Source organism: Bactrocera tryoni, chromosome 4 (assembly GCF_016617805.1).
Source record: "Bactrocera tryoni isolate S06 chromosome 4, CSIRO_BtryS06_freeze2, whole genome shotgun sequence".
NCBI classification, from domain to species: domain Eukaryota; kingdom Metazoa; phylum Arthropoda; class Insecta; order Diptera; family Tephritidae; genus Bactrocera; species Bactrocera tryoni.
In genome coordinates, this window is record NC_052502.1 from 53,292,589 (window position 1) to 53,364,677 (window position 72,089).

At 37.3% G+C, this 72,089-nt stretch overlaps 7 protein-coding genes across 7 annotated transcripts; all 7 read right to left on the reverse strand.

Moving 5' to 3' along the window:
- Positions 1–26,014: 26,014 nt before the first annotated feature.
- On the reverse strand, positions 26,015–38,194 carry LOC120774739 (protein artichoke; the record flags this gene model as incomplete). The annotated part of the gene is given in 3 exon segments (XM_040104493.1): positions 26,015–29,039; positions 32,071–32,384; positions 35,272–38,194. Coding segments are annotated over 3 exon segments (4,542 nt in total), but the record flags the coding sequence as incomplete, so codon positions are not given.
- An 8,635-nt stretch (positions 38,195–46,829) lies between these two features.
- LOC120774602 lies at positions 46,830–47,557 on the reverse strand. The gene is made up of 4 exons (XM_040104332.1): positions 47,533–47,557; positions 47,283–47,456; positions 47,020–47,220; positions 46,830–46,960 (listed from the first exon to the last, which is right to left on the reverse strand). Exons 1-4 carry the CDS (start codon positions 47,555–47,557, stop codon positions 46,830–46,832), a joined length of 531 nt encoding a protein of 176 aa, XP_039960266.1.
- A 6,433-nt stretch (positions 47,558–53,990) lies between these two features.
- LOC120774741 (salivary glue protein Sgs-4-like) lies at positions 53,991–54,710 on the reverse strand. Its single transcript, XM_040104496.1, has 3 exons — positions 54,686–54,710; positions 54,140–54,628; positions 53,991–54,067 (listed from the first exon to the last, which is right to left on the reverse strand). Exons 1-3 carry the CDS (start codon positions 54,708–54,710, stop codon positions 53,991–53,993), a joined length of 591 nt encoding a protein of 196 aa, XP_039960430.1.
- Positions 54,711–58,232: 3,522 nt separating this feature from the next.
- Positions 58,233–58,998, reverse strand: LOC120773532 (non-classical arabinogalactan protein 31-like). Its single transcript, XM_040102488.1, has 3 exons — positions 58,974–58,998; positions 58,376–58,915; positions 58,233–58,306 (listed from the first exon to the last, which is right to left on the reverse strand). Exons 1-3 carry the CDS (start codon positions 58,996–58,998, stop codon positions 58,233–58,235), a joined length of 639 nt encoding a protein of 212 aa, XP_039958422.1.
- Positions 58,999–62,065: 3,067 nt separating this feature from the next.
- On the reverse strand, positions 62,066–62,645 carry LOC120774489. Its single transcript, XM_040104159.1, has 2 exons — positions 62,577–62,645; positions 62,066–62,516 (listed from the first exon to the last, which is right to left on the reverse strand). The coding sequence occupies exons 1-2, from the start codon at positions 62,613–62,615 to the stop codon at positions 62,115–62,117; spliced, it is 441 nt and encodes a 146-aa protein (XP_039960093.1). The 5' UTR covers positions 62,616–62,645; the 3' UTR covers positions 62,066–62,114.
- Positions 62,646–66,182: 3,537 nt separating this feature from the next.
- Positions 66,183–67,126, reverse strand: LOC120774490 (general odorant-binding protein 99a-like). The gene is made up of 2 exons (XM_040104160.1): positions 67,046–67,126; positions 66,183–66,668 (listed from the first exon to the last, which is right to left on the reverse strand). Exons 1-2 carry the CDS (start codon positions 67,082–67,084, stop codon positions 66,285–66,287), a joined length of 423 nt encoding a protein of 140 aa, XP_039960094.1. The 5' UTR covers positions 67,085–67,126; the 3' UTR covers positions 66,183–66,284.
- Positions 67,127–70,394: 3,268 nt separating this feature from the next.
- On the reverse strand, positions 70,395–70,976 carry LOC120774488 (general odorant-binding protein 99a-like). Its single transcript, XM_040104158.1, has 2 exons — positions 70,921–70,976; positions 70,395–70,856 (listed from the first exon to the last, which is right to left on the reverse strand). Exons 1-2 carry the CDS (start codon positions 70,957–70,959, stop codon positions 70,446–70,448), a joined length of 450 nt encoding a protein of 149 aa, XP_039960092.1. The 5' UTR covers positions 70,960–70,976; the 3' UTR covers positions 70,395–70,445.
- Between the last annotated feature and the right edge of the window lie 1,113 nt (positions 70,977–72,089).

A 72,089-nucleotide genomic window follows, 5' to 3' on the forward strand; every position in this document is an offset into this window, starting at 1 on the left:
ACTAACTGAACGAGATCCCATTTTTATGCGAACGCCACCGTCCCAGGCATTTATAAAATATTTATCATTACCATTTAAAGCCACTATGGAGTTTCTTTTAAAAAAATGAATTAGAGGACGGTCTTTACAGCTTATAAGATGTGAGTAGGGCTTTCATTAAAATAAAGACGACGATTTCATTTAAACGAAAACGAAATTGAAAAATGCAGTTCGTCAACAGAAGATACATACTTTCTATCAACCAGACACCTACATTCGATCTTTTGCCTCTTATTATTGCCAAAATATTTTAAATACCAAGTGATCTAGGTATGAAATTAATAGAGAGTTAATATTTGTATATCCTGAATTCATTCTCGGCGATCACTGGGCCAACTCAGATAAGTTGTCAAAAACTGATTGCAGACTTATTAACATTTTTTACAATTCCATCTTTGCTTTGGTTTATATTTTTTTGAGTCTAAACGCTATTAAAGCGTCTTTCTGTAAAGTTGGTGCGACCATTTCATTAAATTCTTGATAAAAATTTAAATTTTTATATATACGATATTCATTTCATTTTGGTTTAGATATAGTCGAGTAGTGTTTTAGTATGTCATATTTTGTTCTAAGACTACCGTTTTCTGCGTCTGCTGCCTGCTTATATTTTCGAAACTGACCTTTCGCATTTCGAATCAAAAACTTCTTACCCTGTGCCCTTAAAGAGGCTATTTTAATCAAAAGGCCTGAATTTCGGGGAAAAAAATTAAATTTTACGTTGTTAAACGATCATGCGTGTACATTCCGAAACATTCCACTCTCTTGGAATGAGTTAAAAATGTTGCCTACTTAAAATAGTGTATCGATTGTCCTAAAATTGAGGGATTAATGGGCAGACCGACGCCGCTAAATCAACTCAGCTCGCCACGCTAATCTTTTATTTATACATATATTTGAGCGGGTCGATTTTTCCATAAAATCGCGTATGCGGCTTCGCTTTAAAAATCGCTGGCTGTAAACCGGTTTCAAACTTACGGTCTCTTAGAGAAAGTTCAGTATGATCCGTAGAATATTTCGAGCATATGCGTTAGCAGTTATTTTTGGCTCCCTAGGGGTCTCCCACCTTAGAGGTTCATCTTAAACGTTAAGTTTCCAACCGGGTTAGTTACTGAATCTTGGATAACGTTTGGTGTGTTTAACTTTGGTAGAGTTCGAGGACCATCCAAACCCTCTACCTTTGGGTCCGGCACCCGGTATGAAATTAGACGTTCAACTGACGAAGTGTCAGGTTTTGGGTTTTAGCCACAATCACATCAATACTCCCCAGGGCCAGTCCGCATGAGCAGGTTAGAGCGAACTTCAAGTGCTACTGCTAATCGTGGTACCAGAATTAAGTCTCTGGTGAGACGTCGTAGCTGAAGCTAATACCAGCCTCTATACTGCTCTGGACTAGTGACCAAGAGTTGGACCCCAAATGCATACTTCTCACGCAAAAACTAACCACGACCTATCCTATATGTGCCTTTGCTGCACAAATGCATTCAGAGACCCATGCTTCGTCCACATAAAACCCAGATTAAGGCAGAACCTGAAGTCTGGGTTACCCTCAACAAACCTAACGTCCCGGATGTCCTCGTAAACCCCTCGATCATTTGGACTATCATCTAGAAGCCTCCTGCTCCTTATATATTCCTCTATACATCATCATTGGAAATCCAATCATCCGCTGCAATGACACACACAAGCCCCTTCTTAACCTGAATGTCACAGCACGCTGTATGACAATCAGGTCAAAAGAGGGTGTGCCTAACAAAACCTGTTTGCAACCGTTGAGACTTTGCGACATACAGGTAAACAAGACTGTTGTGGGTGCTTCACACCATACAGCGGCATCATAAGTGATCGCAGACCACAAACAAAACATGATATATGATGCGAACAGTATGATGTCCGAAACCCCAATCACTCCGCAAAACTCGTCGTACTTTGCCTACGGTTGCCTGCAGTCGCTATTTCAACCGCCAAGTATTTTACTTGCGGCTGACCCCGTTCACTCGGACAAACGGTGGATGAACTGAACTTGAACATTAAGGTAACTGTATATCCAGTCGATCAAGAATGGAGATCCACTGAAAGACAGTTTAAGGTTCACAATTCCAAAAAAATTAATTCATATATCATTCAAATCAAAATCATAAAGTTCTTTTGTTTTCCATGAAAACGTTAAAATGAGAAAGCATTCATTCACAAATCTATTGCCAAATGCTTGCGAAAATTTCCAAAGTTCGTGTGTAAGTTGCGTAAAGTAATGGGCATTGACCGAGAGCGCCGGCGGCAATTCCACAAAATTGTTTGCTAAAACAATGACAAAAGTGGCAACTTTTTCAATTAAATCAATGGACTGCATTCTGCAAATTATGCATGTGCACTTGTGTGTTCGGGTGTGTTTGCGAAAATGTTTGAGTGTATGTGTGTGCGTGTTCATAAATTTACATATGCACAAAATGCATGCAAGTGTGTGAGTGCGCAAAAAGTTATGCCTGAGTTGCCACATGCATATGTAAATATATTATACGCTCATGCATTTGTGTGGGTGTGTTTGAGTGTATTTTTGCACATAAATTTCTATGTGAATTCAAAATTTGCCATTTCCAAGCAATCACTGTTTTCTCTTTCTAAATTCGTTGAAATGTTACGCCTGTAAACTAGAAAACATTCGAAAAATACGCGCCTTTTTGTGTGCGCAACGCAAGCAAATAACAATTATTCACAAAACTCTTCAAAAATATGTTTTCAAAATATTTCTATAAATTTGGTTGGCTCAACATTGGTCAAGCGGCATGTAACGGCTAAAAGAAAATACTGAAAATAATTTGTGAATTTGAAAAATACGAAATTTTATATGGTCACGCTTTTGACAACTGTTTACGGCTGTTGTTCTGCGTGAATGTGGCTACGGTTGCCCAGTAGGAAAGAGAGAAAATATAAGTAGATTACAATTTCATAAAAAATTCTGAATTTTTAGATCTGGGTAGATTCTTTTTCCCGACCTCAGCTCGCCCTTAAATAATTTTTCCTTTAACCTGTATGTGCTCGGGATTGTAAACTTACGTTGGCGGTCGGAAGTCTATATTTGTAGCAATTATGTATTTGTATGGAAAACTTGTGTCAGCATATGAGCAAAAACACTGGCACGAAGAGTTTTATACTTGAATGCCTATTTATTATGTAATATATGATTTTCAGATACATAGTTAAGTTGAAAATGTTTAAACATCATTCATGGTACAACATTTACCCAAAGTATATGTTGTGGCATGCGTGTCAGATACAAGTTTTTTACACCAACTGCAAATCTTGCGTGTGGTTTTAGGCTTTCCAGCTTCCCAATGTTGACAACGAACAGTGTGCATAGGTTGAAAGTCGTTAGAAATATAAGGCAAGTGGTTCGCAATAGTGTCGGAAACAAGAGAACTACCGAGTGCCATTTCAATAGCCAGGCGTGTTGGAGCATGGCCTAATATCCTTGGATTTTCAGAGCGCTGTTCAATTGCTGGCATGAAAAGCTGTTTTGCAAGGCATCGCAGGAACTTTCGTCGTTTGTCTGTTTGTTGGATATAGTCGTTGTTTTCCGAATATATAATGAATCCGGCTAGAGCGCTATATCAAATTAAAAAACATAGCTAAAGGCCAAAGCATAGTTTTCCGTTTAGCGGAATATGCAGAAAGCATTTTGTCCACTGCATCGACGCCTCCTTTGGTAGCGTTGTAGTCAAGGATATACTATGGCTTGTTTTTCTTCTCAGGTACAATAGCATTTGCACATAAAGGTTAATGTTTGATATTTCAACTTTTGTTTCCGATAAAATTTTTCTTTTTTAGTAGATTTCAAAGGCCTCTGCACTAGTCCATTATTACTTTAGACATTACTAAAGTATAGTCGAGAAGGTGTTTCCAGACAATTTTACGAATATGACTTACATATTGGCCGACATATTTCACAAAAAGTCTGTTGAAATAAACAAAATCTTTGTATACATATACTGGGTATATGAGGGCTAGGTGTAGTACTGACCCGATTTTTATATATTAGAGGCCCAAGCTTACTGTGCTATTTTCTTAAGAAATCTCATATGTTGACCGATTCCGCCCATCTAAAATACCAACTCCTCTTGGTTGCCAAGATATATGTGTACCAAGCTTCATGAAGATATTTTACTTTTTTCGTCGCGTCACCCTGATCATTTATATATAACCCTATATCTATCTCGATTAGTTTTAGGTGATATATACAACCGTAGTAGAACAAAAACTAAAGTTACAATAACCAAATTTGCATAACGAAAATATTAAAATAAATATCGAGAGTGCGAAAATGGATGAACTGGGTAGATAATCCCGGTCCCTCCCCATATAACGGTACTCTTCAAAGCTATTAAAACCGCAATAGATCTATAACTAAATTCGTCAGAGACAATAAATATAATCTCCCAAATGGGAGAGGGCTTTACGGGAACCGGTGTGAAAATCGGACGAAAGGCGTGGTATTGCCTACTTATTGTTGAAATCCCATATCTCGTTACTCGACCTACCGATTTCGACAGAATTTAGTACGTGACATTCTTTTCACATTCCTATGGACAGTTCAAAGATGAACGAAATCGGAAAACAACCACGCCTACTTCTCTTACAGCACAATTTTAAATTCCACTTGATTCTTTCACTTTCCGGTACACAAATTAAGAAGTAATTAATATAACAGGATACAATTTCGCACTAATAATTCCTTATGGTGTGCCACCTTACGAACAAAAATTATTCGAATCCAACCAAAACTGTTCAAGCCCCTAGGTACCGAATATGTGGACCCCGGTATCTATAGTTGACTTTTGAGTGAAAATTTTAGTTAATGTGTGATATGCATATATAATTGAAATTCAGGGATAATCCTTCTTTGATAATGCTATATCTGTGCGTCAAAAATTCGTTGTATTGGGCCAATACTTTCTTACCCCCATATACCTGTATCTAATAAAAATATTTTCGAATTTCCGAGTGAATTTGTTGACGTTTTACACCTTAAAGTATTTCCCTGACTTTAGATTCTTGCAAGTTGCAAGAGTATAAAATATTCCGTTGTACCCGAACTTAACCCTACCTGACTTGTTGTAGTAAGAGTTGTCCTTTGTTTCAAAATTAGCCTCAGTTTCGGCGATTACCTCGTCATTCGAAGCCAAATTCATGGATTTCTGCCATTATTTTCGAAAGATCCAATAGCGCTATGCAATAGTCGATGTCAGTGGTATTTCCTTTTTCAAGGTTGTTAATAAAAATTATTCCATGCGCATCCCAAAATACAGTCGCCATAACCTTGCTTGCCGACACTTGCGTTTTTGCGCTTTAGAACGGGTTCACCGTGTGCAGTGCACGGCTTCGAATTATCAACTCATCGTTTGTTTTGGTCAAAAGTGTGTTCGCACAGCATCCATATTTCACAGAGCTTTCTCATACTCAAAGGTTCATGAATGATATGATGAATTATACCTATAGAGTAACTGCTATGTCGAACAACTTCACTTTACGGTCCACCAAAATTATTTTCTGGACCTTTTTTATGTTGTCCTTGCTATTTTTTTAGGACGTTCCACTACGGTGCTCATTTCACCACGTCTAAACTTAGCTTATCAATCTTTAATGGTTGATTTTCCTGGGACAGCGTCCGATGACTTGTGTTCGAGCCAAGTTTATGCTTCAAATGCAGTTTTTCCAATATTTCATCAACCCAGAAGATTCCTTTTTATCCATTTTTTTTTCAAAAATACAAAAGCTGCTTCACTCAAAATGATAGAATATTCAAACAAGTGATCCGACGGCTGCAAAATTTATATACTCGCAGGCTAACCAGAAAACATATGGACTTAATTCTAGTAGTGTTCGTGCTGGGACTTTTCAGTGGACCTTTAATTTAACGTATTTAAAATTTTCAAATCCAATGAAATCTCTTTTCGAACAATTTTTTCGTTACTAAACAATACTGTGATGCTTAATATGGTTCGGATACATTCTTTGTTCTTTTAATGTTTTTTGTTATTGTTGAATATTGGAACTTAACTTAATTTTGGTATTTGTTCACTTCTACAAACAGTCAAAGGTTGGTGGACTAAGGCGAATATTTTATAAATACCGTTCTCTTTGTCAGCTGTTGCTTGTTGGGTATTTATTTACAGTTCTGAGAAATACACTTGAATAAATATCATGTATTCACATATATACTTGCATACATACATACATCGCCGTGTTTATTATTTGCATGGAATAGGCATCGCTTATGCAATAGCGTTATGAAAAGCGGATTGTTGTTGCCATATTCATTATGTTGATACTATTTCCAGCGTTGCTTTGTTGTTGTGTTGTTATTATTTTTACCGTCGCGGTTATTGCCCCATACTGCATGTACACCCTCCCGCGTTATGACAATACGCGCTGTTTTAGCGGTTTATTGTTGATGTTTGTTTTTATAGACACAATTCCTTTTTGTTTTTGTTTCGATTATGGCATATATCGGCTCGTTGTTCCCTCCTATAATACCTATTGATGCATTTATTTTGAATTATGTTATTATTATTATTATTATTGTTAGCAAAGGCTTATTTATCACCTGCAGTTATATGGCATAAAAATACCGTTATTTTCCCGGTTAGATGAACTTATGAATTTTTAATATTTCTATGCTTGTGATTTGTATTATTATTAAAAATATAATATTGTTTAGCTGTAGCAGTCGATAAGTATTGAAATCATGTGGAGTAAAGTGACTCATTTTAGAATATTTTATTTTTTCTTCTGAAATCTTTTATGCATGTATGTATATGAGATTACTTTGACCAGCATGACTACCTGAGCCGTTATAGCCATGTACGACTGTCTGACTAATAACTTTGAAAATTCGTATGTATGTAAGTATATACGCGTACTAGTTCCTCAGTTTTCGAGATATCGATTTGAAGTTCTCTTTTCAAGAAGCTTTGCATTGGCGCAATAACTGATATCGGACTTCTATAGCATTAACTGCCATGAAAACTGAACAATCAAAATCAAGTTCTTATATGAAAACTCGAACTGGTATTTGTGAAGGCTACTCTAACTTTTTTACAGTGCGACCCCGGAGCGGTCGTTTGAGTTTGCTGAATAGCCAGAACTCGCACGGCGCTAAATCAGGCGAAATAACTCGCGAATAATCAATGCAGTATGCGACGTTGCATTATCGTGGTGCAAAAACCAAGAGTTGTCGGCCCATAATTCCGACTTTTTACAAATAGCTTCGCGCGAATGACGCATAGTATTCCTTGTAGACAGTTTGGCCGGTCGGAAGGAAGTCAGAGTGCACTTCATCTCGATATTCGAAGACAGCTGTCAACATTACCTTGATCTTTGGTCTGCTTTGACGTGGATTTTTCGGCTTCGGCTCACCTTCGCCACGATATTCGGCCGATTGATCGTTTGTTTCCGGGTCGTAAGTATAGATCCAATACTCTTCGCCAGTAATACGACATTTTATAGCATTCTAGTAGTCGGAAAGCCTTCTTTCGTAGACTTTAATCCATTTACAACCAAGGAGTCAAAAAGTAAGTTTATTTAAAATTTTCAGTTTTTTATTGCAAAAAATTTTTTTTCTTTCTTACATATACGAAAATTTTGCTGTCCCACACGAGTACAATGGTCAAAAGTGTATAAAATATTTATGAGTGGGTTATTTTAAAATAGTCGCGTTCCACGCACAAAGCAGTACCACATAGCTCGCAAATCTACCTGATTCGTTTATGACAGACTCTGCATCTAAGAGGCTTGAGGATTCTCTTTGGAAAATGTGCTCCTCCAGCTGTAGAAACACTTGGAGCTAACGCGCGCTTAGAATATCTTTTCAATGTGTAGTGTCGTTGGTAGTATCGCGTAATGTCACGTTAAAACTCAAGCAAATCTTTGGTACTATTATTCAGGACTTTGTACAGCTTCCAAGCGTTTAACATTGTGGAGCACATCATCGAAGTAAACAGCGGCCACCACCATTTTTTGCCTCGAATCCTAATTTTGTATACATTTACGGCATGATCATGTGGATCAACACCGCCCATACCGTGGTTGTAATTTGAAAGTAAATTTGGCTGAGTTATACTTATCTTTTTTTGTTTCAGTTTTGACCAACGCTTTACGCATTTCAACGGTTCAACCGTATCAAAATTAGTTCCCATAGTTACGACATTATTGTCATTCCACTTGACAAACAATATTTTATTATTGTGGTCGTAATTGATCCCGAAATATCTTCTTGCTTGTTTTTGGAAATATTTTTTTGGATTCAAAGGATATTTTCTCTCGTTGTTCCTACGGCTTTGAAGTTTTTCTCACGCAACATACGTAGAAGTTCATGACTTGTGAAAAAATTGTCAAAATAAATAATATGATCGCTTGGGTTATTTATGGTTATTATTAGATCGAACACAACTCGAGATCCAAGGGGAAGATGTCTTGTATCACTATCAACATTTTTAGCACCACAGTAAGTATCAAATTGGTACAAGTATCCACAGTTACCAATCCAATTTTTAAATCCGAATATTACGGGCTTTTTTGATGAATTGTTTCGCTGAATGATGGCCAAAATATTTTACCATTGCCTCGTTAATTGAAAGCTTTTCGTGCATAAAACCCCACCTTTGAAACTTTTCGCATAATAAATTCAACAGTGGGCGAGTTTTTGCCATTTTATCAGACTTGTCAATTTCATTATTGTTTGTAAAGTGAATGTGGCGTTTTATTTCCAAAAATCTTTTTTTAGAAATGTTATTGCTTACAAAAGGTGATAACGTGTCTTCATCCAATTGCCAGTACATAGATTCTCTTGGCATTGAATGGTAACCAGAGTAAAATAAAATGCCTAAAAAGACTTTTAGATCATCTTCGTCGAATATAAATTTATGAGAATTTTTTTGAGAAGCATACAAATGAGTTTGCTCTATGATCAGTTGTACAACATCTTTATCAAACAGTGTCTCAAATACCTCAACGGGACTTCTACCATCCAAATCCATTTTCATTTTCATCTTATTTTCTATATATATAGTAGTCGAATTCATTGTCAAGTTGCATGCTTCGTTGTTCCAAATAGGGCTTACAGAACGTATTTCAGCACCCATTCTTTGTAGCTGGGCAAGCGGTATTTCATCGTCGCTGTCAAAGTTTATGCTGTTATTGAATACTTCAACGCATCCAGCAATGTCGCCAGGCAAGTTTATTTCATTTATGTTATCTTCATCACCTTCCTCTTCGTCAGTATTGACAATCGACAGCAGGAGGAATCATAACGATATCGATGTCATCTGCCTCATCATCATCCGCGATGTCAGCTAAAGCCTGTGAAAGTTGTTTATATCTCTTTCCATAAAAACACGAAGTGGAAATAGCCGTCCTAACCAAAAGATACAATTTTTTATTTCACCTACACATTTTGCCATTGTACCTAAGCGGGTACACAACTTTTAAAAGGCACATACCTCAAATAAGAATAGGTTTTTCAAATGGGTTTTTTTGGTAAAATTGATCTCTTTAGTCTTATCTCACACAACACAAAATTTTAAAACTAACAACTGAGAGATAATAGCTCATCAACAGCAAAATAATGCCTAAAGACACAAAATCACACAATATAAAAAACCGCACAGAAGTTGACGCCACAAAAAGTGCCGTTATGAATTTGCGTGAAGCGAATGTATTTCGTTGTTGTTTCTAGGAATAAAACTACGCATGTGATCAAAAATTTGTGTGCAAATACTTAGCATTGAGTTACGCCACATGCCTAAACTTGACTGATTTTCTGTACACAAGCGAGTACAATGGTTGTAAATGGGTTAAAGCGACGTTCTTTAAAAAAAATTTAAAAATTGTTTGATTTTGGATATTCCAACGATTCCAGTAAGATCTCTGACATTTAAACGTCGATTGTCAAGCACCAATTCTTTTATTTTATTAACGTGTTGATCAACAGTTGATGTTGATGGCCGTCCAAGGCGCCGTTCGTCGTCAACGCCTTCTCGATCCCCTTCGAATGATTTGTAACAATCAAAAACACTTGCTCGCGACAAATAGCTATCACCGAAGACCTTTTCCAACATGCAGAACGTTTCGGCGACAGAAATTTGATTCCACACCCACAATTTTATGGAACTTCTTTGTTGAATAATTTCACTCATTGAAAAATCGCCGAAAGCACTTTATGTACTTTAGAAAAACAAGCGTATAGTAAACATTAACAACTATTTTGATATGACATTTGGCACAGATATCACTGACAGTCATACTAACCTAGAAAAAAAAAATACTTCGACGAATGGGATTTCGCGCAAAATTTAAATAAAAGGGAACTACTAGTTTTTGCCCACAGTAAGATGCCTAACTTCCATACCTCAATGATATTATTATTATCATATATTGCGATGTTTTCGAATCATATTGTAGACGAATATACATTGCCTATTCTCTCCTTTACGGTCATGCTCATATTGGTCTTTGTTTATTTGCATGTCTGTCTGATTTACTTTTTCTGAAACTCGCTAATGATCGTGTTTAAAAATTTGGGAAAATCACTCCAGGTTACGTATACTGCAAATGGGAAGGAAGTAGAAGCTTCTTTGCTTATTTGAATTTTACGCAACCATCTTCGAATCTCTAATTAAGTACAAAAGTAGAAAGTGAAAATTAAGGGTCATCGTAAAGTATTTTTATTTTTTACTTTGTAAAAGTACTTTTTAAACCAAATGCTCATTTAATCAGTATTGTCTAAGATAGTTCTTTTTCAAAGCACATTATTGTAACTATTACATTTTATATTCCAATAAGCATTTTAAGATAATTTCAGAGTATATAAAAAAAATCGCATGCGAGTTTTGTTCATTTGACGAATCTATCGCCAAATTGCTTCTAATTCACTAACAAAATTTCAAGGAGAAGCAAAAACTGCCATAATGCAGTAGCAGCATTACGCCGTTGCCTTGCTTCGATTTACAAGTGCAAAGGAAGGTGAACAGAAACAACGGACTCCTTCTCCCCATTCAAACTACGCCACATACAACAAACACAACAGCATCACTTCGTGTCGTGAGATACTCTACACACTCACTACATATTTTTACTCACAGTCAGTCAAGCGCTGAACACAATGAGCGCGACAGACTGTCAAATATATTATTAAAATACACAAGTTCTTAGGGACACAGTTATTGAGGCAGCTGCACAACTACATAACTGTATCCATACGAACGTGCGTGTTTTAATATTTGACATACTTATGTCGGTTGCAGTCTGTCGTGCTCATTTTGTTCAGCACATCAATTGGAATTTTTCAAACGCGATCGGTCAAAGTTCGTGTTGCGTGAAAAATAATAATAAACACGTTAGAAATTTTGAGAAATTTCAATTAAAAGTGCTTTTTTAATTATTTTGCTTAATTTAAAAGCTTGATTCAGAGTTTCACTTAAATTAAGTGAAAAGTGTTGTAAGTGTTCTAGAATATGAAAGCGAAAATGTGTGTAAAGTGATATCAAATAGTGTGCTTAGGTAATTTTGTTTTCTATGAAATGTTTATATTTGTTAATGGTGTTAATAGCGAAGGAGTGAGTGCAAATCGCATATCATTCATAAATAGTGCTCTAGTGAGTTAGTGAATTAATTTCTTTTTAAATATATTTTATCAAATGTGAAGTCAAGCGATCGTTCTTTCGCAGTTCGTCTATCGTCGTTCGCTAATTAACCAACAACGTCGTTCGATTAAAAAAAAAAATAATATCAGTTCAGGAGAGTAATAAATTGTTTGCTCTAAAATGTAAAGGTAAGTATAGGGTGTTCGTATACTATACAAATTACCTTGTATTTTTTAAGTAAACTAAGTATATTTTAAGAATTCAAAAATTTCTAAAAAATTAGAATAAAATTTAAAAGTTTACATAAAGTAAATTTGAAATTTTTTTAAAGATAAATCATTTGGAAAGTGTCACAAAATAATTTACTCACTGACTTTAAAAATTTACGAAAAGTTGTATTTATTTATACTTTAAGCGGTTATATCCACTTAAAAATAAAATAAGTATACTTTAAATAAACTAAAACAAGAAAAAACGTTAACTTCGGTTGCACCGAAGCTAATATACCCTTTACAGGTGCATTTCTTTTAGTAACTATGTGTTCAGTTTGTATGGAAGCTATATGTTATAGTGAGCCGATCTGAATAATTTCTTCCCTCTGAACCGATCTGAACAATTTCTTTGGAGATTACGTTATTGCTTTAGAAAATAGTCTGTACCAAATTTCGTGAATATATCTTGTGAAATGTGAAAGTTTTCTATGTATACAAGAACTTGATTCCGATCGTTCAGTTTGTATGGCAACTATATGTTGTAGTGGTCCGATATCGACAGTTCCGACAAATGAGCAGCTTCTTGACGCTTAGCAAAATTTCGAAACGTTATCTTAAAAACTGAGTGACAGTTCGTATATATACAGACAGACGGACATGGCTAAATCGACTCAACTCAACATACTGATCATTTAGATATATACTTTATAGGGTCTCCGACGCTTCCTTCTGGGTGTTACAAACTTCGTGACAAACTTAGTATACCCTGTTCAGAGTAGAAAAATACGTTTTTGAAGCTAATCAAGCGGAAAAGTTAAAATTAAATCTATATACTACAAGTAAGGAAGGGCTAAGTTCCGTGCAACTGAACATTTCATACTCTTGCAAATCGAAAGAATCTTAGCCAGGGAAATACTTTAATTGTGTTTGCGGGGTTGTCTTCCCCTGTCATCCAATTTCACATTGTTGCCAGGAGTTCATATAATATTTAAGCAGGGTAAATTTGGTTATTGTAGCTTTAGTGGCTTAGGAGATATGTACATCAAACTTACTAGAAAGCGGGGCCACGTCCACTTTTTCAAAAATGTTTGCGCACTGACGCCCCTTGCTTCTACGATCTCCTGGCTCCGACCTCTATTAAGTTTAATCCATATATGTATCTTCTAAGCCACTAAAGCTATAGTAACCAATTTCGTGAGGGCAAATTTTTCTGGGATCCCTACCCACCCAGTGAAAATAGGTGAATTCGGGTTATAATCATCCATACTCCCCATATAATGATTTAGCTGTAAACTACTAAAAGTACGATGAATATATAAATAAATGCTCCACAGATATAGCTTCCTACATACCAGATGGTACGAAAATGATTTATAAGAGGCGGTGTTAAATTTAAGTGATCGGCGTGGCACTGCCCACTTTAAGGAAAAAACCCATATCTCGTAACCTACTCGACCGATTACAATCAGGTTCGGTAATATACGCGATTCCTTCAACGTTTGCCATCTTTCGACAAAACTTTTCCAACTCCGACTAAAACTATTCGAGCCCCCAGAACCAGATATGAGTATGCTAGTTCCAATTGCGAACTTTTTATCGAAAATATCGGTCAAACTGTCAGATATATTATTGAAATTTCTAAAGAATTTTCACCACCTTTGATTCTTGCAAGTTTTTTCTTCTTTATTTGCGTTGCCGCTGTCTCCTAATTCGCTGAACTATGTATGTCTCTGCACCATATGGCAGGACGGGGATGATGAGGGACTTGTTGAATTTCGTCTATGGTTCGTCAAGAGAAGACATTACTTCTCAATTGCTTACTCAGCCGGAAGTAGCATCTGTTAGCAAGAGTTACTCTGCGTTGGATTTCGAGGCTGATGTTGTGGTTGGTGTTAATACAGGTTCCAAGGTAGATGAAATTATCTACGACATCGAAGTTATGACTGTCAGCAGTGACTTGGGAGCCAAGTTGCGAATGCGACGACTGTTTGTTTGAAAAAAAGAAAAATTTCGTTTTGCACCCATTCACAACCAGACCCATTTGCTTCGCTTCTTTGTCCAACCGGGAGAAGCAGAGGGGCGCGGTTGTTAAGGCCAATGATATTAATATCATTAGCGTACGCCAGCAGTTGTACACTTTTACAGAAGATTGTACCTTTTCTATTTAGTTGTGTAGTTTGAGATATTTTCTTCCCCAGTCTCGCCTTGGCGGAAACCTTGTTTGTTATCGAACGGCTCGGAGACGTCCTTCCCGATGCTGACGGAGCTTTTGGTGCTGCTCCACGATATTCAGATGGCATAAAGACATCTGCTGTTCGTGCTGTCAAAAGCAGCTTTAAATTCGACGAAGAGGTGGTGTGTGTCGATCCTATTTTCAGGGGTCTTTTCTAAGATTTGTCGCATGGTGAATATCTGGTTAGTTGCAAATTGTGGGTTTTATTCCTTCACACAATACGCTCGATAGAACCTTATATGCGATGCTGAAGAGGCTTATCCCACGGTAGTTGGCACATATTGTGGGGTCTCCCTTTTTGTGGATTGGGCAGAGCACACTTAAATTTCAATCGTTGGACATGCTTTCGTCCGACCATATTATACAAAGAAGTTTATCAGTTCTCCGCCGCTCATCCACCGGCTCGCCGTTTTGTTGTTCTCCAGACGGGTAATTGCTATCCAAACTTTTTCATGGTCGGGCAATGGAACGGCTGCTCCATCCTTATCGATTGGGGAATCAGGTTCGACATCACCCAGTGTTATGCCTTCACTGCCATTTAGCAGGCTGGAGAAGTGTTCCCTCCATAATTTTAGTAGGCTCTGGTCATCTGTTACTAGATCACCTTTGGGGGTTTCAGCTATTCATGAAAGCAATGAATGAAATTATAATACATTGAAGGAAAAATGGCAAAAATTTTCATTTAATGCCAAAATGCCACTCATTGAAATAGCGATACTACTAAAGTGTAATTGTAACCTGCAACACAGCTTAATTTGCTCGAAGCTAACGTTGCCGTGAACTGTGTAACCTGGAACAATGTTTACCTGCTTGTTAGTCAGATGTTGTTGTAGTTCACTGCTGAGATGAGTCGATAGCATATAAAAACTATATAACCACATGCACACACATCATAATATCGCACGCATTATATGCTCATATTTGTTCTGCCGGTATTTGTGTAAGTACATTGGTATATTATATGAGCGCCGGCGATGCTTCTTGCATACAAATGACATCACAAATGCAAAACAAAAATTTTCCCAATTAAACTTCCTTTAATTACTTGCAGTTGGCATTGTGAAACGCGTAGGCGCCGCACTTACCAACACACATACACATAAAAATGCGCGCAGCATGAGGCACGCAGCGCGGCAAAGGTGAAACAGCGAGTGGCGACGCTGCACTGGAGCTATCGCTGAGTCTCTGTTTCTAATTAGCGTTGACTTGACGGTGAGACAGCGGTGTGTGTGTGTGTGTGCATGAAAATACACGAATGAGCTTGTTGTACACAGGTACTTACATATATTGCTGAGCTTAAATATTTGCGCCGCTCACATTTATTGCCAACATTAAACAAGCAATCTGCATTCGTCAGGGCGTATGAGCAACGTGCTGTGTGCTGAATACCATATTAGCCGCAGCAGATGTTGCCATAAAAATTACTGAAATCAGTATATTACAACTAAATAAAGGTTAAATCATTACGTAAGACAAAAGTAAATTGTGTAGCGATTAAGTATACAAATAAAAATATATTAATTTTATATAAATATTTGTGAAGGGAAATCACATTAAGGGGGTCATCGCACGTAACGAGCTGTTTTTTAAGCATTTTTTAGGATCTGTTTTCTACGACCAGTAAAGAGATGGAACTTTAAGTTTATTACCATTTATTAACATGTGTTTTGGCAGTATAGATATAAATTTTAAGCTAAAAATATTGCACTGAGCATTAGTTACAGCGTTCTGAACACCCTCGCCTCAAAAAAATATTCACTCACTTCTTTCACGATTTCGGCTGTTTAGCTTATCTGAAACAATAACTAGAAAAACGATATTTTAGAAACTGTAGAATTATTTCGACAGACATGACTAAATGGAAACCTCCTCACGCTGATCATTTAGATATATATTTTATAGGGTCTCCGGCGTTTCATATATGAGCTGAGTGTACTCTAAAAATTTCAAGTTATTCGGTCGCCGTAGAGCTCATAAAGTTCGTGGTTCCATCATCTTCCATTTTAACCGCTTATGCGGATTCCTCGAATGTTCCAAGAGTATTCTTATCTCACCTCGTCAGCGACCTTGTTTCTGCGCCGTATAATAGGGGTTTTGATATGTTTCGACACAAATCGGCACGAGAATTGCAATTCTACCTATAGTTCTACCAAAGTTAGTTTCCAATTGTTTCAACATGATTGAAACATATTTAGAGGGGATGCGTCAAGAAAAAATATTTAATTTATTTAGATCTCGATGTACATTAAAACTATTATAACATTTTGACCCATACGACGAATTTTATGAAAGTACTTTAATCGGTAAACTATATGAGGTTTGTTAAAAAATTATCGCAAATTTTGTATTTCTGAAGAAAGTGTTTCTTTATTCATGAATATCTAATTGGTCCCTTTGAAGAGGTCACTCTCAGATATATTGCACCTCTGCCTGTTTCTTCTAATCCTCAAAGCACGTAAAAAAGTTGTTGTCTCCTCAATCGTAGCGTAGTGCCAAAGAGACGGTCTCGAACAACCATTGGAATGATTGAGCCTTGGCTCATGACTTGTCGCCAGTTATGACTCGCTGGAACAGATCTGGGTCGCGGACTAAGTCCAAGATCTATTGAGCAATGTCAACGTGACGCTGTTTTTAGTCGAAAGTGAGCAAAAATAAACAAAAATCGAAAACGAACCAAAACGCGTCCAAGCAAAACAGCTGGCAAAAATTAACTAAGTATTCAAAACAGCCTATCTTGTCAGCATAACTATGGAATATGAGTACCAATATAACACAATCAAAAAAATCGAACATCAAATACACGTAGCCAGCGAAGTGCCAAATAATTAGCGCGCCATCAACAAAAATATTTATATATTTATTTTGTCATTTTCAAAGTAATCCTCAATACGTTTATGTCAACTATTTTTCCAGCTCTCAAAGAACTTTTTATAAGTTCTTTCTGGGATGGCCTTCAGCTCCTTCAGCTTCCAAGAAGCGGCAATGCCATTTTGGGGAACAAGAAAAAATCACACGAAGCCAAATCTGATTAAATTCGGACACAACCGTAGCTCGATGCGATGGTGCATTATCATCGTGTAAAACGCTTGAATTGTTCTTACACAATTGCGGCCATTTTCGACGGATGTTTTTACCCAAATGTCTTAAGACGACCAAATATGACTTCTTATTGACGGCCTGTCCATCCGGAAGAGATTCATGATGCGCCAAACCATTATTTTTTTTCAAAATTGTTTTATTTATTGTATCTGCTTTTTCTTAAAGCCTAACAATAAGTAATAAAATCTTAAATCTATTTAAAAACTAGACAGACTCAAGCAAGTGATTGAGCTGTTTTGATGATACGTCGCTCTTTAATAATCAGGCATATCTCTTTTAGCATTAGCGAAAGGTGATCTCGGAGTTTAGATATACATTTAATTCTGCTGTCTTCTACTTCTTTTTTTACCATAGGAATACCAAGGTCTTTATGGATATTTTCGTTACGCATGTACCATGGTGAACACGTGATTGTTCTAAGCATTTTTGATCGGAACCTTTGTATTAGATCAATATTAGTTGCACAGGTCGTACCCCACAGTTGAATGCCATACATCCAAATCGGCTTTATGACCGCATTATACAAAAGCACTTTGTTGTCTAGGCTAAGTTTTGAGTTTTTATTTAAAAGCCAATTTAAATTTGCAGCTCTAATCTTCATACATGTTATTTTACTAGAGATATGTTTTCTCCACGTTCTAGGTGAATACCAAGATATGTTACTTCGTTCGCTTGGGGTACTAAAACATTGTTTATTTTTACTGCCGGGCACATCTTTGGTCTTAGCGAAAATGTAATGTGCTTACACTTCTGTTCGTTCACGTTTATACGCCAGTTCGCTAACCACTCTTCGACAGAACTTAAATGCTTCGCTAATATTCGTGATGCTAAAATGTGGCATTTGTTACGGCTCACTAAAGCTGTGTCATCCGCAAAAGTTGAAGTTGTTGGAAGATCTGCTGTAAATATGATGTATAGTGTTGGGCCTAAAACACTGCCCTGTAGTACACCAGCCCTTATCTGTCGTTCATCAGATATGAAATCTCCCACTTTTACCATACATTTTCTATTTTTTAAGTAAGATTCCAAGGTTTTATACATTTCTAAAGGTAGAATTTTTTTAATCTTATATAAAAGACCTTCGTGCCACACCTTATCAAACGCTTGAGCTACATCTAGAAATATTGCTGAACAGTACTCCCTGTGCTCAAATGCTTTCCTTATCTCGTTAGTAATTCTATTTACTTGCTCTATTGTGCCATGTTTCGCACGAAATCCGAATTGTTGCATTGGTAATGTGTTATTTACGTGGAGGAAAGGAGACATCTTTGATAGTAATACTTTTTCAAATACTTTTGAAATACAGGGTAGAAGACTGATTGGTCTGTATGAAGACGGCTGTGTTAAGCCTTTCCCAGGTTTATCTATCAAGATAATCTGCGACTTTTTCCATGAAATTGGATAGTATCCGAAACTAAGAATTGCATTAAAGAGCAAAGAGAGCACCTCTACAGCAATAATTGGTAACTCAATTAGCATTACTGGGGAAATTTTATCATGTCCCGGCGACTTTTTTGGATTAAGTTCTTTGATGATACCAATGATTTCAGAAGGTGAAGTCATAAGAGACTCGACTCGAGTGACTCTTTAGCTGTGTTGGGTAAGATTGGCAGCTTAAAGTTGTTCTTTGGCAAATTGGGTTGAAATACCTTTTCTAGGTGATTTGCAAAGCAATTAGCCTTTTCCTCGTCACTTCGAGCCCAATTTCCACCCAAGTCTCGTATAGGCATGTTGGAGTTAGTTGGTGGCTTCATGGACTTTTGGGCGCCAAACCATGAACATCGAAAAAAACAATGATCATCACCTTGATTTTTGAGCGTCCTTGGGGTGGGTTTTTGGTGATTTCGATGATTGTTGACTTGTTTACAGATCAAACACATAAACTCATGTCTCACCGGCAGTTATAATGAATTCAATGAATGTGGGATCAAAATAGGCCCGATCAAACACGCCTAAAGGGACCTGTTTCCGGTACTATTTTTGAAACAAACTCAGCTTTATCGGGACGAGTAGAGCAAGAATGCGTTTCATACTAAAGTATCTTCTAAAATCATACGAACAGACTCGGGAGAGATGTCAAACTCTCTTGCCATCTCCCTGAGGCTTCTTTGACGATTTTCAAGCACCATATCCTTCACTTTTGTAATATTTTCTCAGTTGAACCTGTCTTCAATGATCTCTCGACCTTCTTTTAAAATTTTGTATAATTTGTAGGCTTGTGCTCTTGATAAAACTGAATCACCGTAAGTCTTTTCGAACACTTACAATGATTCCGAACACGAAATTTGTTTAGAAATACAAAGTTTTAGACAAACTCTTTTTCGATATTTTTATCCATTGTAAAAATCGCAACGCACTATTGAGGTGTACCGACTTAAGGGGGGAGCCTACTTTAGAAGCTTAAAAAGATGACTTTTTTTTGGCTTAAATCTCTTTAAAAATTATAGAATATGTCCCCAAAGCTATAGATAGGTATTCGAAATATTCTCGAAGCCAGAATGGAAATAGTGACCGAATGTCTAGCAGATATATGAGCGCTTGAACAGAAAGCGAAAACTTTGACGCGCGATTTCTCAGTTGTCGATTTTTCTTAATTGGCGGGCGAGATAAAAAAAAACCCAAACGTCGTATGGAATTGGGGCAAAGTTTTTTATTTTTGGCATTAAATTATCTTCTATTTAAACTAAAAAAAAAAACTAAGTAAAGTCAAGTTTGAACATATTTTTAAACAGCATATAGTAACATTTTTTTGGTCCAAAACCACTTTTTTCAATTTTAAAATTTTTTTAGAATTTCACACCTTTTTTGGAAATTGTCGTAGTCTAACTAAAATATAAGTTATTACCAAACAGGAATCTCTTTGAATTTTTTGTTTCAGATAGAAATTGAGAGCTGTATCCTGCCCGCCGTCCGACAAATGCACATGCGAGATGCATCGGGCAATCGCTTTCCAAAGGCAGAATATCAAAGATTTCGTATCCAAAAACTTTCCAAAAGATGCTTAAATATATAACTATAAACTCAAGAAATTTCGCTTTAATCAATTATTTCTTTTTTTCCCAAAAAAAGCCTAAAAAACTCTTTTGAAGCCTATAAAGCAGACTCCCCCCTTAAGTACCGGCTGTAAGCAAACCGGTTGACAAATCGTGCTCATGCTTCGCATAGCAATTAAAGACAGTTCTATCAACTTATCAGGATACAGTTTTTTGATACCCGAGGAAACTACAATTTCCGGGTTCTATTTATCTCAATGTTTACTGAAGTTATCTCCTCTGCGACCTAATATTTGATTGAGCAGAATCGCATACTGATTATTTATTATACAAAATTCTATATCTATTTCAATTAATTTTAGGCATTACGAACAACCGTTAGTTGAAATATTTTACAATACTCTGTTGCGTGAGCACATAATACCTTGCGGTAGCAGCCTCTTCGTCCGCTTTGCTGAGTTATTCTCGGCCGTGGCAAACCAAATATCTGTATTGTTGTTAATCTCCTTCCAATACATACTTACGAATTATGCCATTTATTTCTGCGAACGAAAACCGCATTTTATTTTATATTTTTGTATAATAATTTCTTTATTTATAATTTCCTCTTTAATGCAGCATTTCTCACTTATACTTAAGCTATAAATTTTCTTTATTATTACTTTTGATTTTCATTTTGTATGTTGGTTTACTTGTTTTTTTTTCCTGGTTGTTGTTGCGTGTACGGCAACACATCTAACCGCATACACATACATAATGCTGTATGCATGTGTGTGTGTGTTGGTTTGTAGCTTAGAACATACACTATTTGGCATTGCATTGATTTGATTTCACTTCGTACTTACGGCTTAGACTATCAGTTATTTTATTACTATGTTGCTGTTGCTGTTGCTTTTTGTTTTGCGTATTTTTTACTGGCTGCCAGGCAGTCAAACATTTTTCATATTCACCGCATTCGTCTGCTGCTCTATAAATTCATTTTGCGGTTTTATTATTATTTTATTTTGGTAAGACTTGTTTTGTATTTTAAGGAGACTTTACATGTGCATTGTTAGTCTTCGAAAATACAATAAAAACAAAAGTCGAGTATTTTCGCATATCAAAAAAGAATAAATGGTCGATTGCAAGTGCTTATGCTATGCTATGCTATGTTATGTGTGTAAGATTGTTGAACTATTGTGCAAATTTCTGAAATTCATATTTGCTCGTGCAACTTTGATTTGCTTTATATCTTATAGACTGACTACACAAATAGTTGTTGCTGTTGTTTTTCATTTTGCATTTTTGATTTTTGTTTTATTTGTTTATTTTATGTTTAGCTTTGCCGGTACATAAGCGCATAGGATCGCCTTAATTCGCACACGCACTTACTTATATACTTATTTGTATGTGTGTTTATGCACCTAAGTCTGCTTGTATTTCTGTGTGTGTGTGTGTGTGGTTTTAAGCAGTGATTTACTTTTTATTTTCTTATTTTATTTCGATTTTGATTTAATGCGCATTATTCTCGTTTCGTTATTGGTTGTGTTAGAGTTCCAGCATTCATTAAGCTGTCGAGTGTTTTCCCTTTACTAAGGCTAGTTTTCAGTAAATTTCTTATTATTATTTTTTGAGTAAATTAAATTAACAAGAATTTCCATTCAAATGTTCGTTTTACAAGTGAAACGCTTTGAGTGTTTTTACTTCGTTTTCTGTGTAATTATAATTATTATTTAATTTTTTAGCTTGTATTTGCAACTACTTAATTATTTAGTTAATTAATTTTACCCTACTTTCTTATTTCTTATTATTTTTATATAATTTTTAGGCTTTTTGTGGCCTGCTTAGCATTAAAATTTCGACTTTAAATTATTTTATTAATGTATGTATGTGTGTTGAGCGCGAAAAAAGATCGCTAAATATTTTGAAAATGATTAGGAAAATAAAAGTTTTAATTTTGAGGAGGACTAGTTTGGAACTAGTTTGCGAACCAGTAATAGAACATACTGGAGCTTATTGTTGACTTTCCTGGAACTAGTTGTAAGTCACTGAGTTGGACACTGCAGCTGGTTGTGGACTATCTTATAACCAGTTGTATTACCCATTAACTACTTGTAGAACCCTGTTGAGCTGATTGTGGGCTATCCTGGAACTATGTGGAGATCACTCATGATATAGTGGTAGAACATCTTGGAGCTAGTTGATCTTGGAACTAGTTGTAGATTAGTCATGAAACTAGTGCGGAATCCGCTGGAGTTTGTTGTGGACTATACTGGAATTAGTTGTAGACCATTTAAGAACCAGTATTTGTAGAACCCCAGTCTTGAGACTAGTGCAGAACCCGCTGGTGCTGTTTATAGACTATCATATAACCAGTTCTGGACCACCCACGAACTATTTTCAGAACCCTTTGGAGATGATTGTGAACTTTCCTGAAATTAGTTGTACATAAGTCATGATATAGTCGTGGAACAATTTTGAAGCTGGTTGATGATAGGCATCAATTTCCGGGTGCAAAATGTAAGCTGCCAACATTTGATCGGAAATGAACTAGTGTCCACTAATTAAAGCTGTTTTAAAACATATACGGGCTTTAGCAATTTTGTTCATGATTTAAAAAAAATAAGAAACAGAAGTGCATGAAACTAGGAATACAAAAAACCTTAATTTTCACGTTGGTTCATTATGAGGAAGTTTAACTGTGGACTGCTCTTTCTGAGATCTTTATCCAACTAATTTCATTTCAGTCAGAAATATTTCAATTGAGAAACTAGTTATGATTTAACTATATGAACGCTTCGTTGACCAGACCTTTATTACAGTTTTTTTTATTTTTAGTAAGAAATAAAGCAAAAAAAGAAACTGTTAACAAAGATGTCTAAGAAATTTAGTGAGTTAGTTTCTTATATAAGTTTTAAATCTGGTCATTTTAGGACCACTTTGAGTTTACTCCAAAATAAAAGAGTTTCGAACTAGTCTCTTTTAAAAGAGTTCTAAATAAAAGAGTTACGACCTAGGCATTTTTCATAGCGAGCTCCTTCCCGTGCGACTGCGCCTCCCTCCGGTATCATTCAATCATTGAAATTCTTACTGAACATTCTCCAATTGGCGTACATCCCCTAAAGGCTGAAAATCTTGTCGGCCACTAATTGTTCATACATCCCAACAATTTTTCTTTAATTGTCCAGCTTTTGCAAGACTGATGTTGAAACATCTAGGCAGTCGGCATTTTCGACGAACCTGAATATCAGTCCCCTCAACAAATTTATGGACAGCTCGAGGTATTCTGTCGAGTTTTGAGAGCCTTTTCGTTCAATACTTATTAGTATTATTTATTTATTATAATATACCGGCGTTCTCAACTGTCCAAATGGGATCCGCTTTTAGATAGGCATTTGAACGTAACGTAACCAACCGAGTCTTTTTTTCCATATTGCTGTGACTGCAATGACTGTTCCGTTTTGTTTGGAATTTTCTATTGAAAAACTAGTATTTTCGGATTGCCTGAACGCTTCACTGCAGGATTGTTTTAAATTCCTATGGATCCACAAAAACACGCCCTTAAATACCATAGCGTTTTGACTGAAATGATGAAATTTCATTAAATCAAACATAGTTTTCAAATTCTCAAGCGGTTTATGTGTTTTGCTGAAAAGTGAAATTTCTTATTGAAAATTAGATTTTTATCGCAAGTTTTTTTGCTTAATTTAAATAAATTAAAATAGCTTTCAATAATATGCTCACATACTCTAAAAACCTAAATTATTTTTTTATATCATACATGTTTTTATCTCTTGTTTTCGATTATAATTAGTTGTTAGGTATAAAGTATTTGTGAAACTGGTATTTACAATGACTTTCAAAAATGTTTTTCATTTTTTTTATTTTATAACAAGATGATTTCACTAACCTAGTTTTTACCCATTTTAAATCATTTTCACTATTTTTTACAATAATTTCTGCAATTTTAGCCTTAAAAAATCTTCTTGAACGCAATGTAAAATGTTTATTCAAAATTAGTATCAAAGCTTAGCGACTTAGGAATAAAAATATTTTTCACATTCACTTTTTGTAAAAAACATTTTTTATTAAGCAAGAACAACAGGGTGCGCTTGGCAATGACCATGTTTATGAACTTGTGGAACGCCTAGACAGAACTTAACCTCCAACGAGATTTTCGAGTTGTTCTCAAGTGTATGCCATTCTTTAATATTTATGTTGTTTGAAAATAGAAATTAAAGAAGTTACACAGGAATCATCTGGGAACAGATCAATTAAATTTCTTTCTGGAATTAAGATTTCATAAATTTTTTCGTTATAATGGTCAAAAATTTTCTCTTTCGTAGATATCAGAATTATACTTGATATACAAGTATGTATATACTTTCAAAGTATTTTATTTTAAAGTGTCTGGAACCATAAACTTCACACTATTTCTTCAAAGCTAGGAAATTTTTTTGGAATTTGTTTGAATATCTAAACCTTTCAAATAAAATATTGATAGAACATTTCTGATATATAAGCGCTATCAAACTATGATGCATAATTTGAGTTTTTAAGTGCCATGGAAGAACATAAAATTTCAATGAGGATGAAGTTTTATTGGTGAGCTTATGAAAGAAATCGGCTTAAGGCTTTTAAAAAATGTTAGGAACATTTTCGAAATGGTTTTGTTCTTCAGAACTATAAGCTTTGTTGTGTACCGAAAAGATACAATTTTATATTAGATTTAATAAATGTAGAATAATGATGAACATTAACTTAGATAAGGTTAGGTAAACAGGCTGATTTCTCGTTAGGCCACGAATAATCCTACTTAGATAGCTATAGAACGGATAGGCGTTAAGATGCCCAGGACTTCTAGGTATGGATCAAAACGTCCGTCGCATATCGACAAATCGTCTAGAGCCTGTCAAAAATTTATTAAGGCCGCTAATATCAATTCCAAACAATTCGCAGGGTTCGTTAAAAGTATGGCAACAAAATGTTTCAACCTTAGTCAACCGTAAGCTGGAAAGTGGAGGAGAAAGTGTTTGATGTTTCCACCTTATCTTCTTCATTGCAACTATGACAAGTTGTGTCTTCCAAAACCCCCACAAGTGCCGGTTGCTGATCAACATTTGCTAGGGAACCCCTGCTATTTTTTGTTTTAATGGAATTTGGGAAAAGGTGTGTATTCTTGCAAGTTCATGGCCGTTACAATCTCACACGATTCCGCTGTGGTATATCAACTTGAAAGTTATAGTACATAGTGGAAAAATATGAATCCGCAGGCACAGTATAAAATTTTCCCGTGCCAGTGAGACAAAGAAGTGCCCGTAGTGTTGAGAATATTGCTGCCGCTAGCGCATCATTTGAGGAAGACCCAAATCAGTCTCGCACACATTGTTCTCAAGCATTGTGCATCTCTGTGATGACGTTGTGACGAATTTTGCGAAAAGATCTTGGCCTTCGTCCTTGAAAATGTTCAGAATCATCTTCAGCGATTAGGTTCACTTCTGGCTGAAGGGTTTCGTCAATAAGCAAAATATGCGTTATTGGTCAGACAGCAATCCACACGTACTCCATGACTCACCATTGCATTCCACAAGAATTGCGGTGTGGTGCGGTTTGAGGGCCGGCGGCGTCCGTGATGATCAAAACCGACTCGTTCCCGAATTGGATGATATGGACTTGAATAATATTTGGTTTCAACAGGACGGATCCACAAGCCACACAGCGAATGTCACAATCGATTTATTGAAAACCAAGTTTGGTGAACGTGTTATCTCACGAAATGGCCCAGTCAATTGGCCGCCTCGAATGTTCCTTCACAGGAATAAAGAATTTTATTGATATCCCAAACCGTTTTTGTTTTATTAAAAAAAACTTTTGTAGCGCTCTTATTGAAAAATCAGTTAGAAGCCACTCATACTGAGACAAAATTTAAGTTTTGGTTATAAAATGGTTATGTATTGGCTATATAGTGGTTATATCTGACAGCCGAAGCAAAAAATGTATGCTACATACATATATGTAACAAGATGTTGTAGTGAATAAAAAACTCAATTGGGATTGTTTAGAGGATACGTTGTTTTACATTTTAGTTGAAGCTATGAAATATCTATGTTAATAATAAAAGGAGGAAATATTTGATTGTTTGAATCGAATTGGCTCCAAAACTACTTGACGGATTTGGAAAATGCCACAACTCGCTTTGGTGAATATACTATGTGGGCGTAATATTAAAAATTTCAAGTGAGGAACCCTTCCTGAAACTCCAACAACACGCGGATTTGAATACAAATAATATTAAAATTGATGAAATTCATCGTCAATTTGAGATGCTCTTTTTCCAAATAGGTTGACAAACGTAGTGGAAAATATCAGAACTTCTTATTAACTAAATATGTTAAATTAAAAAGTATAGAGCTAGCATCAAATAACTTTTATTATAAAAACTACTCTTTGAAGAATTCTCCACAAATTTTCAAAAACTCGAAAATAGCTGCTATGTCGAGTGAAGTTAGCAGGTTCTACACACTTTATAAAAAAATTTGCCGAATCTTACTTCATTACAAATAAATCGATTTTTTAGATTAAAAGTTATTATTTGAAAAACTGTTCTAAAATTTTCAAAAACTCGATATTTGTTGTTATATCTATTGAAGTTAGCATGCTATACATATTTTATACAAAAATTTTCAAATTATTCGGGTTTTCATAAGGTTGTGCTCGTTGTCTGAGTTATTGACATAACCTTCAACTTATTTTTTTAGAATAACCTAACTTTTTTGAATGCGCAAAGCACAGTGCAATATAAAGGCAAGATATGTTATGTTTACACTAAATATACATATAACCACAAGATAACCAAAATATTACTTATTTTACACTAAGTTGTCATATAAGCCACATAATTACTTCAGAAGTGATTATAACGTAATTCTTTCGAAATTCAGTTTTAATATTATATTCATATTTAGCATCGATCTAATGCTAGTTATGTGTGTTCAATTATTGTGTGCGCATTATTGATGAGTGTGTTCGATTAAAAGTCTGTAGCCGGAGTACAGCAAATAATAAGAGTTTCAATCTGAGCCTATCTATCATAAATCTAAACTTAAATTAGGTTGCCTAACACATTATAGCTAAGCTAAATACAACTAACAAAGTCATTAGAAACATATTTATACACTCTTGGAGGCAAAGAGACGCAGCGCATGGCATGGCATGACATACCACGGCATCCATAACCGTTCCACTTACTACGATGGATGCCCTGCTTTGCCAGCTCTTAGCTGCTTTATCGCCAGCGTTGCCCCGATTTGCATACTTTTCATTAACAAGTCACTTCTTTCTACATTATCATATTTACAGTTATGCTTAGCCTAAGGTGTCTTCGCCTACAAGCTAAATATGTATGTCTGTATGTATGCATGTATGTATGCACGAGTATACGCGATTGTGTCTGTTTTAAGAGGACCTTAAAAATACTCGTAACTTTATGGCCGAAAGGGAGTTTCGCGACAACGTTTGCGGCGTTGTGGCAAGCGCTATGCCGCAACTAACAGGCATTCAAGTGATTCGCGCCCAAAACAACGCCCGACGACATGTAGCCCACACCGCTATTGCCGCCAACAACATGATGATGGTGATTGCCCGCCTGCTGTTGCTGGCGCTGTAGCTGGTGCTGATGCTGTTGTTGATGCTGGAGCCGCAATTGCTGGTGGTGGTGCTGCTGCTGCTGCTGCTGATGCGCATGGTGATTGTGGTTGTTCGCTGTCGCTGTTGCGTCCACTGATGTCGTTGTGCCGCTGACATCATTGCTCGTTGCTTTTGTGGCGGTTGAGGTCAAATTCACCAAGCCATTGCTTTCGGCAATAACCATCCCCACACCGACACTCACACCGACGCTCACACCACTCACGCCCGTTAAGTTGGCGTTGACTTCGCTCTTCTTTAGCGTGTTGGTAGCGGATGTCACTGTGCCGCCGCCACCACCACCGACGCCCTTACTGTCAGTGCCATTGCCGGTACTGGTCCCCAGTGGCGTGGTAGCCGTGGTGGCTGTGGCGCTGGTGCTCAGGCTGGTGCCGCTGATGTGTGCGCTAATGCCGCTCGGTACACTCGAAATTGTCGTGGTAGCGCCGCCAGCTACCGAGGCGCGCACCAGCTCCTCATTGGGTATGGAGAAGTGTCGATACGAAATGTATTCGGGTGGCATGGCAGCTTGTCTTTTGGCATTCTCGATGCGTTGCTTCTTCAGTTTCACATAACTCAACACCGAAATCATGACAATGAACACAATGATGCCCAGGCAACAGCCGACAATCAGACCGAGGCGCCGCGTTAATATCGAGTGTATGAAGCCGTTGCTGGAGAGCCCGTTCTCGTCGGTCACCAGACTCGGTGTCGAGTCCAGTGTTTGCACGTCCGTACAAGTGGTGATGTGTGTATTTTTCAATACGTCCCGCAGCGCATTGTCCGTGACGACGGTATTCTCGATTAGCGCCTGTTGTTGTTGCGGCTCGGCTTGCGTAAATAATTGCTGCTGGTCGTGCGGCTGTTGATACGTGTGAAAATATTGCTGATAATATTCGGATTGCTGCTGCTGTTGTTGTTGCTGTTGCTGTTGGTCGTAATAGTAGTGTTGCTGTTGTTGGCCTGCGTTGTAGTTGCCGCCACTTGCGGCCGCATCGTCGCGTAACATTAGCACGGTGTCGTTAAAGTGTATCCTTTGCAAGGCATTCGCCGCCGGCTCGGACAGCCAATTACCGGTGCCAATGACGCAGATGTGGTAGCGCGTATTCGCGTTCAGCTTTGTTAATTTGGCCGAGTTCGCGGTGCCGTTGAGACGTTTGCCACGCATCTATGGGGAATAAAAACAAAAATAATGATTGAATTAAGGCCATTTGAGGAAGCTATACGAAAATGTTGGTACAAGTACTTAAGTTTATCAGGCTACAAGTTTATCTGTCAATATACGAACGGGAAGGTGTATGGGAAAACTTAGAATTCATATCCTACGACTTCATTTCTTTCCTAAATCTTTTAGGAGACTTTTTGGAATAATCTTTAGTTAGTAAGGTATGCCAGCCTATAACAGGGTGGTATGTGTTGTCTGAGACTAATTACTTCTTCCCTAGATCGACTCCCCACAAATAAGTTCGGCGTAATATGTGACGGACCCATATAACTCTAAGCCCATTGTGAATAAACTGATTGGACCTTATCAGTGTGGCTTTAGACTTAACTTAACAAATCCACCAAAGGACTATATTTTCATAATACGTCAAATCCTGGAGACAACTCTAAACTATATTTTCACTACACGTGGAATCCTGGACTAGGCCAAACAGATCGACACCAAACAGCTTTTTGTTGATTTATTGTTCTTCAAAGCACTGCTGACAAAATTTTATGTAGCAGACGTTTCCAGAAAAAAAGCGGATGATGTTGGTCTTGTGGTGAACGAGGGAATGACAAAGTACCTGTAGGCTAAAACAAAGATTTCTAGCATCTTGGGAACGACAACTGTTGACAACTAAAAATTTGAAAAACTGAAAATTTGGTTAAAAACACGTATATCTCGAAACCAACATTAATACCACCAATAATCTAAGCCTGTAGATCAAGCTTGGATTAACTCCATTAGGATTAGAAGGTGTCAGAAAACTTTTCACATGATAATGGTAGAACAAAAAATCGACCAAAATTCATATAAAATATCAAGTTGTAGCTGATCGTCATAGTATAGTCCTCCAGTTCTATTCAAGCTATTTAACTGGTTTGTTTCATTTAGTACGATTTTGTACATTTCTATAAATAAAGCAGCAAGAAAGGGCCAAGCTCGGAGGCAACCGAAAATTTTATACTCTTGTAACTTGTAAAGATCAAAGGCCGGGTACATAAGGCTTGTTAGTTACATGGAGTCTAAGGTCAGTTTCCACCCAATTTTATTCATTCTGAGCACAAAAAACTACCGTTACTAACACAATACCGATATATGGGGTATATGGGGACTCAGGCACATGTAGACTCGATTCAACCCATTTTTTATACACAGAAATAATATTGCCAGGAGAGGATTCTGTCCGAGTCTCAATTGTATGCCTCACAGGTTGACCGATATTTTCGATAAGAATTCAACTATAAGCAATGGGTCCTCATATTCAGTACCTAGGTGCTTGAACGGCTTTGGTTCGATTAACGCAATTACGCAATCCTGATATTTTAGGAATTACTCGAGGAATCATATCAAGTTTTATTGAAATCGGTAGAATGGGTCTCGAGATATGCGATTGAACCTAAAAGTGGGCGGTGCCACGCTTGTCGTCCAATTTTGATCCATTTTTGATACAGTTTCCGGTAGGCATGTAAGGTCTTCTTTGATTAGCCGGACCTTCGACACTGATTTGGACTAAATTGGGGTAATGTTCCAATTTACCCCAAGAAGGAAAATATTTTAAAGATACACTCAGTTCTTTTTTTATGCGATCTCTTTTTACGCTATTTCACTTTAATGCGGTTATTTTTGCAGCGCAAATTCCTTTTTTTACGCGAATTTCTCACTTTAACGCGATTGCTTTTTTTCGTTTTTTGCTTGGTCATAAACTTGCAGCAGAATTGGAAAATTATTTTGTAGTAATAAAAATTTTACTGATGCCGAACGTGCAAATGAATTTTTCAAAAATAATTGAGTCTCTGCATGTTAAGATATAAAGATCTACATCGGAATTTATTGGGTCCAAAGAAGCATTCAAACAAAATAAACTGAATTTATGGTGCAATTCAGTCGGAGATGCTAAGTCAATCAGAACATCAATCCATAGTTCTTACTATTGATTCTGATACAAATTCTAGTGATATCAGTGCCAGCCATCAAAATAAGCGGCTAAGAATGATTTCCACTACGGATAATGACAGTGATTAAACAGCATTCAACGGTTTTTTCAATAAATCTACCTATTTTCTTCTCTCTTATATATATGGTTTTTGTTTTGTATTTTTTATTTTGTTATGAATGAATAAATCTTAAGTCTAAAATTTGAAACTTATTGTATTGTTTTTGAATATTTTTTTGAGCGGAACCTATTCGTCAGTTAATATTGGAAAACTAACCATTTTTACGCGATTTTTTTTTACGCGATTAGTGGCAGAACCAAAAATCGCGTAAAAAAAGGACTGAGTGTACAATGCCCTGCTAAAAAGATTTGGGTTAAATTAAGGGTTCTCCAATTATGTAAAATATTGAATTTCCAAAGCAATTTTTCGGACATTTTTTCATTCCGAAAATCCTTTTGTCTAAGCTCATTCGACGTAATTGGATTGCCGCCAAATAAACAAATCGTTCAGTTATCAGTAAGGGTCTTCGAAAAATATCTTCCTTAATAATTCATATTTCCATCAATGCGAAACTAAGAAGCAGCAAGCAAAACTTTCGGAACTGACGACCAAGAAATCTATAAGTGATCGTTTACCTGTTAATGATTGTTCAGAAAGAGCAAATTTTGTGAGAATTTTGAAGCAGTAACTTGTACAGAAAGAGAAACCGTCTTTTTTTTATTTCCCACTTTATTTCAAAGTAGTCTGTTACGAAATTCAATATTCATATATAATGTCATCTTAAAATAAATTTTTTAAATAAGAGTTTCAGTTAGTTTGTGGGTTGCTACACTTAGATTTTCGGAAGTTCCATATTTTCTAAATATACTTAAAATACTATAACCAGCAAAAATTCGCTTTGAAACTCGTTAATTTCCTTCCCATTCGAAAAAAAATCGAGAATTTTATAGAATATTTCCACCTAAAACCACATACAATTCGAGTTCAGCTGTTATTACTTATGACAACAAACATCACTACACAATCTACTATTTTCTCTTATGGTTAGCACTCACCTCATCGTAATCAATGCCATCTGTGGTCGCGTAATATACAATTTCATAGCCAGTTAAACCCAAATGCTCACGACTTAGCCACGAAACGACCACTGAATATGGCTGAATATCCTGTATGGCGATTTTCGGTATCAACGGTGCATCACAAAATTGTTGCGGCTCCATTTTGGCGAATACCTTGCCCCTCAAGTCCACTGGATGTTCACACCTTAAGTAATTAATGCCATCACCGGCGCTCGTTTGCGACCATTTTCGATGATCGCGCAGCCATTCCCATAGCTTTTGTGCGTCACAGCTGCAATGCAGTGGATTTTCTATATAGTTAACCAACACAAAAATAACCAAAACAACAGCCACAGCAACAACAATTAAGTGGCATGTTTGTTGTGCGCGAGTATATTCATCGACGTTGTTATTGACGTTGACATTGATGAGTTCCAACAGGTAATACGGCCAATACCATTGAGGTGGCGTCAATTGGTGCAGTTGTAGTTGTAGTTGACATTTGATGCGCGCAGTTAGCGGTGATACAACGTAATTGTTGCATTTTTTATTGCCCGTATAACGGGTTGTAGTGAAGAGCGGCAGTCAGTTTCAGTTCGCCGCAACATTTAGCCAGTTGTTGTTGGTAGGTAACCAGATGGTGAGCAGAGATGGTTTGAAAAGAGCGACAAAAAAAAAAAGTAACAGAGAACCGTTAGTAAAGCGCTTATCACATGCAAGTAATTACAAATAAAGATAGAGGCAATAAAAATTGTATTAAAAAAAATGTATTAATTGTATTTTAATTCAAAACGGTTATTGTGAGGAACATAATCTCCAATTTATTCTTTTCGATTCCCCCCATTTTTTTATTTCCCTTCCTTTCTTCCTATCCTTATTCGTCCTTTGTCTTTATTGTCTACAAGCAAGGCTAGAAGGCTCTAAGGCGACTCCAAATGTCTTGTGGATCCTGAATTCTGTTCATGTCGAAAACATTTTCGACAGCTCTATGTTGACCTACGAGGAGTAACCGCCTTTAATGAAATCTAAAATTGAACCCAACCCACTACTCATGAAATGAAAATCCTAAAACGAGCCCAGTCGCCCAAATCATTGACACACATTATTTTGCAAGGCAATGAAATGATCCAAAGACGGTTTCATTTGCCGAAGATAACGTTCTCTGCATTTATCCTAAGTAGTGCGTATTGACAAAGGATTTGAGGAATTGGAATGAATGTTGACTTCAGAACTAAAGCAAATATTACCTCTGATGTATCAGTATTACCAAAACTGTGGGCTCACGTTAGATACACTCGATTTTGCTGCGAGTAAATTAGGGATCTCTGTGTGTATGAAATCGGTATGGGTTGCTTATTCGCTTCGATAATTCCATTAGACTATTGATGCTCGACGGAAGAGCTCTGGTGTTGGTTTAACCCAACTATTGAGTAATGTGTCGATGGATTCAAAATAGTTTTGGTGTCAGCTATTAACAGTACTTCAATGAAGTGCGGCTTCTTGCAGGCATGCACGACTTCACCAGCTGTAGCATCAAGCCACTTCCATATTAAACTTTACTGGGTATCTGACCACAGCAGTATGGGCGGAAACTGTAAAGCATATGAGTAAGAAGTGAAGGACACCTTTACATCAGGATGAGTGAGAAGATGTTCCCTTATCTTCGTGCACTGGTCCACCAATTGTCCGGGTGAACGGGGTCAGCATAAGGTATGTGACGCAAGTTAAGTGTTTCACTCCACACCTGGCGAATGTGAAGGAGCGACTGCAGGGAACTGTAGGCAAAATACGACACACTTTGGGAAGTAATTGGGATCTCGAGCGTCGTGCTGTTCTTAGCATATATCGTGGCCACTTATGGAGCCGCTGTATGGTGGAAAGCAGCCACGAAAGTCTTGGGGTCCCAAAAACTCCTCTCAATAGAGCGTTGTATGATGCTTGCTTGTGTACCTGTACGTCGTACCGTCACAACGGATGCTATGCAGGTTCTGTTAGGTGCACCCCCTCTTGACCTGATTACCATACAGCGTGCTCTTGCATTCTGGTTAAGAGGGCTTGAGTGTGTCATTCTTGCGGAATTACAGGATTTCCGATGATGATGTGGAGGGATATCTAGAGAGCAGGAGGCTTCTGGATGATAGAGTCAAGTGTGGGTTGCAAGATCGCTGGGACAATAATCCTAACGGTCGAGTGCCTTATGAGTTCGGTACGTTGGGTTTGTTGAGGGTAACCCAGACTTCCGATTTTGCTTGAGTCTGGGTTTTCTGCTCACTGAATGCATTATTGCATCAGACGCACCTATCTGATAGGTCGGGTTGTTTTCGTGGGCGGAGGTAGAGGACTGGGTGCATGTAATTGCAGAATTTGGACATTAGGGATCTCGGTAGTATAGGGATTAGCTGGGCTGTTGGACATTTAGATGTTAGCGGTGTGATCTTCACTAGTCGGAATGCCGAACAGTTAGGATCGTTTGCGCGGGAATTGCTTGGGCGTTTACGTGAGAATTAAGATTAGCTTCTTGTGTGATTGGTGTGCGCTTGTAATGTGCTTATGGGGTCCAGTCCCTGGTTACCAGTTCAGAGCAGTTTAGAAGCTCAACTGGTAGTAATTTCGACTACGAGGTCGGACCGGAGACTTAATTCTGGTACCACGAGGAACAGGAGCCCTTGGAGTTCGCTCGTATCGTGATGGTTGTGGTTAAAACCGAATGCGGGAAGAATGGACACTATGCCAGTTAAAAGTGGAGTTGCATTGCAAACGGGTGCCTGACCCCAAGTTTGGCATAGGTTTTAGATGGGCCTCGAACCCTACCAAGGTGGTTAGTATGTTAATTCCAATTGGTACTGAAAAATGCCTGGCATTTTCAGAGCACTTGTCAATGCATTGATTTTTTCGCTGCGGTTTTGAGCGCCATGGAGTAAACTGTCGTCAGTTGATCACACCAACGTTGTCTTTGTGGGACTATTTGTTGTCTCACGATAAATCATCCTACTATTTACCTAAGATAACCTCCAATTATCTTCTTAATGATGGCATAAAACTATCATTTCCTATTCACTGACTGACAATGCCGGTTTTGTGGACATTTTTAAACTGTTATTCTAGATGTTTTTATATTTACAAGCTGAACTTTGGAAAGTTGCTACTCTTAAAAAATGTGTATAGAAATTCCAAGTATTGGATCTTTTAAAAACTCACCTTCCAATTTCAATGTTTTTATGTTAGTCTCCAAAGGTTTGAGCGCCTCAATCGGCACCAGTTCAAAGTAGTTCTTACGTAGATCAAGCACATGCAGCTTACGCAAGTAACGAAAAGCGTCGTTCGACAAGACCGTCATGCGATTGCCCATTAGATACAGTTCCACGAGGCCATGCAGATTTCGGAAGCTCTTCTTCGATATGCGATCCAATTGATTGTAGGACAAATCAAAAGTTTGCAACTGAGCCAAATCGCTACTAAACTCTTCCAATTCTTTCAGAATATTATGTGAAATATTCAAAAAGCGCAGTAACGTCAAGCCCTGCAGACGCTCTTTCGGCAGCATTTCCAATTCGTTTATGCTGATGTCCAATGTCAGCAGATTCGTGAGTGATTTGAAGGCGCCAGGTGAGATGCGTGTGATGCGATTATTAACCAAATGCAAGTGTTGTAAAGCCTGAAAAGCTTCAAAGTCTTTCGAAGTCAATATGGACAGATTGGTTTGACAGATATAAAGCTCCTTAAGGTAGGGGTAACGCTCCTCTTTAACTGTGTAAATCTTATTTATTGGATTACCAGTGAGATTGAGCCAAGAGAGGCGTGGTATGGAGATGTCCGATAGCGCTGAACTGGGCAGCTGCAGAAAGCGATTACTCGACAAGTCCACACGCTGTAAATTTATAGAGTGTCGCAGAAAATTCGCAGGCAAAGATAATAAAAGATTGCCACTAAGATCAATATTATCGAGTTGGGTCAGATTAACCGCATTGAAACCGCTCAACGAAGTGATTTTGTTGTCATGCAAGTTGAGCTGACGCAGATTCAGCGTGCCGCTCAGCTTGAAGAAGTCGATAGAGGTCAACTGATTGCGTGACAAATCCAAGGTCTCTAGCGTGCTCAAATTATATAGTGCAATGTGCGGAAACTCCGAGAGCTGATTGTGACACAACTTCAACTCTTTAAACACGTTCAGGCCGTTGAAGATATTCCGATTCATAACAGTGATGCGGTTGTCGCACAGATCGAGTTTAACGAGATTGGTATTCTTAGTAAAAATCTCGTCTGGCAATAAATCTATACTGCAATTGGCCATCGTTAGCAATTGTAGCGAACGCATCTTATCGAACATGCCGGCCGTTATGCCACCCACACGCTCGTGACTGAAGTCGTTATGAGCGAGGTAGAGACTACGCAAACTCGGCACATCTAGCTTATGTATATCGGAGGGGTTCAATTGATTATCCTCCAAAATGAGTTCATTCAGGTTCTGAAGCGCCTTGAAAGTATGGAGCTCAATTTTTCGTAGCGATGTGTTACGCAGATTCAGAAACGTCAAAGGTAATTCTTCCATGAAAATATCCTTGGTTAATTGCACCAAAGGATTGTTTGAGAGATCGAGTACGCGTAAGTTCTTCAATTTATTGAAGCAATAGCTTTCCAGCGCTTCAATGTAGTTTTGTGCGAGACTTAGCTCCTCTAAGCTCACGAGAGGTGCAAAGTATTCGCGGCGCACATGCTTCAGCCGATTGCCGCTTAAGTCGAGAAATTTCAAATGTTTCAGCGTGCTGAAAGTATCCTTGTCAATGTCGCGTATGAGGTTATTGCTAAGGTACAGGCGTCCGAGCTTCAGCAGATCCACGAACATGCTTTTGTCTACACGAGTCAGCTGATTGTCGCGCAGCCACATAATCTGTATGCGCTCTTGCCGCCGAAATGTACGCACGTGTATCTTGTGCAGCTCATTCTCCTCCAGCTGTATGGAGAGCAGCGAAGAGTTGGCCTTGTCGTTTGGAAAAATGTCTTCCAACACAGTCAGTTGGTTATCCTGTAAGTTGATGTGCTGCAAATTGGTTAGACTTTGAAAGGCGCCCGGTTCGATATCCTCGATATTGTTCTTTTGTACATGAAGTTCCTGTAATGCCGGTAAGGGCTCGAAGACACCCTTGCGTATGCGTCGTATACGATTGTTATGCAAGCGCACTTCACGTAAGAATTCCAACTTCCTAAACATGCCGATCTCGAGATCCTGTATTTGATTGTTATCGAGCGATAATGAAGTGAGTTTCTGACATTTATCGAAGAGCGTTACAGGCACTAACGGTATGAAGTTGGAACGCAAATATAAATGATCCAGATTGACAAGCGTGCTAAAGACATTCGGATCGATGTGTGCTATGGCATTCGATTCCAAATAGATGACATCCACATTGGACGAATTCGTAAAGGCGTCTGCAGGCAATTCGAGTATATTGTTTTCGGAGAGAAAGACTTCACGTAGTTGCGGCAAATTCGAGAAGACACCACTAATTGAGTGCACATGATTGTGACTAAGGTCCACTGTCTGCAGACGTTTATTTTTATCGAAAATCTTGGCATCCAACGAAATAATGCGATTGTGTGACATATCGAGCGACATTAACTCTTTCAAACTCTTGAATGCGTCCGGTTGTACGAGCTCTATTTGATTCGCGTATAGCGATAGTGTTTTCAGCTGTGGAAAGGCGCTAAAACAATCATTCACAATCTCCGTAAATTGATTTGAACTCAAGTCCAGAAATATCAGAGATGGCAGCCGTAGCACCGTTGCCGCTGCCGAAGCATTGTTCGTCGCGAGCGTTATGTCACCATAAAATGTGGAGATCTTGTTATTGGATAGTCGCAATGTACGTAGATAATCGAGTTTCCGTAAGGAGAGTAACGGAAATGTACGCAGCGCATTCTCGGATAGGTCAATCTCTTGTATGGACTCCTCCAGTCCTACGAAAGCGTGTTCGGGTATTGACTGCAGTTGGTTGCCCTTCATGTTGAGCTTCGACAAACGTAGCCCGTAAAAGCTGTAATCTTCGATACGCACAATCTCATTATAATCGAAATCAAGTGCGCTCATCTTCTGCATGCCGTTGAGTGCTCGCGATGGTATCTATGAAAGAAAGGGGGGAAAAAGAGAATTAAGTTAGGCTATATGTTCTAAATAATTATCGTGATATACATATATAATATTTGATATAAAAATACCATATATAGTATGTGTTAAGTTTTACGTTTTCCGAGTGCCTTCATATCGACAACAACCACTGCTCTGTGGTCTCTTGCATTGACATCGTAGCTAACTATGAATTCATTCTAAAATACTTTAATTACAGGTCACCGAGCCGAACTGCTCTGCTCATAGTACATATATGTTACCTTCGAGAGAGACAAGGGAGAGAAGAACTCGCTGGACGAAAGAGCTGAACGTGAATTGTTTTACGGATATCATAGAAGGAGAATTTAGTTTGTGAAGCAGTTCTATCATAAACTTTCCTTCAACTCCAATTTTAGGCTTTTTGACCACGGCAGCATCTTCTACCATAAAGGTAGCAGATAGTATGACAGTGATATAAGCCTTGAGTTCGCTAACTGTGCGCTCAAGACTAGTGAAATGAAGTCTAGACTTCTTATCCCTTAGCCCTAAGTTATTTTATGATTAGTCTGATTTGAGTGCCTGGCCGCAGCGGTATTGCAGGAAACGGTAAGCTTGCTAGGGCAGGTACTTTAGCCTTAAATAACTTCGGGTAGAAACTCATGTGGTGAACTATTGCACTGTTGAGCTTCAGACGATATCATCAAAGGTTGGTCAACTACGGTAGTGGTGCAGTTGCAGGTTATTTCTGACGTAGAGTAAATATGAGCTCTTCGCTCTGAGCAAAATCCTCTTTCCAACGGTTGTAGCAATTCTAACTGGACACTTTCGGATTGAATATCATACTGGGTACCAGTTTCGTCATCTATATGGAAGACAATGAGACATAATCATCTCAACACTTCCTTCTCCAATGTACCGCTTTCACCATATCGAGACAAAAGTAGAGATCCAACTGCAGGGTTTTTTTCTTTTAGCTTCACAACGGATTATACATAACAGTCTAAGATTGTTTCCCGGTTTTGCTGGCTATCTTACCTAAGTAAATCTTCCTACATGTGATACTCAAGTGTATTCTGGAAAGTACTTGGAAACGTTGGTAGAACTGCATAATTAGTAAAAATGTGTGGAAGCCTCATTATAAGCTTTAACTGTAATGTTCATAAAAGATTTTACGAAATACCTAATACCTAATAATGATCTCATTAATTTAAAAAAAAAAACCTTTTAAGTAAGTCTTGTGTTTTCGTTTCTCAGCAGAGAAGAATGGTTCAATGGTTCTGTGGTCAGCATTTCCAAGAGCGAAATTTACATATTCACCGACTGATCTAAGAGCGAAATAAGAACAGGAGCGGGCTTCTTCTGTACTCCGCACACACACAGAAGTTTGTAAACTAAATTACTACAATTCAGTCTTTGCGGCCAAAATTGTGGATATAATGGAATATGCCAAGTTAATATTATCTCGCTGGAAACACATTTCTTCTAAGCTGCCCCAAATTATATAGCTTCTTCAAGTGTTGTTTGAAGCAATGGACACTAAAGGAACAAAAGCAACACTTGGCATACCACAAAGTTATGTTGGCGATGGACAGACCAAAAAGCTCCCACTTCTAGTCAAAAGAAAGCTTAAAAATATTGCTGGTGTCATCATTGCTCTCAAAACCCCACCTTCAGAAAATGGGAAAAGTAGTTTTGGCGGAATGCAGAACTTTATGAGACGCTAGAACATTATCTACGCGATTGTCTAGCCTTCAGTCGGATAAGAGGCGGTATATGCCACGATTCCAAACATTCCAACTTAAGAGACATTGGACAAGTGGAGTGAAAAAAAATGTTTTTTTACCAGTTGTTACGTTGAGCATGTGCCTAATAAGGCCGCCTGCGATATGGAGCTTATTCTCCTCTCTTTCCAACAAACCAAGCAACCAAGTATTGTGACAGCGGTTATTGACTTTATTATTTCAAACCCACTTTTGGACATTTTGAGGAACTATTCGATTATTTGTATTCTCCAGAAGGCCTGTCTAGCATAACAGTACTTAATAATTGTAATATTCAACTCATTTTATTATATAATTAATATTTAATTATCAATCAAATTCCAAAGGAACAGTGCACGCGCTGGCGGTAAAAAGCTGTGCAAACTCTGCTCGTGGGCTTCATTGTTGACTTCCTCTCTTGGGCCCTTGGGCCCTCGTGTCCTCGTACAATGCAAATCCAAAAAAAAAAAAACAGAATAAACAGAAATCCGCGTGTTTAAATAATGCATATGTTTTCGAGTGGTCATTTTTGGGTCCACACATGCATATGCATTGCCCCTGTCCTGGCTTACTTATTGTTATTCAACAATTGAACACCTTTTATCGGCATTAAGCTTTATTGACTCTCGGCTGTTATTTGCACATGTGTTGACTTTTATTTGTATTTACTTAACCGAGCCGAGTGTGACTTTTTCTGGTTTAATTAAAATTGCATGAAGTTGCATGCCAATGCATATATCACCAAATTCTCAAGCACCCAGTAGAGAAAATGTTATGATGAATAACTTGGTTGCTAATCAAACTCCTCTGAAGTTGCCTCCGAAGTAAGACAGCTGAAATATATAAGTGGTCGCCCATTTAAGTGGTATGACAAATTTGTATCTAGTTTTTTTTTATTATACCAGTTTACTTTATTTATGTCAGTTGTCTTTTCTATTCATACCTTACAAAAGGCTGTCAAAAGAAAACAGCTAAGGCATGTGAGTGACACATTAAGTTAGTATGATATGTTTCTATTCAATTTGAATTGGATTATACCAGTTGAATTAATTTATACCAGTTGTCTGTTTTATTCAAATTTTCCAAAGCGAAGACAGCTAAAATATGTGATTTACTCACTATAATTCAATTAAATTTATTTTTTTATTATACCAGTTTAATTTATTTATAAGCGTGGTCTGTTCCATTCGTTACTCTCAAATGGAAAACAGTCGATTGTTAAATGGAAAACAGCTAAAATATGTTAGTGACTCATTAAGTGGATATGATATGTTTCAAGTTTAAATTTCATTGTCCCAGTTTACTTGATTTATGCCAGTTGTCTGTTACATTTGGCACTCTCAAAGAAAAACATGTTATTGCATACTAATGTGATATAAAAAATTGATATTCTCTTTCTGCATACTTATACCATTTTACTTTATTTATACCAGTTACCTGTTCGACTCGTCCTTTTATAGAGCTTAGTGACGCAAAGTCATTTTAAGATATATTCTACTAAGAATAATAACGAAGTGAAATAAACTAATGGTAGATACTGCCTGTCGTACATGTGAAGCTAAGCAGCGGTCAATGCCTCTAGCAGTTCTCTCATATTCGAAATTCGCATAGGGCATACTTATACATAAATAAGTAAATACGCGATTTGTGCGAATGTGTTAAAGTTGCTTGCATATACAAATGTTCGTATGTATGTATTTTTGACACAGTCACAGTCACGGGTCAGGATTAACGAACGAAAACGAATTGAAAGTAAATATTTTCGGAAATCAACAAACAACCCAACGCTGTGCTTTTGCACATGTAAGACCTTTGTTACCCATTCGAGTGCAGGCAATGGTGCAAGTAAAAGGCTCACACTGACACACATATGTAAATGCATATAGGAGCAACCGATTTATAGCCACATCAAATTTGTAGAGTAACCTTTTTATTTTAACTCATGGGCGCCGCTTTTGAGCAAATAGAAGGTCAATTTCCATACATACATATGTTTGCGTTCTTTGTAAATAGATGCAACAGCTCTCAGCTTATACAAGAAATTGGTCTAAAAATATATACGATTGATGAAATATGAAATTTTTCACTTTGTAAACTTGTAGAGAACTCAAATTGTCTTTTGAATTAATATTAGACTTCAAACTATTCTTAAGATCCGTTTGACATTCAATTGATAAGGATATTTCGAGAGTAAAGTTTTTGTATCGATACTGGAATAAATTTGGAAGCATTTTAAAAAATTTTTTACTCTTCTTGCTGGAGCTAAGGTAGTATGAATCATACCTCAGAATCAAATTCGTGGGCAATTGCCAATTTAGTGTCGTTAACTTTTCCTTTCTCGGCTTATCCAAAACTCAGCTAAAGCGTAGGATGAGCCATACCAATTTCAATCGATGGACAATTTCACTTCCTCTCAGCCGCTTCATAGCTAAATGGAAAGCTGAAAAATTAAATTTACTGTTACCAGCTCTCCACAAAACTAAAAGTTATGGTTATCTGCAATTGCTAGTCTGTAATGTGCACAGTGTTTCATAATGTATAGTAACAGACCACTCTGATGTGTCGCGGTACTCGAAAGCTTCACCAAACAATAAACTTAAACTTCCTGGCTATTTAAACAAAAAACTGGTTCAGTAACGCCGGTTTATTCTAGAATTTGTATGGCGGCAAAATTTGTCTGTCTTTCAATTTGCAAATGAAGATTAAAGAAACTTTTAAAGCTCAAAACCCGACAGTTATCGGTTCTTCAGTACGCCACACCAATATGGTCGCCTGGATGTAGCGAAACGCAGACGAGAAAGCTACAGAAATGTCAGAACACTGCACTCCAGACTAAACCGGGATGCCTGTTGATGTTTCGCATGTCCCAATTAAGGAAAATAATGAACTCTCTCCCCCAAGCAGTTTCTGCTGTGGTATTTTTGTAGAAATCAACCCTGAAGTCACCTGCTTGTAGACGAATCGTCTCATAGGAGCATTAAGAGGTCCTTCCTCAACTATGGCGACGACATAAAACAATGCGCCGACCAGACTTCGTAACAAAATTTAGACGTGCATTGACCGTCTTTTACAGTGGAGCCATTAACACCTTCAGCGACTCCCTTTCAGTAAATGGCTTACTTGGAGGCAAACCACTACCCATTGCAGATGACGAGTTCAAGTTGCCGCTAGCAGCTTCGTTTTGGATACTGTAGCAAGTTAAACTTTTACTTATCAAGAATCGATCTTGAAATATCATATACATATATGTTCAGCGTGTAAGGAGTCCCCGCACGACATTAACCATCCCTTTGCATGGCCTGCTAACACTACACAAATGACACCCCTCACCTTATCGTCCAACAACGTCAGCACGTTTCCTGAGCCTTCCGTTGGATGACAACTTATCTGAACCTTACCATTCTAACGGGGACTAGATAACCGTTACAATAACAGCTATCAGCATTACTGTTGATATGGCTCCGGTTCTTTTTAGGCCCAAGCGGTGCGTCTTGAGTATACCAGTATGCCGACCCAAAGAAAGTTCTTCATAAATTCCAAAAACTAAAGCTTTATTTCGAATACCAAAACCTAAATTCTTCAGCGAAACTAATTAAAAATAAGGGAACTCTGAAGAGACTTGATCATTCACTAAAAAATGTTTTACGATTAAATTCGAATCCTCTGGCATTACTTCGGACCAGTAGGCCTATGAATGGCGTAGCAAATATTTCACAAAATAGTTTGAGAAATGATGATGAGAAATCAGGTTTCGATCTCATGTAACCTAAAGTCGCTTCAATTAGGTGGACCTGTCTTGATGGCTTTCAGAGAGTTTGCACCTTATTACGTTGGTGGTTTCAAGGTTTATTAATCCAAACAGATCCAACCCTCGGTATGCTGCGATTTCATCAATCCTTTGGGAGAGTAGAGCGCACACGGCCGCTTGAAAACAATTTATGATTGTGCGTTGAGCGCATTTTAACTGTTTGTTTAAACACTCGCTGACGAATTTATTACATCATTCCTGACTTTTAGTTGTGGCAGTGCTAAAATTAAAGTAGCCTAACTGCTAGTTATACGCTATGCCGTTAGTTCATACAATTTATTGCACTCAAGCTTAAAGTGTAGCATGCAATAAACTAACAACAGTTATTCACTTTAACGTCACTTAAGCTGCGTACGTGTTTGTGTCAGCGCATGTGAGAGATATGAACTGCCATATGAACTTGTTTACAGGTGCTCACTCCACACCGTCACGTACACATGCACACATGCGCACGTGTGTCGCCGCAATAAGCTACAAGTATGCAACACGAGCAAGCGACATTCCACGCGTTGCACGGACTTCCACTCGACTGTTGTTGTACATGTTACGGATACTCGCTGTTGCTTGTACGAGCTCAATATTGCACACCGGAAGTGCAGCTGCGCGCCTCGCACAACATACAGGTTGCACGTATATGTGTGTATGTGAGTAGGTGGTAGCAATTTACTGCGATTTAATGCAATGACATTTAAATTTATTGCCACTGATTCCAAATTTATTGTTTTGTCCGCGAAATGGTGTCAATTGAAAAAAATTATAGTCCACTCTCGCCGAATGAGTGCGCCAACTGATAGCCACCTGTATACGAAGAGGCTACAATGTGGCAGCTTTGGGTGTAAATAGTGGATTTAAAATATTTTGTCAGCACGTGGATGTGTGTGGGTGCGTAAAGGGTGAGGAAATAGGTGAATATAAATAATTCTTGAAACAATGTGGGCTGCAAGCATTATGATGACGAAAGACTTATTCAATTTATATACATGTACTACTATTTATTAAAGCCATAAAATCTCTCAGTTTTCGAGATCTTTCTGAAATTTTACCCACGTCTTTTTCTCTACAAGAAACTGTTTATTTGTAGAAACTGCTGATATCGGACCACTATAACGTAGCTGTCATACAAACTGATTGGTGAAAATAAAGTTATTGTGAAGCAGACTTTTTGTTTGTATAAAGTCGATTAAGTCATGTCCGACTGAGGCGCTTTATATGCTCATACATCAACTGCCCAAAGACGTCTTTAATCGGAAAGTACCAGCAAGTTGTGTTATCGCAATAAAATAATTAGGTGGTCGGAACCGCAAGGATTATGGATATAGCAGCATTCTGAACCACTTGAACTAAAGTAAAACAGAGCCTTCGAAATTAGATGTAGTCACGTGAAAGGAGAAGAGATTTAAAACGAGAGGTGGATGCTACCTATATCTATACTGACGGATCCAAAGGGACAGGAATGTACCACAGTGATCTTGACAACTCTCTCTATACGGCTACCAAACTCAGCCAGCATCCAAGCAGAAGTGTTTGGATAGAGAAAGGTTAAAAGTGCTATTGTATAGCTACGGGAGGATACGGAAATAACCATATTCACGGATAGTCAGGTGGCATTGCCTCCTTGTTTACGCCACAGCTTAGTTTTAGCGGAGTCAAGAATTGCATGAAGCCTTTACGCTCACTGGCAGGCTAACAGTCACACGAAAATATTTGGCAACTAAAATGCAGACGAGTTGGCAAAGCAAGGAGCTTTATACACATTCTGAACAAATAGCTCAGAACAGATAGAAATCAATTATCGAGATAACGATGGCCCAAGTAAGACAAGACTAAAACCAATGGCTTAATAAAAAGGTCCAGAAATATGTACATATATACTATCTTACGACTACAGTAACAGAGCACTGGTGTTTTCCACTTTCTCTGTAAATTTCCAGTTCTATCACATAGCCAACACAAAATAGTTAGAACCGAACAGACACTAAACCTTGAATGGCTAACTATAAAAAGCATAACGGACATAAGTAGCTTTACAGATATTACCAATTGTTTATGCGCAACGATGAACTGGAATGGCAAGATTATAAAAGTCCAGGGTGGCGCAAATCTCCAACTTTTCGATAACAGCTTTGTATAACGATTTGTCCTTTGCTTCAAAATATCCCTCTTCATTCGACGAAAATGTCTTCCCAGCGAGCATTATTTTGAGATCTGAGAACAGGAAATAGGCAATGGGGGCTAGGTCTGAAGAATATGGTGGATAAGGAGAATCAGTTTGAAGCGCAATTCATGAATTTTTACCATCGCTTTCCCTGACTTGTGACACGGTGCATTGACTTGGTGAAACATCACCTCCTACCTTCAAATGCGACCGCTTTTCGGCGATGTTGGTCCTTCCTTTTTTATAGTTTTCAATGAAAATTATTCCATGCGCATCCCCAAAATACGAACGCCATAACCTTGCCAGCCGATTATTGCGTTTTTCCACCCTTTAGAATGGGTTTATCATGTGCATTTGGATGACTATCAACTAAATTTCGGAGTGAAATGATGGAGCCGTGTTTCATCCAATGTCACATATCGCCAAAAACTTACGTTTATTACGCTTTAATATCTCGAAACACTACACCGAATTTTCATGGAGCAATATCCAGAGATTCGTCTTCAAGTCAAGTGTTTACTTCAACTGTATTTTTTCCCTTCAAAAAATAATATTTTATCAACAAGCGGAATTCATTTTTATCCAGTTTTTCACAATAACAAAAGTTGCTTCGCTCAAAATGATATAATTCACAAACTTATGACCCGACAGTTGATAAATTTATACATGAACTTTATGGAGGTTAAAGCTAACTTATAATCAAATGGATTTAATCTTAGTGACACCATCTATGTGTCAGGCCGGTATAATCGGTGTTCGTGTACACAAGTAATTTACGCTCTAGACATAATAATATTCCCACTTGGGGATATGCTCAAAATTCACAAAAAATTACTACTCTACACTTTATTTAAATATTTATATTTTCATTATATTTCTATTAAGACGTCATATTATAAAGGAATACTCGGAAGGTGAGAACTCGGGCATTCAACCTTTGAGTAACTTCTTAATTCTGGTTGAGGTCTTCTTCTTCTTCTTCCTTCTAAACGGTGTGCATGGTTTGAAGCCCTCGGTGAGTTTGAAACCTCTACAAGCTCCAACGCCAACGCTCTGCATTTCTGAAATTTTTTTAAACAATTTTGAAATGGTTTACAAACGCACAGACAAATCGACGTACGATTATTCGGCGCACGAGCACATTTTTCCTTTCGGGCTGCGCAGTTCGTCATTAGTCGACACTGCTTGCCGACCTTTTGGCAGCCAACCACCTTATCGTTGACACATCTTATATTCTGGCAATTCTTGACGACGCTGCAACGTCCGCTGCCAGTGGTGCCACTTATGAGAGAGCAACGTTCGATTTTCGATCTGCTCAGCACTATATGTAGAAGAATTTGGGCGCTGTAAACCTTTCAGAAAATATTTTTCCGTAACACTCACGTGGTATATTCTGTCGCCTCCTTGCACAGTTCATCTCATTTAGTGTACATTCCTTGATTTTTAGGCATTGCGCTGGCTCCTGTTGCACAATGCATACCGATGTGCTCGGCACATTAATTCGACACTCGCCGGGACACTTCGATTGGCCCAGAGCGTTCGCAGTGAAGAAGAGACCTTCAGACGTCCAAGTTCATAAATTATGTTTGATAAGTATGTATGTAAGACTAGGCGAAAATGTTTCTCTACTCACCTAAAACTAAAATAGATTTACACATTTTGAGAATACTCGGTTTATGGAAGTTTTACGGTGGTTCTCCACATATGCCGTAGTTGTCCACTATTTATGCAAAAATTTTTACACTCATTTTTATAAGTCTCTGTTATATATATAAATATTTATAAATATAATTTATTTTGCTTGTTTCTTATGAAAGTCACTTATAAGAAAGATTTATTGAATTGCAGTTGATTTCTTTACAAAATGAATTCTTTGCTGAAATGACTTCTTAATACCTCTCACACATATGCCTTCTTTGCAGATATTCTTTTGAGTTCAATATTTACTCAAAAGACAAAAGTAAATTGACCCAATTCTTAAAAGTTCATTGCTCCTCATAATTTTATCAGAAGAAATGTCTGATTAATGTAGACTTAATTAAAAAACTCATTCACAACTAGACTGGTCATAAATTTAAGCAATTATATGCAATAATAACAAAGAAAAAAGTCTTCAACTGGGAGATTGATGGATTGAACAAGCGCAGACAAAATTAAAATAAAATAAATATGGTTAAAAAAAACACGCTTTTAAAGCATATCAAACTAAAAAGAGAAAAATAATTCTTTGTATAAACTAACAATAATAATGAAAGAAAAATTCCTGCATTACTGTGAAAATAGCGTTGATTTCTCGACATAAAACAAGTAAGGAAGGGCTAAGTTCGGGTGTCACCGAACATTTTGTACTCTCGCATGATAAAGTGATAATAATTTACATATTTTTTTATTTTTCTGTAGTATTAATTAGATTGGATCAATTTGTGTACTTTGAGTATTGAATTGCATTTTCATTTCCTAGTGTTTATATTATACAGATAAGGCATCAGAGGGAATTCAAAATAGCGTTATATTGAATGAAGGCGTGGTTGTGAACCGATTTCACCCATATTTCGAACATGTCATCAGGGTGTTAGGAAAATATTATGTACGGGAATTTCATTGAAATCGGTTGAGTAGTTCCTGAGATATGGGTTTTGGTCCATAATTGGATTTTAATAAAATTACGTGCAAATATGCCCCTCCTTAATGCGATCCTTTGTGCCAAATTTCACTATAATATCTTTATTTATGGCTTAGTTATGACACTTTATAGGTTTTCGGTTTTCTCCATTTTGTGGGCGTGGCAGTGGGCCGATTTTGCCCATCTTCGAACTTAACCTTCTTATGGACCCAAGAAAGACGTCTACCAAGTTTCATCATGATATCTCAATTTTTACTCAAGTTACAGCTTGCACGGACGGACGGACGGACAGACAGACATTCGGATTCCAACTCTACTCGTCACCGTGATCACTTTGTATATAGTATAACCCTATATCTGACTCTTTTAGTTTTAGGACTTACAAACAACCGTTATGTGAACAAAACTATACTCGTAATACTCTCCTTAGCAACTTTGTTGCGAGAGTATAAAAATATGTCACAAATTTTTCCTTCATTATTATTGTTAGTTTATACAAAGAATTATTTTTCACTTTTTAGTATGGCATGCTTTAAAAACGTGTTTTTAGTTTTTTTAGCTATATTTATTTTTAATTTTTTAGTTTGATGTGTGAAACCCCAAATTTGTTAAAATATGAACTATGACATGTAGTAATGGTTAAGTAAATAATAAAGTATATTCCTGATATTTATGATGTCCCGCGGGAACCAAAAAAGTAACGGTACGAACTTGGCTGAATCCATTTCTTTTGTTCTTGACTAGCACTTATAATTCAAGCAGTCGACCCGGAAAGTAGGTAAACTAGGTAGGTGGGTTGTTTCATTTTCCAATTTTTCAGGTAGAGGGGTTCAAATATTAGGTATGTAGAATATTTCTTTGTGTATTTTAAATTTTTACGAATTCTTATTTTATATTGAAAAAATCTATTTTTTATGAGATTTACCAATATTGTAAAAAATAAACGAATATAATGTAAATCCTATTCTCCGCCATTAGATTCGATGACAATTTTTGAAAAGCTCACACCGACGTGACAGCCAAAGTTTAAAAAAAAGGAGTTTTCTGTTGCAGTTGCTCTTCGGAGGCGCTTTGAAAACTAGTATCTGAATTTTTTTTACTACAAAAGTTCTATTATAAGTATTATTTTTTTATTACCTAAAAGTCACATGTTTTACATTATTTGATATTATTTCTTCTGGTGGACGGTTATATATACATATGTATATCTATGTATATAAAGTACACTTTCTTTAAGGATATACATATATTTCAGTATATACATATGCTTTTCAAATGTCACCCATACTAGTTTTATATAGATATTGCATACTTTTAATCTCATCTTATTGGTGAGCTGCTTAAACCTACTATCGCCTTCCTACAGTGTCGCTCAAATATTCTAGGTTTCAGTAGCACTTAAAAAAAAGTTACAAACAAACATAAATACAAGTGAAGCTAATAAAAGCGTGTTAAAAACAGTTTTTTCTTCATCTGCAAGACTATCGAATCGAATAAGCACTAGTGTTCGTTCAAAATGTAGGAATTGGAAAGGTAATTTCACGAAGTTTGTACCAGCTATATTCAAATAAACCCAACTCAACGGATAAAATACACCCCTATTGTATTAAATTCAACTGAGTAATTCTGTTCAAATATTATGATGTTGTAGTAATAGATGCAGCTTTAACGGGGTTTTCAATAGGGACGCTACAAAAGGAGACCGACAAAAACCGAGGCCATGTTTTTATCCGCTCTTTTCACATTTCTTTTCAGTAAAATTTGCCATTTCATCATGGAAAGACTTACGATCCAAGAAGCCGAAATTTTTAAAGTTTCTACCGAAATTCGGAGACAGTGGCTTCAACTTTGAGACCTCTAGGTCCAAATTATGGTCATCATAATCATACTGTCAGATCAACAATTGAGCATATAGTGAAAAAATTTGAATCCACAGGCACAGTACGAAATGTTCCCGTGCCAGTTACGCAATGAAGTGCCCATAGGGTGGAGAATATTGCTGCCGCTAGCACATCAATTGAGGAAGACACAAATCAGACTCTCACACGTTGTTCTCAAGCGTTGGGCATCTCTGTGACGTCGTTGTGGCAAAGCACACAACGAATGAACTTATTGAAATCCACGTTCGGTGAACGTGTTATCTCACGAAATGGCTCGGTCAGTTGGCCGCCTCGGCCATGCGATTTGACGCCATTAGACTATTTAATTATTATTGTATTTTGTCAATACGTACGAATATCGACCGATTTATGCTTAAAAACCAATGAAAATTGGATTCAGCGTCTGGACTTCTGCAAGCGTGCCTGTGTTAGACATGCAAAAAAAGTCGAGTTCCACACATAATGCATCGAATGTACTTTCACAGGAATAATGAATTTCATTGATATCCCAAACCAAACATTTGTAGCGCTCTTACTGAAAAACCCCTTACTTGCTTACAAACATTTTGATCCTACTAGTTTCCCCAGAAGGTATGAACCGCTGTAAAACTAAAGAATAGGTTAGGTTCAATAGTTGATTGCCGAGATTAAGAACGCAGCTGTACAGTATTTTGTGAAGTCAGGAATATAATGAAAATCGATTTGATACAGCCTCACTCCATAGTAAAAAAGAAAAATTGAGATATTTCTACTTCATTTAGTTCCAAGCGCCTTCTACAACTGATTTCCGGTAAGATTTTCAACCTTATCATTTCGACATCAAAAACCAATGATCACTTAGAACCCGTACAACTAGAAAAGGCTAGACTAACTGAGGACATAAAGCTTACTAAACCTTTTGTGATCAACTTTAGATAAAAAACATCCAGCGAAAACGCAAGAACTGTTGGTAGTCCAACGCTGACCACGCTCCCGTGAAGCCCACATATACAGTGGTAAAACACACGAAGAGGACGAAGCTTTGACTTCAAGGAGCCTTTTCTTGCCAGATTGTCAGATTTGCAGGTACCTGCGATTCCGCAATCTTTCTAGTTTTTTCACGAAGTGAGTTGATAGCCTTGAACGCACGGTTAGTTGGCTCAAGTCTAGTATCGCAGTTTATTATCACAGTGAAGAGTTACTTCTTTGAAGCAGGCAGCACTCCGCAGCAGCAGATCTACTGCTATATTAAGGACAGCATCCTCGACTGGAAAAATGCTGCAGTGATTAGGAAGACTACAAATAATGTTGATAGATAGTTCTTAACAATATACTCCTCCACCAAACTTCTCCAGTAGGTTCTACCCACCCACATATTCTAAATTTCTCCCAAATATAGGTATCATCGATTCGCCATTACTCTGCAATAGCAACATGTTCAAGTTGATTTTGATACAAGAAAGTATACGGCTACCTCATTAAAGTGGTACCGAATTCTTCAACGTCACCAGGTTTTATTTTATAGATTTTAGAAAACGGTTACTACTGTGAATAGTTCAAAGTTTTTCAATAAAAAAAAAAACCATAACACTTTTTAAGATATATAATAACGAGTAATCCAAATAGATAACGATGAAGCGGACGTTCTATTGCCCGAACATGAAGAAGCTCGAATAGCAATTATCCGACTGAAGAGAAACAAAGTGGCGGAGGCCGAAGGATTGCCGGCCGAGTGTCCTCTGCCCAATCCACAATAAGGGAGACCCCACAATCTGTACCAACTACCGTGGGATAAGCCTCCTCAACATCGCATATAAGGTTCAATCGTGTGCATTGTGGAAAAGATTCAACTAATTGGACCTTATAAGTGTGGTTTGAGGCGTCAAATCATGGAAAATAGCAGTAAAACGAGGAGCGACACCTCTTCGTCGATTCCAATTTCTTTCACGCTTCGCTCAACTTTTGGTCAACTTAATCGGTCTATTGTGCATACTACTCGTATTCCCATCTTAAGACCCAGCACTCAATAAGCCATTCCGGCCGCAGTGAAGAATATATAGCAGTCGTAGCTGAAAGTGTACACGAAAACCGTCGAGAGACCATTCGGCGCCATTCGCAGCAGCTCGGACTGACGTATGGAACAAAGAGTTCCAAGAAGATCTTACGTTTTCGAGCCAAATTTTGTTCAGCGATGAGGCGTAAAATTGCTGCATTTGGCACGAAGAGCAACCCGAAGAGGTTCAAGCGCTGCCATTTCATCCAGTAAAAACAATGGTTTAGTGTGGTGATTCCATCGACAACAAATTTCAACAAGACAGCGCCATTTTCCAGACATCGCATCAATTAATTGATTTATTGAGAGAACACTTCGGTGAGAAATCATTTCACGTTTTGGGCCGGTCGATTGGCCACCAAAATCGTGTCATATTACGCCGTTAGACGTTTTTCTGTGGAGATATGTAAAGTTTAAAGTATATGAGTATGAGTATATTAAGCTTCGATTCAGGCCTTTAAGCAAAACATCACGCGTATCACTCCAAATGTACCAGTCCAAATATTCGACTGAGTCAACGAAAATTGGACTCAACGGAAGGACAATCTGAGACGTAGCCGCGGCCAACGTAGATATAATATTTAAAAAATAAATACCAAAAAATGTTCTTTCGAATGATAACAAACATTCCCCATTAAATTTGAAGTTTTTGTATTTTTTCTTTAAAAAAGTAAGGAACCTCGAAATAAATCACCCTTTATATTAAACAATATACTTAGTGCAAAATTCGAAACTGACATTTGCTAACCGATATCTAGATATGTGTGGATTGACAACGAAACAGCGAACAAAAATAGCGGACAATGGTCAGTTCAGTTGGGTTTACATTGACCAAACCAATTGAATACTGTCTGTCGGCTTCAATAAGTAAAATTGTTGAATCGGAACATCCATCCGAGATATTTGAAATGCCATTACATGAGCAATAACTAACTCTTTTGGTAGTTGTTTCTGTATCGATGAATGTTGCATCATTATGCTAACAAATCCATGAAAAATATCGTCATGCCTCTTGAACTCACAGAGACGACTCATCATTGCAAAAGGCGAATCAAACTATTCAGTTTTGGTAACAAATATTCTCTGAACATGTGGTGTAACTACAAAGAGACTATGACTGTAAACCCAGAAATGCAGTGATTAGTTATACAGCAAGGTACATATACATACATACTATGTATCCTTTCCTCTTCGGAGTATTGACGAATTCAAGGCAAACATTCGCACTCAAATCTTTGACATAACTCCCGAGATAATTTCGTAGTCACCAATAAACTTCAAAATAAATTATTAAATCCAATTTAAATGAAAATTTCCAGTATAAATGTTGGGTTTATTTTTGTTTATAACCCCGCTTTATCCCTTTTAATTTAAGTGTCACTTTACGAAACTCATAGTTATAATAATAATAAAGGTTCGACGTATTATTTTGAAAGAATAATTTTTGACTTTATTTTAACAAATATCTCTTCAAATCTACTAAAATTTCCAAATATTATCTTAATTAGTTAAATGATTCCAAAAATTTAATGCTTGATTGTTCGGCACTCGTTTCCTTATAGGTCCCTGCAGTTAACCGGACGTTGGCCCACCTTAAGCTTGCAACATCCCTTCAGATTAGAAACGATCCAATCTAGATTGAGTAATGAGAAAGATAATACATAAATAAATACAAAGTATGATTATATCAGACAACGGTACTTACTGTTACGGGGCTTTGATTGACAGTTGAGGTTACGTAAGGCGCACTGGTTAGCTACGCGACGACAAAGTTTTCCATTTCGGCTGCGCACACATAATGACGGACCAGTGGTGGTACACCTAACAGGCTTACGTGGGCATGCAGGAGGTGCGGCAGTTCTTGTTGCTGCTCTTGCTGGTCTAGGACCTCGAGTAGGTCTCCAGGTTGGTCTAGTCGGTCTCCAGGTTGGCCTAGTCGGTAGTGTTCTCCAAGTGGGTGGTGTCCACCGAGTTGGTCTAGTCGGTCGAGTTGGTGGTCTGGTCGGTCGTGTTGGTGGTCTAGTCGGCCGTGTTGGTCTAGTCGGTCGTGTTGGGGGTCTAGTCGGACGTGTTGGTGGTCTAGTCGGTCGTGTGGGTCTAGTTGGTCGCCTTGTGGGCCACCAGCCTTGGACTTCTGGGCCGGGCTGAGCTTCAGCCATTATTATTAGGACGACTAAGAGCGTAGCTCCGAAAACTGAAAACGGAATACAATTATTAATAAAGTATCTGGTTGAAAGATTCTTGAACTTACGGAATGTAAATAAATTCCTGGGCATTTTTCTTCCAATTTTTCGAACCGCTTGCTTCGATGTACTGTGAGTGTGGAACTCAACTGATGTCTTCACAACAGTTCCTACGATGTTATATACTTGAACAGATCTCACGGAACAAATGATTTCTGCTTTAACACTTGTTTAATTATTTTCAATTAAATCAATGCATTTAGTGAATGGACTGTCTGAAATGCTTTTATTTGTTTGTTGCTTCGTTTGTAGTTACCATTTTGTGTAGAACCAGATAGCTTTGTTTTTACAAAAATTAATTTTGAATACCATATATCTTTACTTGTGCATTTAGTAATAATTTGTGTTCTTTTTTTATTTTCAGCAACCTCAGGCGGAAATCGGGGTAAGTGAGATCATATACTATCTATTATATATGAAAACAATAAAATTATAAAAAATACGAAAGTCAGCCACTCCTCTCAATCATTCGAAGAAACTATTTGACAGTTTGTAGTTCGCAAGTCCGTTTAAAGACATCTTAATTTCGAAAACTTCAATTCATTCGCGTCGTCTTTTCGGTGCTTGGTTCCAGTTGGAAATACCAAGCGAAATTATGTCGCTCTCCACCTGATTTTTTCAATGTAGAGGTCTTTTCCTGCCTCTGCTTCCACCTTATTCAATACCATCAAAGTTGGTGTGCTTTTATCCGTTCGAACGTCATGGCCTGGCTGGCTTGCAAGTGGACCTTGAATCATTTGAAATGATTTCAAAAGAAAAACAAGAAAAAACGTTAACTTCGGTTGCACCGAAGCTAAATACCCTTCACAGGTGCATTTCTCTTAGTGACTATGTGTTCAGTTTGTATGGATGCTATAGAAATTCGTTCTGAACAATTTTTTGGAGACCATATTGTTTCCTTAAGCAGTAATCCATGCTAAATTTCGTGAAGATACATTGTCAAATGTGAAAGATTTCCATACAAGCGCTTGATTCCGATCGTTCAGTTTATATAGCAGCTATATGTTATAGTGGTCCGTTATCGGCAGTTCCAACAAATGAGCAGCTTCTTGAAGAGAAAATGACGTTTGCAAAATTTTAAAATGATATCTTAAAAACTGATGGACTAGTTCGTATATATACAGAGAGATGGACAGATAGACGGGCATGTCTAAACCGACTAAGCTCTACATACTGATCATTTATATATATACTTTATAGGGTCTCCGACCCTTCCTTCTGGGTGTTACAAACTTCGTGAAAAACTGAATATACTCTGTTCAGGGTATAACAAGACCATGTTATAGTCAAGATTCGACATATTGAGTGCAGAGTTCAATAAGAATTAGATACTTTAGGGGATACATGGGTTTACGGGTTTCAAAAAAGCGAATATTGTCCAGCTTTGAGAACGTGTGGGCTCAAGGCTAGCTAGGCTAAGTGCGCCGTCTTTAAACGCGTTTTTCTCGAAATCGTGATTTTGAAGTCGGTTGGCAAGATTTTTCTGAGATTTTCATGAAATTTTATACAGGTTTTTGAGATACAATTCTTAAGGACTTCAATGAACGAGTTTTTGAACTATTGAAAAGACATGTCGCGAAATTTTCACTGCAAATTTAATTTTTTTGTAAAAATGTCTGCCAATAATCCAATTTTCAGAATTTTGAGAATTTTTCCTTCGACTAACTTAATGTTTTAACTAGAACACGTATTTTTTCACTTTAGTTGATTGTATAAGGAGTTATCCTGCCAACGCGGGCCCATTTTTTTTCAAAATTTTTTTCCAAAAATTTCAGAATTTTGTTTGTGTGTAAAAATTAAAAATTCTAATGAAATATTTTATTTTTTATATGATAAAAAAATTGTTGAATAAGACTGTTTTTTACCCGAGGAAACCCCTGTAGCCCCTTTAGGGGGTTATATTTAGGAAGGAGGCATGGTTTTGGTCCGAATAGACCACTTATTTATCCCAAAAGTGGAAATTTATGAGCTATCACTTTAAACGAATGTTAATCCGCTGTGATTGATTCAGATTAGATCCCGTATTCCTCAAAAATTTAACTGCTTGCGTCGATAATATTACTACCATCTCTCGACAAGAGATCTAAATGTGAAAAGAGCCCGGGAGAACAGCTTTTTATGTAAATTATGTATATATTAGAGCAGGTTGAGTCAGAGAGAGCCAATAAAACGGAAATATCGCAAATGCGTGAAATGTTCTATGGATCATTCTGATCAACTCCGTGTAAAGAACTATGGGTCTAAAACCGGTTCCGAGTCAGCAATTTTTCGTGCGAAGTTATTTTTACGAATTATAAGATAATTATAATTTGTCAGTTTTTGAAATATTGCAATGAAATTAAATAGATAGGTGCATTTTGATATTCTTTCGATTATTTTTCGGAATCGGCAAGATCAGAAAACTTTATCACATATCTCTCATACATACAAGCGATTATTCAGATTTCTTAGAATATATTTTATAGAATATTTCCAGCATAACTTGATTTTATAGTAAAAAATCGACCCACTCTAATGTATATATATTGCTTTCTTTGCCTAGGCGATATTGCTTTTAAGAATTCTAAGTGTTACGTCTGTTATAATTCGTTCTGTACATTGGGTGAACCCCGAAATTTGAATCGAACTTAATTCGTTGTTACACCTCAGGTCCTATATTTAAAATCGCCTACATTGGATGAAATTACAGTTATTTCAATAAATGCAAAAGTGTGCATATATGTAAGGAGTAAAATTTGGATAATTTCTTCGGAGATTTCATCCCATGTCAAATTTCTTGAAGTTTTCTCGTCACATGGAAAGCTCTCCTACAAATGAGCATCTCCTTGAAGAGAAAAAAATATTTGTAAAATTTGTAAGGTCGATATCTCAAACATTGAGGGATATTGAAAGGCTGACGGACATGGCTAAAAGCTCTCTAAAAATCGCTGAGACACACGAATTGATGAAAAGAGATTGAATTGGAAAAAAGTGGTTTCTCCCATTAACCTTTTCGTATTCGCCTAATCTATCCCAATAGAACTATTTTCGAAACTGAAAACCAATATGAAAAGAGCATTTTCATTACGATATCCCACATCAAAAAGTCCATACATGGGTTGGTTACTCATTCCTAAAGTTGTGCTGAGTTTAATGGAACTTTTTTGGAATTATTAATGACTTTCAATTATTTAGAAAGAACAATTTTTGCAGTGAGTTAGAGTCTAAATGGTAGATTGAGAACATAATACATACTAGAAGACCTTTGACTTTTTTCCTGAAATCGAATAGCTGTTTGTTGAATACTCTGTTCGTCGGGCAAGAGCGATATAAGCACCGCAAAAAGAGCAAGTTTTTTAGTCCAATTACGTACTTCGCGAACGATTCATACATAAATCATAGTTATGACCAAAATTTTAAGCATAAAACATTTTTAAAGACTTTAAATCGGTTTATTGTTTTTGTAGTTATATATATTACATACATATATTACATATATATTTTATATATATTTACACTTATTAATTTTAAAGGCTTCAAAGCTCTTCTTAATTACAATTTTAATACATTTCTTCGCTAGTTTTTACATTTCTCTGCCTTCGCGCCAACTTTCAGCTTACCACAGCGCTTCTGTCGCGTGACACCCCAATCTGTAGGAGAAACAGTTACAACAATTCATGAAAACTTTTAATGACAACTTTTTTTAGATTTGTACTTACTCTTACGTGGCTTCGCTTGACAATTGAGTGTCCGCAAAGCGCACCTGTTGGCCACCCGACGACAGAGCTTCTTATTTCGACTACGCACGCATAGAGCTGGACCGGCGGCTGTACATTTTAGTGACTTAGAACATTTGCGAGGTAAGGCCCGTTTTACCATTCTTGGTTTCCTAGTTACGGTTATAGTTACAGTCCAAGTAGGTGGACGTTTAGTTGGTGGTGTTGGTCTTTTGGTGGGTGGTGTTGGCCTCAACGTTATTAGTGGTGGTCTTCTGGTTGGTGGTGTTGGTCTTCTCGTTGGTGGGAAAGTTGGTCTTCTTGTTGGAGGCCTGGGTCTCCATGTTGGTATATTTGGTCTCCATGTTGGTATATTTGGCCTCCATGTTGGTATACTTGGTCGCGGTAATCTCTGTTTTTGGAACTTTAAGCCTACTGGCAATACACTTACAGGCAACGCACTTACTGGCAACACACTTACAGACACATCGGGCTGAGCATTTGTTATCATAAATATGGCCACTAGCAGTGTAGCACCAAAAACTAAAATATAAAAGTTGGTCAGAGAAAGAATTTTATAAAATGAAAACGAGGAACTTACGGAGCTTAAATAAATTTCTGAACATAATGCTGGAAATATCGCGACTGGGAAGTTGAGGCTCAATTGATGTCTGGCCGTAAGTTCGGCGGTAGTTTTATACTTCGACTTTGTCTTAATATCTTTACGGAAAGAGACCGTTGAAGAGTCTTCCATTACAAAAATTTTCTTTACTCTGGCTAAACAGCCATTGTTTGAGTAATAAATATTGCTTTTATATTAAGAAATGTTTATTATAATTTATTGTTTTAGCAGACATGTAACTATACAGATATACCGGTCCACACACAATAGCAATAACAACTGTGGTAATAATAACATTAAGATTTGTACGGCGCCTGCCTTCTTCAAGATGTTTTTGTTGCGGTTTCTTTTATAATCAAAAAGTAAACAATTTAATCCTTTATTAAGCATGTTTTTAGGTTTCGTTGGTAAACACTTTAAAGCCAAATTGTGCAGAATTATCCAAGTTTATGAAACAATAAAGCTTTAACTATTTAAATACCAAGAATCTTTCGTCACGTTTTTTTTCATTCCTCCTAGTAAAAGTACTGATATTATTTGTATATTATTACTATATTTCTTCTGAAAAATGATGTACCATTAGTAAAAAACCAAATCATGCTTTATTCTAAACTATGGTTCGGAACTCTGCTTAGTTTTTTGCGCTGGCCTTTAGCATTGTCCTGAACCAGCTAGTCTTGTTCCACTTGACCCGGGCTGGACGGCTGGCCGGGTCGGCGGTCGTGATCCTTGCCTGGCTGGTCTTGGTGCAGGCGCATTCCCCTGAAATGCTGGTCTCGGTATCGGAAGTGATCCCTGCCGTACTGGTCGCAGATGGCCCAACAAGGATTGTTCATTTGCAGAGAAATATTTCAAATAAGCACAATGTGTTTGGGTCAACAATGACGAAAAAATAAAGGCGCCCAAAAAAACTAGAAAAGTTAGACTAAGTTAAAATATTTACAGAAAATTGTTTCATACTTACTAAGGAGCAAAGTGCGTTTAGAAGACATGGCGTTAACTACTTGAAATGTGTTTGAATTGGGATAGATTTCTATACTAAGGCAGGTAGTCGAATAAAATTGCGTATATTGTGTCGCTGCTGTTTATATACGAAAATGTAACGAAAATAATATAAAAGTGTGCGAAGCTTCAGATAATACTATTTTTATCGCATTCAGGTAGCAGACATTCCGAAACGTGCGACCTAATATTTGATAAAGAGAAAGCGAAATATAAAATTGGATTTATTACGAACCTAGTTTTTAAGCCCAGTTTCCACTTTTTTGAAGCTTTTTTATACCATCAACAGGGAATATTAAGTTGCTATGAAGTTTGCAACACCCAGAAGGAAATGTCGGGGACCCTAATTCCTCCTTTTTTGAGATATTAATCTGAAATTTTGCAGATTTTCTTCTTTTTCAGATCGGACGGTATTTGACATATATACATATAAACTGAATAATCGAAATCTATTTCTTCTACCATAGCTATTATATTTAGTACTATTAGTCACGCAATGTCGTTAGGAATATTGTCCAAAATAACGCTATAATGTCCAAACATATTGGTGAGAACAAATTGCTCTAGCATAAAGAAGCTAAACTATCAAAATAAAGCTCTTGTATGGAAACTTTTTCATTCGTGAAGGGTATTATAGCTTCAGTGCAACCAAAGTCAACGTTTCTTCCTGTTGCTTATAATAATTTTTAACCCTCTACCAGCCGCATTCGAAAATAAGCTGAATTTAAAAATCTTCTTTTCTCTGCTTTGCGCAGTCTCCTTTTCTGTAAAAAGGTTTCTCGCTTTCCTATAGTCTCAAGATGTTAAGAGTGCTTTAAAAAATCTCAACGGGGAAGGATATAAATGCAGCGATGATTGAGACAGTATAGCTAAGGCTGAACCCACACCGGGTTAGTCAATTATTGAAACAATTCGTTTCCTTCGTTTTTATACTCTCGCAACAAAGTTCCTTAGGAGAGTTTAATAGTTTTGTTCACATAACGGTTGTTTGTAAGTCCTAAAACTAAAAGAGTCAGATAAAGGGTTATATATACCAAAGTGATCAGGGCAACGAGTAGAGTCGAAATCCGGATGTCTGTCTGTCCGTCCGTCCGTCTGTCCGTCTGTCTGTCCGTCCGTCTGTCCGTGCAAGCTGTAACTTGAGTAAAAATTGAGATATCATGATGAAACTTGGTACACGTATTCCTTGGCTCCATAAGAAGGTTAAGTTCGAAGATGGGCAAAATCGGCCAACTGCCACTCCCACAAAATGGCGGAAACCGAAAACCTATAAAGTGTCATAACCAAGCCATAAATAAAGATATTAAAGTGAAATTTGGCAAAAAGGATCGCATTAGGGAGGTGCATATTTGGACGCAATTGTTTTGGAAAAGTGGGCGTGGCCCCGCCCCCTACTAAGTTTTTTGTACATATCTCGGAAACTACTACAGCTATGTCAACCAAAGTCTACAGAGTCGTTTTCTTCAGGCATTTCCATATATAGTTTAAAAATGGAAGAAATCGGATAATAACCACGCCCACCTCCCCTACAAAGGTTATGTTGAAAATCACTAAAAGTGCGTTAACCGACTAACAAAAAATGTCAGAAACACTAAATTATACGGAAGAAATGGCAGAAGGAAGCTGCAGCCAGGCTTTTTAAAAATTGAAAATAGCGTGGCGTCGCCCACTTATGGACCAAAAACCATATCTCAGGAACTACTAGACCGATTTCAATGAAATTCGGTATATAATATTTTCTTAACACCCTGATGACATGTACCAAATATAGGTGAAATCGGTTCACAACCACGCCTTCTTCCAATATAACGCTATTTTGAATTCCATCTGATGCCTTCTCTGTATGTATATATTACATTAGGAACCAATGATGATAGCGGAATAAAACTTTACACAAATACGGTATTTGAAAGATATGTAAATCACTGATAATTAAATCTCGATTATCAAAAAAAAAAATGTTCGGTGACACCCGAACTTAGCCCTTCCTTACTTGTTCTAAGTAGTTTTATTCCAAAACAGGTCTATGGATAAATTAAAACAAAATTAGCACAACCACAACATTAAAATACTTAATAAAATAGACTTTATTGTTCAACGAATGACAATACTAATAATTTATTGCTTATATGATTCATCTCTGCTTTTAGCCTTCACACGATCACCGATCTTGCTGGCCATAACACACTTGCGACAACGATAGACCCACACATCGTCGCTGCTACCTTCAATGTTTTTATCCACGCAACCCTCAACAATGGCAAGGGCCTCAGCCTCATCCAAATCCATTTTAAATTGCTTAACAACACGATCGACATTATAGCCCTCACCCTCGCGAAAGATACCAAATTTCTTTACGGTACAAAGTAAGTACTTGCGTACGGGCTCTTCATTGGGATATTCGAAGTTCTTCATTTTTTGGATGTATTCCTCACTGAGTGGGAAATTCTTAAGGCATTCCTGGTGGATAGCCTTGATTTGGGCAACATTTTTCGGCATCCATTCATCTTCAGCGTATGCCTAAAAGAGGGATTATATAATGTATAGTAACGGTGTTATTTATTTGTGTGATGTACATACTAGTGCAACGTGTGCAAGGATCACAATGAAGAGTTTCATTTTGCCTTTGTATTCGTTTGACTTCTCTCGCTGGACTTAGAGCACAACTGAAGTATGTAACTATTGAAACCCCATATTTATATCACATTCAGTTCGATTGTATTTGTTTCATACTTTGTTTGCTGCTTGATTGCTTTACTCTCAATAATGACACACAACCGTTAGGTGAACAAATTTATTAAACTGCCCGCAACTTAATGCGAGGGTGCCATAAGTAAGGAAGCTGTAAGTTCGGGTGGAACCAAAAATGTTTACTCTCACAATTTATTAAGTTATATTATAGGTCGAAGATTCACTTATGAAAAGGTAATCGCCGAAAATTTTATATTCTTGCAACTTGGAAGAATCAAAGCCAGGGAAATATTTTAAGGTGTAAAACCAATCACATTGACCGATATTTTCGATCAAAAGTCAACTGTAGGTACTGGGGTCGGAATATTCGATACCTAAAGACTTGAACAGTTTTTGTTGTATCTGGTAATTTTTTGACCATAATGTGGCATACACTAAAGACATTATTCGCGCTAAACTTCGCGTTATATTAATTGCTTCTTGGTTTGTGTACTGGAAAGTAAAGAAATTTAAAATTGTGCTATATGGAAAGTAGGCGTGGTTGTTGTCATAGAAATGTGTTGTTGACATAGAAATGTGAAAAAAATAACATGCACCAAATTTTCGAAATCGGATCCCGAGATATGGGATTTCACCAAAAAGTAGGCGGTGCCACGCCCATCGTCCAATTTTTACCCTGGTCCCTATAAAGCTCTGTCATACCACCCCGTTGACGCATTTAATTATTGATTTGTCGCGCTTTTTGTTGTTTTGAACAGTACCGTTATATGGTGAGTGAACGGGGTTTTTATCCGATTTCGTCCATATTCACACTATAGGTAGGAGTTCGTGTAATAGTCGTGCTGAGTGCATTTGGTTATTGTAGCTTTAGTGGTTTCGGAGGTATATATATTAAACTTATTAGAGGGCAGGGCCACACCCACTTTTTCAAAGTTTTATTTTTCCACATTTTCCATATTTTATATGTTAATTTGTTGCTTCATTATGGCACTTTATACGTTTTCGGTTAATGGCGATTTGTGGGCGTGGCAGTCGTCCGATTACGCCCATCTCGAACTGTTTTTTTTATTAGGAAACCTGCATAGCAAGTTTCATGAAGATATCTCAATTTTTACTCAAGTTACAGCTTGCACGGACGGACGAACGCACGGACAGACAGACAGTCAACCGGATTTCAACTTTAAACGTCACCCTGATCATTTATATATATAAAAATAACCCTATATCTAACTCGATTATTTTAGGTGATACGTACAGCCGTTAGGTGAACAAAACTCTAATACTCTGTAGCAACTGGTTGCAAGAGTATAAAAATAATCGAGATAGACATATAGTTAAATACAGGGGCGGATCCAGAAATAAACATGTACTTGAAACATGAATATTATGATATTAAATATCTTTATACAGTTTAATATCATGGTGGAAAAATTGACCTTCTAATATCTTATGTTGGCCAAGTTTTGAGAATCTTTCGAGAACTTCTTCTACAGTGACTTCAATTTCATGGTGCGTGTGCAGGCCCATCAATCTATCTTGAATGAAGTGATCAAGTTCACATTTGAGATTCAAACGTCGCACGATGTTGTCATTATCCAAAAAACATTTGAATCTATTTATCAAGCAGTCAATAAGATTTTCCATTTCTTTGGTTTTCAAAGCTTCAAAGCATACTTTTTCAGGAAGCAACAAACTCAGTTGAAATCCATTCAATACTTCTCTAGAAAAGCTCGTCTTCAAATTTTCGCCGATTGTATCCAACAGAAGAATGGACTGAGACCCTGTAGTATTATTCGCTAGTTCTTGGTTTTTCTTCGCCAACTTTCCGTTCTGCCGCTATTTTTTCGTGTCTGAATAAATGGATCGAAAATGAACCTCAGATTTTTGTCTTCCCGATTTCGGGACATTACAAGTAGCATATCTATCATATTTGATGCCTTTGCCAGATCGATCGATACTTTTTGAGTGAATGAGTTATAATTATATACAATTATAAATTCATATTTTACGACGGCGACGATGAGTATCGTTGCTTTTTCTGCTGTTCCTTATTTTTCTAGTTACTAATTTTTGTCAGAGCTTTGACGATCAACAATAATTTCGCCAGTTTGGGTGTGTTCGCTAAGAGTGGTAGTTTGAAATGTCCCCCGTTTCACCCCTCTGAATCCGCCATTGGTTACATATATGTATATATGTATACATAACTGATCAGAATGACAAATCTGAGTATCGATTCACACGCTTTTGGAAGGTGAAGAAAAACCCAAAGGAATCCATACTTTCAATCTCTCATCGAATTTGCGAAAAAAATATCCAAAAGAACTACGAATGGGAATTAAGATGGAGCCAATGTAAGTACCCTGCCAATTAAAGAACCCTTTATCCCGAATATTGATATTGGACAGGCAATCTAAACTCACAGCGTTAAGCTGATTCTTAGGCAATAAACAATCCTTACCTAAACAACACAAAGTAAATGCGAAATTTAATTAAGCGATCCAACATTATTTACCACACCATGCATACATATATTAAAATCGAACGTATAATTATAAAAATTACTCAGAATTACTCAAGGCAATAGGACCTCATCCAACATACGACCCCATGGCAGAGCCCGTAGCATCACTTCAGCATCAGAAAATGAAGCCACGTCTCGACTCACAAGTAATGATAACCACCACACGATCCGAGCACCCACTACCCACGGACGAACAACCAATACTCACTGTTATGAAGGTTGCGAAGTAAGCAGAATGATTTGCAACTTACCCTACAAAGTCACCATTGCAAAAACCACAAAAACTACGAGAACGCCATTAAACATCGCTATTGTGTTACTGATTAACTGGGTTACATAAAATGAAAGGATGTACAAGCAGGAATTTATATACCACCTGGAATGAGAAGAACACTCTTACACCGTTATTCAAGGCTATTCCCAGCCAACGAATTAAAGGAAAGGAATTAAAACTTAAAACTTTTATATGGAGACACAATCTTCATACTTAATACTCGCTCTTGAAACTCTTACAGACACAGTGAATATCTATTTGTAGTGCGATGAGTATCTTCATTTGGAATGCTGCTCGATCATCACACAATTTAGTTCTGCTTGACCGTCAATTTAACAGCAAGAATTAATGTTGGAGCTTGAAATAGATTCTACCCACCCATCATCAGAAGCGGGTTGCTTAACTCAGACAATTTCAGAAAAGAAGAAGAGCGGAAAATACAGTATCTTCCTGGACATTAACTGGTCCATATAATAGTCAACAATCCAGAGTATACTCGCACTTTTGATGACTCAAACTGAATTTTATCAATTAGTACCCCCCACTAAGCTAAATTTACTTCGGAGATACTGCAAGGCGGTCGGGATGTTTAAGGCAAAATATAAACACAACGAATAAGACAATGAAGAAACATTATTTACACATACCCACACAAATATAGGCAAATAAGTCTACACTACCCATAATATACATACAATATTGAATTTTATAATGTTCACACTAAAACTAATTGTCTTTATTTAAAACAAAATTGGACCCATTCGTCGTGTAGTTATTTATTTTTTTTGGTTCCCCACCGCTCTTAAGAAAGTAAAGCCTTCACACGATCACCGATCTTGCTGGCCACCACACACTGGTGACCACGATAGGCCCATACATCGGCACTGCTGCCTTCTAAGTTTTTATCCAAGCAACCCTCAACAATGGCAAGGGCCTCAGCCTCATCCAAATCCATTTTAAATTGCTTGACAACACGATCGGCATTATAGCCCTCACGCTCGCAGAAGACACCCAATTTCTTAACTGTACAAAGCAAAATTTTACGTGCGGGCTCTTCATCGGTATATTCGAAGTTATTAATTTTTTGGATGTATTCCTCGCTGAGTGGGAATTCCTTGAGGCATTCTTGGCGGATAACATTAAGCTCTGCCATAGTTTTCGGTATCCATTCATCTTCAGCGAAAGTCTAAAAGAGAGATTACATAAAGTAAAGTAACGGTGTATTTCTGTTTGTATGTATGTATGGGGTGTACGTACGGATGGGATGTACGTTAGAGCGGGCCGATTTTTATCTATAAAAACGTGTAGACAATTTAAAAAATCTATATGAACGATTGTATGCGAGATATGTGACATAGTTGTCCGATTTGAATGATCTACGACAATTGATCAATAGAATATCAAAATGCCCAAAAACTGGCGACCAAAGTTTCATGATCCTTTAAAACCGCCGGTTTTAGACCCATATTCTCTTAGACGAAGTTGTTTAGAATGAACTGTAGAACATTTCCCGCATACGCGATTTTTTGTTTTTGTTTTTGGTTCTTTGTAAATCAACCGTACCCGTGAAACAACTGCAAGAATCACAAGGAAGAATTTCATTTTTGATTTCCCTTTTGGTATTCGAATGACAATTCGCGTTGGACTTAGTGCACAACTGATTTGATGGAATTATTGGAATTTCAAATTTATACATTCAGCTCGGCTGATGAGCGAGCAAATGCACATTTAATTTTTTTTTACTTTGTTTGTTGTTTGCTTGGTTTAACGCTCACTAATGACGCGTAACCGTTAGATGAACAAAATTACTATGCGCCCCGCAACTTAATTCGAGGGTGTTACAAGTAAGGAAGGGGTGAATTCGGGTGTACCGAACATTTTATGCTTAGGCAACTTGGAGGGATCAAAGGCAGAGAAATACTTTAAGGTGTAAAATGTCAACCAGAGGATCGCAATTCAAGCAATTTTACATATACTCTGTACATATATTGACCCGATTTTATCTATTATCATGCCACGAACGAAAAAAATGTTCCCTGAGTTTCATTAAGGTACTTTTTAATCATATGGTGTAAAATCAGCCGGATGTTCGAAAATCCTGATATTACTTGGTTATATACCGGTTAACACTGACCGATATTTTTGGTCAAAAGTCAACAGCAGACATCACATTTACGGTATTTGGGGATTTTAATAGTTTTGGTTGGATTTGGGAAATTTTTGGTCACAAGGTTTAAAGTATATTTAAAATAATTATTAGTGCAAATTTCTATCCCGTTATATTAATTACTTCTTGATTTGTATGTATAATGGAAAATGAAAGAATCAAGTGCTATTTAAAGTTGTGCTATATGGGAAGTAGGCGTGGTTGTAGTCCAATTTTGCCCATATTCGCAATATGACATAGGAATGTGAGTGTGAATGTCACGTATTAAATTTAGTTGAAATTAGTCGGTCGGGTTCCGCGATATTGGATTACACCAAAAGTGGACGGACGATTATGTCTTGCTCAGATTTAGGTGATGCAAACAACCGTTAGGTAAACAAAACTATTATACTCTGTAGCAATATGTTGCAAGAGCATAAAAATGTTGCAAAAGTATTCAACATTAATGATTGCAATCAATTATTAACTTATATTATAGCTATTATAGTCTCATTACGAAAATATTGTTTTATGTTTTTGCAAATTAACACATGTTCAAGTGTGCTCACTGATGCGTATTATTCGGTCAGCTTATTTTCGATGTGTCACATTGTGCCGCGAAGTAAGAGAAATAAGTGTCCAGTATAAGAAACGTTTAGGAGCAGCCTTTCTAACCAATCATCTTAAATATTAAAACTGTGGGTGTAACCGAATACTTACATATTTTACATTCTTCCAAATTAGAGCAATTAAAAAATGTTGCGAAGGAATTCAAGTTGCTTTATTTTACAAAATCGTGAATAAATTACAGTTAAATGTATCTACTTATTAACTTACGACAAAAATACTAAGACTTTGTTCATAATAAATTCTTAATTTATTCTTCGAAATCTATATCGTCGCCATCAAAGTAATCCCCCTTCGTCCAAACACACTTGTGTCAAAGCGGTTGCCAATCTTCGAAGCAGTTGTTAGAGTCAATTTCCGGAATAGCGTTCAATTTGCATCACGTTTAATGTCTTCAATAGACTCTAAACGGTTTCCTCAAGTTGTGTTGTTTGAGTTTGCTGAATAGCCAGAAGTCACACGGCACTACATCAGTAGAACACGGTGGTTACAGCACGATAATGGTTAAAAATTTGGCGGAAAACTAAGGAAGAATCAATACCGTATGCGACGGTGCATTATGGTGTAAAAAACAAAAGTTGTCGGCCCATAATTTCGACATCTTTTTACGAATAGCTACGCGAAAATGACGCATAACACTTAAATAGTATTCCCATTGACAGTTTGGTCCGTCGGAATGTTTCCGGAGCGCATCACACCTCGACAGATGGAGAAAACATTAACATAATTGATTTGTGACGTGGGTTTTTCGGCTTCGGCTCAATTTTGCCGCGATATTTGGGCAATTGATCGTTTGTTTCCGGGTCGCAAGCATATTCAGATCCACGGCCAGTAATAATACGTTTCATGACATCCAGGTAGTCGGAAAGCATCGTTTCACATTAACGCGACGCTGTTTTTCGAAAATATTGAGTGAACTTGGAACTAATCGTTCTTTTACTTTTCTTAGGCCCAAATGGTGTATAAAAATGATTTTCACTGATCTTTTCGTTATTTCAACGATGCCAGAAAGGCTCCTGACTGTTAATCGCCGATTCTCAAGCACCATTCCTTTATATTATTGACGTGTTGATCATCAGTAGATGTTGCTCGTGACAAACAATTATCACCGAAAGCCTTTTCCAACATTCTGAACGTTTCGGCATCAAAAATTAGACTTCATACACAAAATATAATGGAACTTCTTAGTTGAATAATTTCATCGTAAAAATCGGCGAGTGCACTTTATGTACTTTAGAAAGACAAGAGGTACTAAACACTTAGGATTATTTTGATGTAACGTTTGGCACAGATGAACCTGAGGGTCATACCAACCTAGAAAAATAAATATGTATGTCGACGAATGGATTTTCGCGCGAAATTTAAATCAAAAAGTGTTACTATTTTTTGCTCACAGTAACTAGACTAGACAACAGTTGGGTGAACAAAACTATTACATACATATGTATATAATTAATATGAATCCATTCGTTCTTTGACGTGAATTATCGTGTTTCTCGGAGCATAGTTCGTTGGTAGTTTTTTCTTTAGTTTTAATATTCCTAAATATAGAGCCTTCCTTATCACTTTTTGAACAGTCGATAAGTTCATTTTAGCACCAGTATTTGCCCGGATCTTAACGGTCGATGCATGAGAGTTTTATGATTTTCTTTATTTGCTTCATTTCAACCATAATCCGAATTATTACGAAAGAAATTGTATGTGCGTAACTTTTTAACTTCTGCCGACTTATATATGTATATATGTATGTATGTATATAATATGGTGTTGTAAATCGTAATCGTGCTTCTGCATATGGTTCGGTATTTTATGGTTAAACTACTAACAGGTTCATGTTTACTCTCTAACGAATTCCGCCGAGTATCAAGACACGTTTCTCCACCCTTTTCAAACGAATTCGGAATAAGATAACCTTCTGCATTGGAATCGATCGATATATTTGATAATTGAATCGCATATAGATAAGGAGTGATATGTCTATATTTTAAAGCTTCGCTTTTCCGAACAAGATTTAATTAATATATTTAACTTTGCCTTGTCACAAGATCCAATGCAAAGTTTTCGGAAGTATGTCTGATAAATGAAAGCTATACTTTTGTGCACAAATTTAAATAAAATAAAACTTAACCACACAATTACAATACTTAATAAAATATACTTTATTGTTCAACGAAGGGCAGTTCTAGTAATTTAATGTTTTTTGGCTTCTTCCTTGAGATTTTGAATGTAAGCTTTCACACGTTCACCGAGCTTGCTGGTCATCACACACTTATGAATACGATAGGCCCATACATCAGCGCTGCTACCCTCGACGTTCTTGTCTGCGCAACCCTCAGCGATGGCAGCGACCTCAGCCTCATCCAAATCCATTTTGCATTGTTTGGCAACACGATCGATATGATAGCCCTCATGTTCGGTGAAGATACCCGCTGCCTTAGTGAGACAAAGCAAGTACTTGCGTATGGGCTCTTCATCGGGATATTCGAAGCTCGAAATTTTTTGCTGTTGTTCCTTGCTAAGTGGGAAATCTTTGACGCATTCTTGGCGGATAACGCTAACTTCTGCATCATTTTTCGGCATCCATTCATCTTCAGCGTATGCCTGCAACGGAGATTACATAAGATATAGTAACGGTGTAATTTATTTGCGTAATGTACGTACGTACCAGTGCAACGACTGCAAGGATCACAATGAAGAACTTCATTTTGGATTTTGGCTTGATTGGTTTTCCCCGCGGGACTCAGAGCACAACTGATGTTTAGAACTATTGCAATCCCATATTTATACCTCCAACTCGGCTGGTGTATTTAGCGATCTTTTTAACTTAAGCTTGTTGTGATTAATTTTTTTTTCTGTTTTTGTGCTCAAATTTATGTACCACAACATACATACATACTTACGTACTCACAAGACCTTATCTCATTAATAGCCTCCAAACACTGACTTGAGCATCGGTTATTGGGAGTACATGCGTATATTAAACACGGGTGAGTAAATTGCTTTTCTAGCTAATTCGGGTCAAAAGTGTACCTGATAACTTTCTTGTATCAAATTTTGTACTTCTAACCTAATTTCGTTGTGCATACATCTGTTGGGATTACTTTGAAGAAGGCGACAAAATAAAAATTGATGAGTAATTAAACATTTTGCTCTTTATTTGTAATTTTCAGGTATCACAATGTATGTGTTATTAACTCAACACAGACTAACAACTCTCGGAGAATATTATTCGAGCTGCAGAGCTTAATCAAGCAGGTATAGTTTTCTATAAGAGTGTACAGTTGCTGACGTACGCCGATGATACTGATATCATTGACCTCAACCATTGCGTCGTTACTTCTGCTTTCTCTAGTAGTGAACGGGGGCCAGACGAAATATTTCCTGTCATCAAACAAACAGTCGTCGCACTTGCGACTTGGCTCTCACGTCACTGTTGACAATCATAACTCCGAAATCGTAGATAGTTCCGTCTATCGTGGAACCCGTGTCAACACCAACAGCAATGTCAGCCTCGAAATCCAACAAAGAATAACTCTTGCCCACAAGTGCTACTTCTTACTGAGTAAGCAACTGAGAAGTAAAGTCCTCTCTCGACGAACAAAGCCATGACTGTATAAGTCACTTATTATTTCCGTCCAGCTATATGGTGCAGAGGCATGGACGACGACATCCGATGAGTCGACGTTACGAGTTTTCGAGAGAAAGGTTAATGATCCTTTCCGCTTTGGCAATGGCGAGTGTCGCATTCGATGGAACGATGAGTTTTACGAGATATAGGACTCCATTAACTTATGTAGTTCAGCGAATTAAAAGACAGAGGCTCCGCTGGCTAGG

Coding starts and splice junctions, on each gene's coding strand:
- LOC120774602 (XM_040104332.1), bottom strand. CDS start 47,557: ATGTGTAAATCTATTTTAGTTTTAG. Junction 47,457..47,532: donor TAAATCTATTTTAGTTTTAG/GTGAGTAGAGAA, acceptor GGACGTCTGAAG/GTCTCTTCTTCACTGCGAAC. Junction 46,961..47,019: donor TGCTCGTGCGCCGAATAATC/GTACGTCGATTT, acceptor AAAAAATTTCAG/AAATGCAGAGCGTTGGCGTT.
- LOC120774741 (XM_040104496.1), bottom strand. CDS start 54,710: ATGCCCAGGAATTTATTTACATTCC. Junction 54,629..54,685: donor CAGGAATTTATTTACATTCC/GTAAGTTCAAGA, acceptor TTCCGTTTTCAG/TTTTCGGAGCTACGCTCTTA. Junction 54,068..54,139: donor TCAATCAAAGCCCCGTAACA/GTAAGTACCGTT, acceptor TACTCAATCTAG/ATTGGATCGTTTCTAATCTG.
- LOC120773532 (XM_040102488.1), bottom strand. CDS start 58,998: ATGTTCAGAAATTTATTTAAGCTCC. Junction 58,916..58,973: donor CAGAAATTTATTTAAGCTCC/GTAAGTTCCTCG, acceptor TTTATATTTTAG/TTTTTGGTGCTACACTGCTA. Junction 58,307..58,375: donor TCAAGCGAAGCCACGTAAGA/GTAAGTACAAAT, acceptor TTTCTCCTACAG/ATTGGGGTGTCACGCGACAG.
- LOC120774489 (XM_040104159.1), bottom strand. CDS start 62,615: ATGAAACTCTTCATTGTGATCCTTGCACACGTTGCACTA. Junction 62,517..62,576: donor TCCTTGCACACGTTGCACTA/GTATGTACATCA, acceptor TCCCTCTTTTAG/GCATACGCTGAAGATGAATG.
- LOC120774490 (XM_040104160.1), bottom strand. CDS start 67,084: ATGAAATTCTTCCTTGTGATTCTTGCAGTTGTTTCACGG. Junction 66,669..67,045: donor TTCTTGCAGTTGTTTCACGG/GTACGGTTGATT, acceptor TCTCTCTTTTAG/ACTTTCGCTGAAGATGAATG.
- LOC120774488 (XM_040104158.1), bottom strand. CDS start 70,959: ATGAAGTTCTTCATTGTGATCCTTGCAGTCGTTGCACTG. Junction 70,857..70,920: donor TCCTTGCAGTCGTTGCACTG/GTACGTACGTAC, acceptor TCTCCGTTGCAG/GCATACGCTGAAGATGAATG.